Below are 72,089 nucleotides of genomic sequence, written 5' to 3' on the forward strand. Positions count from 1 at the left end.
TTTGTTCATCATGTTAAACCTACTTCCAATTTAATCAATTATACCATAGCTTTGGTCTGATTCATTCATTTAGCACATATTGTAACAGTCCGATTTAGACCCTAATTGGAACGGTGGTTTCGGGACCACGAATCGAAGTCAGAAAAATATTTAAATATTACTTTTCATGTTTATTATGTGTGGATTAGTATCCGTGAAAATTTCATGATTTAATTTTATTGTTTGAGTGTCCGATTACATAAACGGACTTAATCGCGTAAATTGAAAACTTGATAGATTAAAGCATAAGGGCTGAATTGTTAGTGGCTTTTTAAGTTGGAGTGTTTATGTTGAAAATAAACCATAAGCCTTTGTGATGGACGGTTGTGCCCATGTTTATAATGGTTTTCTATTTTATTATTAAAGGATAAATAAGTAAAATATGTTAAATGTTAACATATATTATATTAAAACATAAAATAAAATTATATTCATTATATATCTCATCACCGAAACTTGATAAAAGAAAAAGAAACAAGAGTTTTGTGATTTTTGGCCAATTTCAAGCTTGATTCAAGGTTAGTTTAGTTTCGGTTTTGGATAATTTTTACGTTTTTGAGATTGTTGCTTCGAGTACTACCCGATCCATGCTTGAATTTTTTATTTTGGTGAATATTTTGAATTATGCCATTGATGAATATTTTTGTTTTGTGATGTTTGATGATAAATTATGAAAGATATATTTTGGATTAATATGTTTTGTATTGAAGTTTTTGATGATCTTGAGTAATTAAGATTAAATTGCAAAAATAATAAATTGAAGGGCTAAAATGATAAATAAATGAAATATATGGATTAGTATGGGCATAAGAAAGATTCGGCCTAACTATGATGTGGTGAGATTTTGTGTATTTTGTGTTTTGTGCAATTAGGACTAATTTGTAAAAGTATGAAATATCAAGGGTAAAACGGTAATTTTCCCATTTATGTGTTGTTGGGTTAAATTGAATAAATTGTGTTTAAATGAGGTTTTTTTTGGAATTATACAGATCAAGAACAAAAGAAATCGGACTTGGATCGGGGAAAAGCAAAAATAATTGAATAGTCAATTTATAACGTCCGTCGATATCTGAAGTAAGTCTTTAAGCAATTAAACATCGTTTATTTAGAACATAGAAAGTTTTACTATGATGATTCGAGTTTTATAGTTTTTTAGTATAATAACTGAATGTGATTTATCATTGAATTAATGTGGTTGAGTTTTATTCGACGGAGTTTAAACCTCTGAAAGTTTGTATGAATTACTTGGAATATTTGGACGATTCGATATATGAACTATTATGGAATGATTTTATAATTGTGATATTCGGGCTTCGAGCCTAGCAAGCATTGTGCTGGTGACTTTGATCGGGCTTTGTGCCTAGCAGGCTTAGTGCCGGTGAATAAATATCAGACTTGGGTCTAGCAGGCCTTGTGTCGGTGTGCGATTCAGGCTTATGCCTAGTAGGCTTTACGCTGGTGATTTATTTTCAAGTTTGTATTTAAAAGAATTCATGTCGATGTGGTAAGTGAACAAGAAAATTTAGCTATATGAACCTTGTATAATCGGCCATATGTGATGATATATTGAATTTGTATAATCGACCATATGTGATGATATATTGAATTTGTATATTCGGCTATATGTGATGGTATATGAATTTGTATATTCGGCTATATGTGATGATATATTGAATTTTGTATAATCAGCCATATGTGATGATATATTGAACATTTAATATTCGGTCTAATAGGTATGTACTTATGAAATGATATAATGAACTTGGTATATCTGGTCATATAGGTAAGTATTTATGTGGTGTTCCAATAGAATTTGTAAATTCGGCCAGATAGGTATGTATATATATGTAAAGCTATGTTGGATCTTCCATATTCTGCTAAATAAGTGATGATGGTATATGAAGTCAAATGTGGTTTTGTGAGCTTGTATAGATGTGTGAGATTATATTTCTAATTTATAATGATATTTGACTTTGAAAATGGTATGAAAACTTGAAAAATGCTAATCTCATAAGTATTCGGCCAAAATGGTAGATATGATAATCATGTATGGTTTTGGATTTGATAAGTTAAAATTTAATATACATTGATTTAGTGGATTAGTTTATTTGGTTTTGAAAAGTTGATATTTATATTATTGAGTTGATAATTGCTTAAGGCTTACAAAGCTAAGTTAGCTTACTCTGTGTGTTTTTGGTTACTCTGTTTTATAGATTTTGATTGTAAGTTACGAGCTCAGGGATCGTTATCGAAGTCATCTACACTATCGTCAACCTCGGTACTTTTCAAAGTTTATTTTCGAACTTATGGCATGTATAGGCTAATATGTTTTTTGTTCGACCTTGAATATGTATAACTTGAGCCATGCGAAAATGGCTTAATTTCCATGATAATTTCGTTCATACTTTGGTTATGGTTTGAATTCACTTTTAGTTATGATGTTATATATATATATTATACATGAATGGTTTATGTGATAAATGTTGTATGTTTGAAAATGGTTTAATGATGTTAGTAAATTTGGAAGTGGTTGATGTAATGATCATTGTATGTATAAAATTCCATGGCATAATGAATTGTTTCGGTTAGGGTTTTTTCTTAGGTAAAATATATTTGAATGATGCGTTTAGAAAATGGAAATTATGGGATGTTTATACATGTCTCCATGTGCGGTTGTATATTTGTTTGTGATGAAAAATAGTTGAAAGGAAAAATGATGATAGGTTTGTGCCTATTTGGTTAATGAGATGAAAATTGACCAAATGAATAGTAACTTTTGTCAATTTCTATTAAAATACTTATATGTGAATTTGCTAAAGAAAAATCATGAGTTTTATGCATTTATGTTAAGATAGATTATGGAAGTGCATAATTGTTCAAGATGATGTTGGCTTATTATATGAGTTGGTCCAAATGTATTTATACTTAAAAGTATATTATATTTGACTTATGTAATGATTTGTATGTTGTATTATGATTTATAAGATATGTTTAAAGTTAAATCAGTTGTATAATTCGTATAATGTTAAAATGATATGTGTAAAATTTGTGAATGTTTGAAAAAGTAAAATTATTATGTTCTTGGCTAGTTAATGCCTCGTAACCCTAATTCGGCGACGGATACGGGCTAGGGGTGTTACACATACGCCATTCATCAAGCATATCATTCACAAGCAACCACATTAAGCATAACACATTGCATGCATCCGTAATTAATTAGGGTTACAACCCAAATAATCAATATGAACCATATCACATGGCCATATACAAAATAAATCAAATATTACCATAAGCCAACACATTTGACTAGACCAAATGACATATAACAAAAAGACCAAGTCCTTATACATGCCATACTCAAAATGTTGAGACTAACTATACCCAAATGTCCAATTGATAGTGTGAATCGAGTCTTCGACGTACTTCGATCCCCAAGCTAGCTTGGCGATACTATAAGAAAATGGAAAAGAGAGGGGAGTAAGCATAAAGCTTAGTAAGTTCACATGCAAATAAATAGCAATGTAATCATATATGTATAAATGTCATTGACATAACATAGTTTACATATGTGTCATCATAGATTCATAGGCATAACTTAAATTTGTAGGCATAACTTACACATTTTCAATCTTACCAAAAGTTCATCACATTCCGAGCTCATTCATATGATTTTTCTGTACATACCTATACCAACTCGTAACACATTGTTATATTTCCTCATCATTGACTTACTTGTCGAATAACTCACAGATTTACCCGTTGAACACTCAAAATACTATCGGATACACGGAAAACTTTCACATAGTGCTTTAAATGTAGCCACATGCTACCTCATATCACAATCACACATTGCTCGCTCTCGAGCTAATCAATGGCCTACTCATACAAGTTGACAGTCAGGACGTAACTACACGGGCTGCTCACACAAGCTGACAGGTACCCGCAATACATGCCAGGCTACCCAGCTACCGGTAGAACGTACAAGACCAGCACCCAGATTCACATAGTCACAGATACACATAATCTCATGAGCTCATAATCACATAGTTCCTAGTGACATGTCACACCATATCCTACATTATTCCTATGGTTCAAGTGAGATTTTCTCGATAACTCGTATTCGTCGAACTCGTTCACAATGCCTTTCTCATTGACCATAAAGTCGTTCATATACTCGTCATAATAATTAATCGTAATGACTCATACATTAATAAAATATTAAAACATGACATATCATTACATTATTTACACATGAACTTACCTCGGTACAAAATATGGACAATTAATTCGATTTAGTCCAAAATCTTGTTCTTTCCCCGGTCTAGGTCCGGACTCTGTTTTTCTTGATCTATAATAGCAAATTCAGCTCATTTAACCATCACATTGCTCAAATCAGTCCAAAAACTATATTTAGGCAAAATTATAGTTTTGCCCCCAAACTTTCACATATTTACAAATTAGTCCCTAGGCTCGTAATATGAAATATGTTCATTTTCTTTGTTACCTAAGCCTAGCCAAACTTATAACTTGCTCATAGAAGCCCACATTTCTCATTTAATCATATATCTTACTACCCATTTTACAAACATTACAAATAAGTCCTTTTTAACCATTTTCACTAGAAATCACTTGGTAAAAGATGTTTATCACACATCAAACATTCATATTTCTCCATTAAACATCAAAATACATGCATGTCACACATGGGTAAATTTTGGAACATGAACTCTAGCTCAAAATATGGCTAGAAATGGATGGATCAAGCTTCAGGGACTTCAAAAATGCAAAGAACATAAAAAAAACATTGCTAGGAAGCACTTACAATCAAGCTTGAAAAGTTGAAAACCCTAGATATGGAGACTCCCCAAATTTCGACACCCTTAGAGAAGATGGACATCATTTTTGCTTGATTTTTCCCTTTTTATTCTTTTATTAACCAAATGACCAAAATGCCCTTAAGGTTTTTCTTTCAAATTTTTCATATTCATGCTCATTTTTGTCAAAAATTTTAAAACTTGGTCAATTTGCTATTTAAGGACCTCTAATTAATGATCCAATGCAATTTCATGCTTGAAGCTTCTAGAACAGAAGTTTTACAACTTATTCAATTTAGTCCCTAAAGTCAAATTGGACACTTTAGGCATAGAATTTCTTCATGAAAATTTCACACGAACATGCAATCATATCATGTACCATCGAACAATCATGAAATAATTATTTCTATTTCAGATTCATGGTCTCGAAACCACTGTTTTGACTAGGCCCTAATTCAGGATGTTACACACACGCCCATGTGTTAAGGTCGTCTCCTCCACACGGCCGTGTCTCTACCCGTGTGTTTACTACTAGGCAATTCTATTTTACCTAATTAGGGTGCAGGGGACACACGACTGGATCACACGCCCATGGGGGCTAACCGTGTGTCACACACGACCTAGACACACGCCCGTGTGTCTACCGGTGTAGACAATACAAGGCTATTTTCCAAGCCATTTTGTCACCCTTACTTCCATATATTCACACAACATCACATGGCACAAATCATGACATATAAATGCCTTCAAAAACAACTACAATCAAGTAATAACATATCATTTTCATACCATCATCTATCATGCATTATAACGTTAGGCTTTACCAAATCATTTCATGCTCATTTCACACTCAAAGGGCATTAACATATGAATAGAATCATAAGCATCATATATCAAGCAAATATAAACCACATCACAAAACATTGACATATACACATACAAGTTTATATGGGCTTACAACCAATTAGTCAATATAAGCCAATTTACATGGCTACACATTACATCAAACCTTTAGCCATTACAAGCCAATACCTTTGGCTAAATCATAATGACACATACTCCAAATTACTAAGTCCCTATACATGCCATAAACTTAAAATACTTGCATTCACTCATAACCAAATGATAGATAGTGAGATAGCATCTCCGGCGATCTCTAACCCGAGCTAGCTAAATTAACCTATAAGAGATGGGAAAGGAAAGGGTAAGCTTCAAAGCTTAGTAAGTTCATATGCAAATAATAAACAAATATTAACATTTATTTACTTTATCCATCCATAAGGATACTATTATTACAATTTGCATTGAGTCTCATGATTACCACTTACTTATTCATAATGCTTATTCTTTTATCTTGCAAACATTAATTGTACATCTTAGCATTAGACTAGCAACCATAATCTCCCCATTATAGCATATCACATTATTAACAAGTTATGTCAACTCACTTAACAACATGCACATCATTTACGAGTAATCATAATTTCAAAATATAGATTAACAATATTTCACATATCTATAGCTCACTTCTCTCTATGTTTTCACAGTGACTTTAATTGACGATTACGCTTGTCTTTCCTTTTTCTCATATTCGTTGGATCACAACTTTAAGTATATACATCATACTATATCACAACTCAATTAGGCTCATAAGCCCAACACATGATTATTTTCAAATCCTATTATAAATCCATTCATCATAAATGTGGATAATTAGTCATAAGGTCATCAATGTTTCACATCATAAGTTACTCGTGTACATTCTTACAGCATATTCATCATATACCAAATTCATTTCACATGAGTTCTGTGTACATACCTGTACCTCACGTAATATAGTCACATACTTTTTGGTATGTATTCTTACCACATTTTCATAGTATATCGAGTCCTTTACTCATGATTTATAAGCACATACCTATACTAACTCGTAGCACATTCTCATATTTCCTCATTATTGACTTACTTGTCAAATAAGTCACTAATTTACCCGTTGAACACTTGGAATACTATTGGATACACGAAAGGCTTCCACATAAGTGCCACATTCGTAGCTAAAGCTACCTCATATCACATAACACATAAATGCTCATTCTCGAGCTACTCACGGGTATGCTCACACAAGCTGTCGGTTAGGACGTAGCTACAGGGGCTGCTCACACAAGCTGTTAGGTATCCGCAACACATGCCGGACTACCCAGCCACTGGTAGGACGTACAAGACCAGCACCTGGAACCACATAAACATATATCTCATATCTCATGAGTTCATAAATCACTTGGTTCCTAGTGAAATGTCACTTGTATCCTAAACTATTCCTAAGGTTCATATGGGATTTTCTCTTTCTTATCGGAACTTGTTGATTGTCTCCATAGAATTAGTAATTCATTCCACACAATAACGAAGAATTTAAAATATTTAAAATACAAACATAATAATGCATTATTCACATACAAACTTACCACGATACCAAAATGGCAAAAAGGGACCTAACCGTTAATTTCTCATTTTTCCCCGTTCTAGGTCCGAACCTCGTTTTCTTTGATCTATAACATCATATTTAGCCCACTTATTAGTTAAACTATTCAATGTGACCTAGAAATCATACTATGGAAAATTTACAATTTTTCCCCTAAACTTTATCATATTTACACTTTTGCCCCTAGGCTCGTAAAATGATTTTTATTCAATTTATTTAACATACAAGCCTAGATGAATCATTTTTATAACTATAATAGCCCACAATTTCCATTAAAACTCACTGTTACTACATATTTTATAACTTTTATAATTTAGTCCTTTTGGACGGTTTCACCGAAAATCACTTAGTAAAAGTCGTTTCTTACACATCAACCTTTCATAATCTACCAATAAAAATAAAAAAAAATGCATTTCACACATGGTAAAATCTTTAAACATCAACCCTAGCTCAAATAAATGGTAGAAATAGATAGATCTTGTTACGGGAATTTCAAAAACGTAAAAATCATTAAAAACGGGGCTAGAATGAACTTATAATCGAGCTTGGAAGCTTGAAAAACCCTAGCCATGGTTTTTCCATGCAATTTTCGGCCAAGGGGTTAAAGATGGACAAAAATTGGCTTTTAATTTTGTTTTTAATTCATTTTAATAACTAAATGACCAAAATGCCCTTAATGAAAAACTTTGGAAACGTGCCTAAACATGTCCATTTTTGTCCACCAACTTAACCAATGGTCTAATTACCATATAAGGACCTCCAATTTAAAATTTCATAGCAATTGGACACCTCTAACATGTAGTACTCAACTTTTGCACTTTTTACAATTTAGACCTTTTGACTAAATTGAGTGCCCAAACATCAAAATTTTCGAACGAGATTTTCACAAAATAATTTTGTGAAATTTTATACCATAAAAACATAATAAAAATAAATTTTCTTACGTCATATTTGTGGTCTTGAAACCACTATTCTGACTAGACCCTAATTCGGGATGTTACAATAATGAGTGTTCCAAATACTTATGTATATATGATATTGAGAAGAGATTATTAGTAATGTTTTTCTTGGAATTGTATTAATGCTATATGTGAATAATTTGAATTTAAGTATGTATACAGAAATAAAGAAGTGCCCCTGTTTGGTACCCCTGAATGCACTTCTGTGCCCTTGTTTGTATTTCAGTGCGCATTTGTGCCCCTGTTTGTAGTTCAGTACCCCTAAATGCACATCTGTACCCCTAATTGCACTTTGGTGCCCCTGTTATATATCTTTGATGCCCCTAATATGGTACAGTTACCCAATTATCCGAGTCAAGTTATTAGTTCATCGGGCTAAAGGTTAATGGCATTTACAAATTTATTTATGTGCTTATAGGCTAATGTATAGACAAGATGGTAGTAAACATTAAATGTTCAATGATCTATTTGATCATACATGAGTATAATTTTATTGATGATTATACGGTTAAATTTAGATAATTATATACATATATGAATGAGTTTGGATTGAATTATTATAGTAAATGAAGCATATGATGAATCATTTTCAGTACTAATTTTATAAATGCTTCGTGAATGAATAAAAGGTATGATTAATCTGCTTATTTAGTTTTCACATTGTTTAGTGAAAGTAAGTGATTCTGGTTAATATGTTTATATGAAACTTTGAAACGAAAGATGAATTACAATATGTGTAACAGCCTATTTTTGGGTCAAATTGGAACAGTGGTTTCGAGACCAAAAATCCAAAGTAGAAATATTTATTTTATTACTTTTTTAAGGTTCATAGCATGATAGAATAATAGTGTGAAAATTTTGTTAAGAAATTTTATCGATTGAGTGTTCAATTTGACTAGAAGGACTAAATTACAATAGGTGCAAAACTTAAATTCTATAGGTTAAAGGTGTCTAATTGCTATGAAGTTTTAATTGAAAGTCCTTATGTCGTAATTAGACTATTGTTTAAACTGTTGGACAAAAATGAACATGGTTAGGTGAAATTTTAACTAAAATAAAGACAAAATTAACTAAAATAAAAGTGTCCATTTTCTTCAATTTCACCCCCCATAGCCAAAAATTTCAAGGAGACCATAGCTAGGGTCTGGTCAACTTTCAAGCTCGATTGTAAGTCCGTTCTTGCTCCATTTTTAATGATTTCTATGTTTTTGTGAATGTTGTAACTTGATCTAGCTATTCTAAAGACTAATTTGAAAGAAAGTTAAAGTCTAAAATTTTACCCATTTTGAATATGTTTGTATTTTGATGTTTGTTGGTAGAAAATGCATGTTTTTTGTTCGATAAACAACATTTGTAAAGTTATTTTCGATGAAAACGTCAAATAGGGACTTATTTGAAAAAAAGGTTATAAAATGTGTAGAAAAATGTGAATAAATGAATAATGTGGGCTGTTATGAGTACAAGCAATATTTGGCTAGGCTTGGGTTGTGATGAAATTGAAAGAAATTCATTTTACGAGCCTAGGGACTAAATTGTAAAATGTTGAAATGTTAGGGGCAAAAATGTAATTTTTTCCATAATGTGATTTTGGACTGAATTGAATAGCTTGATGATTAAATAAGTTAAATGTGGTATTATAGATCAAGATAAACGAAGTTCGAATGTAGATCGGGGGAAAAACAAGGTAATTGACGAATAGATCCTTTTCGCCTTTTTTGTAACCGATGTAAGTTCGTATGTAAATAAGCTTTATTATAATTGTATTTTAAATGTTTTAATTTTGTATGAATTGTATAAACAACTCTACGAACACGTTCAACGACGTTTTTGCAAGCGAGAAATCCCAATCGAAGCTTAGGTATAGATTAGGATACAAGTGACATGTCACTAAGGTATTATGTTATATGATCCAAGTGTTGGTCCTGTACATCCTACCGGTGGTTGAGTATACCAACATATGTTGCGGTTACTTGACAGCTTGTGTGAGCAGCACCATGTAGCTACGTATTGACTGACAGCTTGTGTGAGCAGGCCCGTTGATGGCTCGAGAGCAAGCATACATGTGATATGAGATAGAAGTAGCAATGGCTACATATGTGACACCTTGTGTGCAAGGTTTCCATAGTATCCAATATTATTATTCTGAGTGGTTCATTGGGTATGCTAATGATGAGAACAAGTATGAAATTACTACGAGATGGTACAGGTATGTACATAAAGCTTATGATTATTGAATTTGTGAAATAATAATTTCAAGGTAAGTTTGTAATGGAATGAATTAGGGTCATGAGATTATGGTACATTATGTTATCTTATATTATATTACTTGAATGTTAAATGTATGGTAAGATTTGCTTATTTCATTCATACAAGCTTACTAAGCTATATAGCTTACTCTGTTTTACTTGCCATGTTTTATAGTGTCACCAAGCTAGCTCAGGTTAGAGATCGTCGGAGATTGCATCACACTATCAAACTGTCATTTGGGGTATCGATGATTTTAAACATTTTGAGTATATAGCATGTATAGGGACCTGGTCATTTTGATACATGTGTCATTATGAATTTAGCCAAATGTGTTGGCTTATATTTACTTAAGGTGATTTGGTATTTAGCCAGTAATTGGCTTATTTTGGCTAAAATTGTTGTAAGCCTATTTATATAAGTATATGTGTCAATGTCTTTTGTTCATGTGTTTTGTAATGGTTCGCTATATGCTTTATGGCTATATAGCTTTGTTATGAAATGAATGAGGTTGATTCCTTGGTATGTTGGAATATCTTGAATAGTTAATGCAAGTTGAAAGTAGTCTTAGTGGTGTTTTGAAAGTGAAATTAGTACGTTTGGTTTGGCATAATAGAATGTCATGAGCATGGTAGATGGTGGTATTGCATTGATATGTGTTAGCCATGATGGTAGACGTTTTGGTCGCCTAAGTATACCATGATTTATGCCATTGAATTTTTGTATGTGTGTGTAAATAAGGGTGGAAAATGGCTTGGTAAATAGCCTTTATTTTGTCCACACGGGTAGACACAAGGGTGTGTGTCTAAGCCGTATGTGACACACGGTCTGTCCCATAGGCATGTATTTCGGTCGTGTGTCCTCTGCACCTTAATTTTGAGAAATAAAATGCTCAGAATTGAGCACACGGGCAGAGACACGGGCGTGTGTCTCATCCATGTGAAGGACACGGCCCCGGATATGGGCGTGTGTCCTAACCATGTGAAGTCTACACCTATTTTATGAAAATTAAATTAACCACACGGCCTAGCACATAGGCTTGTGGCTTGGCCATGTGACTTCAATTTGTTCATGCCTTGCAAAACAAAGAGTTATACGGGTTAGGGACATGGGCATGTCCTAAACCATACGGGCGTGTAACCCCTGTACATGTCAAAAAAATCTTCTAAGTTTTGTAAAAATTTTCCTAAGTTCTCGGTTTAATCCCAAACCACTTCCAAAGCATGAATTGGGCCTCATAGGTTCGTATTAAGGACTTTATGACTAAATGCAAATGGTTTTAAATTTGGTTGAAATTTATGACTCGAAATTTTATGATTGTTTGCGATGTAAGTCCGGTAATGCCTCGTAACCCTACTCTGCCGTCAAATACGAGTGAGGGGTGTTACAATATGATTTTATGTTAAATATTTAAGTATTATGGTAAGGAGAAATGTTTAAGTGAAATGCTTATATGAAATGCTTAAAAATATATATTTATGTATATGCAAAGCTACACTAAGTGTTCATGAAAGGTGTATTGAATAGAAAAGTGAAAGTTAACTTATGATATAATGAAAATTTATGTCTAGTTGATTATTCTAATATGTTCAGTTGTTAGGTTACCTTTATACGAACTTACTAAGCATTATTGCTTACGTTAGTTGTTTTCTTTTCCTGTAGGTCATCGGAAAGCTTGATTGGGTTGGAAGCTGTCGGAAATCTATCATACTATCCAGTAGTCAATTTGGTAGTTTTGATTTGACGGTTATGGTTATAGTGGCATGTATAGGTGGACTTATAATGATGTTTAGTTAAATGTTTGTTTGATATTTTAGTTTGTATAAGTTACTTGTTTTGGTACTTTTGATGCCTTATTAGTATGTGTTAATGTGATTTAGTTTTTATGCATGTCTAAATGACTAAAATGATATGTGATGAATTGGTTTCAATATGGTGAAGATAGGGTATCTGTTGGAATAGTTTTGTTGTAGTGAAAATAAGGTAAGTTTTGAAATGGTATTAATCTTGATAGGTATGTATGAAATATGGTAATGTTTCAATGTTTAGGTAAAATATGGTTAAATGCATTTGAAGTGCCTTGTTGGCATATTGGTTGGATGGATTTATGGTTCATTGAATGGGTTGTTTTATGCTTAAATTGATATGTTTAGATGTTTTGGTTAAGGGTGCAAATGGCTTGTAGGTATGTTCGAAATGGGTGAAGCAAATAGCTTGATTTTGGCAAATTTCTTGTCCACAAGGCCTAAGACACGGGCGTGTGTCTCAACCGTGTGTAACACATAGCCAAGCGATACGGCCGTGTGTCTCTGTAGTTTTTAAAGGTTGCAAGTCAAGCGGCTACACGGCCTAGCACATAGCCTGGCACACGAGCGTGTAAGGCCATTTCGAGTGTTACACAGCCTGGCACACGGGCTTATGGCTTGGCCGTGTGACCCAAGTCAAAAAGTTACATGGGCACGAACAAGGGCTAAGACACGACCATTTGTCCCTATTTCAATTGTTACACAGCCTGAGACACAAGCATGTGTCTCAGTCGTGTGAGTCACACGACCTAGCCATATGGCCGTGTGACCCTTACAGTTTAAATTTTTCTAACTTTTTCCTCAATGTTTCAAATGTTTCTGATTTAGTCCCAAATTGTATCTAAAGTATTTCTAGAGCCTCGAAGGCTCAAATAAGGGATGATATGCATGTATGTGATCGAGTATGCTATGATTATATTCATATTGAAGATGTATGTTTTTATGATATGTTTTTACGGTAACACTTCGTAACCCTATTTCGGCAATGGATACGGATTAGGGATGTTACAATGTATGAGTAGTGAATTTTGAAAGTGAAATGTTAGATATGTTTTATACTATATCTGGATTGGAATTATATATACAATATTATAACAACTAACCTTGTGAGGTGGTGTGTATAGGAATGGAAAGTTGGCTTATGACATAATGAATTTATGCTTGGTTGTTTAACTTAAAATGTTTGCTAAGTTAAGTTTTCTTTAGACGAGCTTACTAAGCATTATTTGCTTATATAGTCATTTTTCTTTGTTTTGCAAATCATCGGAAGCTCAATCAGTTGGAATCATGTAGGATCATACATATTGGTAGTTTTGATTGTTTTGGATATCGGTTATAAATGGCATGTACTAGGAGTTTTTATGTTATTTATCAATGTGATGTGGTTTAAGTTTATTTGCCTATATGCCTTGATGTTGGCTTATAAATGTAAATATGTAACTATATGTTTTGGTCCCTTATAAATTCCTTGAGATTTAGATGGATTTTGGTTCATTGAATTGTGAATGGACTCAAAATGTTGAACTGAGTCAAGTTGATGTGTTGAATTGTGGTGCCAATTGATGGCAGATTGGCTAGACACCTATGTTGGCTGATTTTGGTATGTTTTAAAGTATTTTGGTCATGTGAAAATAATTGGAATGGTATGGTTTGTTATGTAAGAAAATATCAATGCTTTGTCTTGTTTTAAGGTCATTTTGAAAAGCACACGACCTGGGACACAGACTGTCACACGGTCGTGTGCCACACACGGTCATCCTACATGGCTGTATGTCATTATTGTTTTAGGTGCAAGTTTCACACGGTCTGAGACATGGCCTGTGACACAGCCGTGTGTCTCAAGTAAATATGTAACACGATTTTGCACACAGCTTGCGACACGATCGTGTGTCCAGACTTCGAATGTTCACACAGTCTGGGCTATGTCACACAGCCATGTAACCCATGTTTCAAAAAATTTCAAGTTTTTCTAAAATTTTCTAATTTGTTTCGATTTGATCCCAGATTGTTCTCAAACTATTTTTTAGGGCCCCGTAAGATCAGTTTAAGGCCCGTAAGTTATTGTATGCTATAAATGGAATGTGTAAATGATTGTTATAATTTTAAATTGAATAAATGTTCCGTTTGAAATCAAATGTTTTGAATGTTCTGAATTGTACTATACTACTCTGTAACCTTAATCTAGTGACGAAGACGGGTTAGGGGTGTTACAGTCTCCCCCTTATATACTACTGATGCACTTCCTTCACCGATCTCAAATTCAATAGCCAAGTATACATGTCCATAATCATCATGTCTCCCGCTAAAAAACTTTCTAGTTTCAATGTAACTAGACTATCATTGAAATCCAATCTTTTATTTTCTCTTATTTCCACTAGAGCCCGCTAAATTTGCAAATTTCGCAATTTAGTACCCAAGGTCACTATTCTAATCTGAACTTAACATTTCAGGTGTGACATGTTATGCATGTATTGAAAGGGCTCAACATCTATTTAGATGAGCTTGATTAAAGAGGCTCCATGTGTCGAGCATGATATGCATCAGCGAGGTTTATGGTTAGTGAGGTACTACAGTGAGCAATGTGACCTTAGGTGCAACGGGTGAGGTCCATTTGGCAAAATATGTACAAAATTGCTGCCTAGTTGGTAATAAGGTTATAAAGTGACTTTTGTCAAAGCAAATGTATAAAGATTTGTATTCCTTAACTGAGATGAAGGCATGGGTTCAAGTGGCAGTATTCCCATCCAACAATACCTTATAAGCTTTAAGGCATTAGCTTGAATCCAACCATGTACAATGTGCATGGTTCACGTTATCAAGCACTTGAAAAGGTGCTCTTGTGTTGTGAATTAGTTGGCTCTTCAATCACTTGAGCTCTTGGCAAAGTCGGGAGACAAAACTGTCAGCTTCGTGATAACAACAATTTAAAAAAATCTCATGATAAAGTTGACCTCCCCTAAACAAGATTGAACTCAAGCTATTATGCAACACAACACGGTAATTATGACACAGAACATTATTTTTTTTTTACATATATATATGCTTAGACTTAAATTTTTTGTATAAATTATTTTTTAAGGGTTAAATACAAAATTGGTACCCGAACTTATCCACTTCTCCCAAATTGGTGCTTATGGGTTTTTTTTGTCCCATATTAGTGCCTGAACTTTTTTTCATCAACTAAATTGGTACCCGAGTCTAACACCATTAATTCTTTGCTGACATGGAAGCGCTAGCCATTTGCTCGCCACCACGTAGCATTCTCTTGTACCTCCTTTTCTTTTTCTTTTTCTTTTTCTTTTTCTTTTTCTTTTTATTTTCCCTCTTTTCTTCACTTTTTCTTTTCTTTTCTTTTCTTAATTTTCTTTTACGTTTTTTTTGTCTTACTTCTACACTTCTTCATCTTTATTCTTTCTTTCTTCTGTAAAAAATCCCAAAATTTTCCCTCACTTTTTCACCATCCAATCATCACAAAAATCACATCTTTTAAACCCTTTCCTTTTTTTCTCCCCATTTTCCAGCCACTATCAACCAACTCCCACCAAATAGAGTTTTCTCTTAAGCTTGTTTGGCTTCCTAGAAAATCTGAGTTTTCTTCCTTCCCTCTTTTTTTTTTCTTTTTTTAATCTTATTTTTTTTCTCGCCAGCCAAACAGGCTTTCACTAGTTCTCTTTTTCTTTTTGTTATGCATCATCATATTTTTTAGTTCTTTAGGAAAGAAAAGAAACCTTTTTCATCAACTAAAAACTCAAGAGAAACCATGAATGAGATGGAAAAGAACATGTTCTTTTAGGAAGCTTGTTTGGCTTCCTAGTAAATCTGGGTTTTATTCCTTCCCTCGTTTTTTTCTTTTCTCGTTCTTTTTTTTCCTTGCTAGCCAAACAGGCTTTCACCAATCCTCTTTTTCTTTTTGTTATGCATCATCTATTTTTTAGTTCTTTAGAAAAGAAAAGAACCTCCTTCATCAACTGAAAACTCAAAAGAAGCCATGAATGAGATGGAAAAGAACAAGCTCTTTTAGGCAGTTTGTTTGGCTTCCTAGAAAATCTGGATTTTCTTTCTTCCCTCTTTTTTTCTTTTCTTGTTCTTTTTTTCCTTACTAGCCAAATAAGCTTTCACCAGTCCTCTTTTTCTTTTTGTTTTGCATCATCGTACTTTTTAGTTCTTTGAAAAAGAAAAAAAACCCTCTTCAATAACTGAAAAATCAAGAGAAATTATGAATGAGATGGAAAAGAACAAGCCCTTCTAGGAAGCTTGTTTGGCTTCTTAGAAAATTTGGGTTTTCTTCCTTCTTTTTTTCTTTTCTCCTTTTTTTTTCCTTCCTAGCCAAACAGGCTTTCACTAGTCCTCTTTTTATTTTTGTTATGCAATTAATAATGTTTGCTGCAAATTTGCAATGGAGAGCCCATTAATAATAAGTAGTTGCCCGCCAATAAATATTTTTGGCATTTTATGATATGGAGTCAAATTAAGAATAATTGCAGCAAAAATGCAGTAAATTTTAGCTTTACATTTTTATATATGATATCCAAAATTGTAGTTTTTTTTTATATAATGGTGTGTGATTAATATGAATATAATTACACAAAAAAAAGGGAGGAAGAAGAAAGAAGAAAAAAGAGAAACGACAGAAAAAAAAGCAAAAAAGGAAACTAATTACACAACAAAAATTGGGGGAGAAAAGTCAAAAAGAAAAAAATAATTTTATTTTTTATTTTTTTAGATTATGAGATCATCATAATGTCATTTATGTTAGGTGTCACAATCTTATTCCGCCACTTGTCTTGAACTTAACAGCGTTAGGCTCGAGTACCAATTTAATTGAGGAAAAAAATTCAATTACCAATATGAGACAAGGAAAACCATTAAGTATCAATTTAAGAGAAGTTGAGAAGTTCATATACCAATTTTATATTTAACTTTTTTTTAATTAATCATTTATGTTATCATTCATTTGTTTCTAAGTATTTTATATTTAAAAAATTCATTGCGTAAAAATATAAACACTATGGAATTATTAAATTTATGTGATATAATTTTTTTTTCAGTTTTTCTTAATAAAATAACCCGTATAAAGCTCGGGTTGAAAACTAGAAACAATTGGCATTTTCTTGTTTGCTCGTTAACCATCAGTGTTGGTATATTTTAGTATGAGTGGCACAGCCAGAAAACATGTTTTAAGTTTTAACTCCCTCTTTTTTCTATTTCTTTTTTCTTTTTTTCCTATAAAAATAGTTGTAGAACGGTTCTCACACTAGGATTGACAATTGCACCGATGGTTATTACTGTGACAAATTGATCAATCACCATTGATGGTAAAACATTTATGTTTGAGATGGCTACACAGGATATATTGTTTCTATTGGCTTTTTACATTTATTAGCAACAATGGGTAAGAATCAATTTGATGATTGCTTTGCTTTCCCTTGGTCCTTCCTATATTCATACATCAGCTCAGCCCATGGTCTTTGGGGGAAGCATTTAAAGTTGTTGAGCTGTCTAGACTTGTGGTCTGGGGAGCAGATGGCGACCACAACTAGTGACCTATCCTCAAAATTTGTCCATGGAAATTCATAGCGTACAAAATAATGTAAGAAAGAACTATGAGGGAATAATGTAACAAGTTCAAGGAAGATAAAAATACTAGAAAAGGTTTGAAGGAATCAATTTGCTCATATAAACATGAAAGAAAATATTCAGACAATTGAACCATCAAAGGGCATATAAAAGCATCTAAGGTATTTTGAACAACGTATAGTTCTTAAACAGAAACCTGTCTATTGCTGAACCTATACTTTTTTCATCCAACTTACCAAATCTATTATGCGTATGCCCTGTTAGCTTTGCCTTCCAATTTAGGGTTTACCTGAAAAGCAAAACAAATAACCATAAACGGAAATATTGGGTGCATAATTTAAGGCGCATATAATTGCCTCTGAGGATGGACTCCGGTATGGGTATGGTAAAGGTTGAGTTGATAAATGGCCCTGGACACCAAGTCTTTCAAATCAGGATGTTGTGCAAACATTGTTCGATCTGCCCCTTCAATGGCAGTCAAGACCCTAGCTTGTTCCAAAGCTTTATGATCACCGGCATGAATGGCAAGGTAGCAAAGCAGTACCACAGCATGCAGTTGTGTCTTCTCGCCACATGTAAGCAATCTCATCAAAGGTGGAACACCATTAAACTCGATTATCGACTTGCAATGGTCCATACTGAGAAAATTGTCTGGAGAAGCAAATTTTCCCAATGCAATGGCAGCTTCCATTGCCACTTCTTGATTGTTGTTACCAAGCTGTGTCACCAAAGGACAAATCACTCGAGTCTCCCGAGCTGGAAAAGTTCTCGCCAGAGAACCAATTGATCTGATAGCCGGAATTTGCAATGTAGGGCTATCCAGTTCCTTGATCACCCTCAAAAGCTGATCAATAACAGCCTTAGCAGCAGATGAATTCATCTTGAAAGCCGCGCGTCTAAGATCAGAATGCCATTCAGCAGCCGCTGTAATCTCCATTATTGTCATCAAAGAATTATACTGTAGCTCACCTTGTTCTTTCTCCACCAACTTAGCCAAGCAAAGTAATCCTTTTGTCTCTGTTATCCTCCTACTATTTGAAGCACTCCCTTTAGCCAGCATCCATAAAGCTTCAGCACAGTTGATTTTCAACTGAATTTTCACTTCAGGGTTCTCATTTTCCCTTTCTTTCCTATAGTTTCCTCCCCTAGTACTACCATCCACGTGTAAATTTGAGTATGAATTAGCATAGGGTCCATAACTATAATTCCTTGAATTCGATGAAGTCCAAGAATTTTTCTCCATTTCTTTATTAATTTGAACTATGGAATGGATGCTTTGCTTACCCAAAAGAGTCCCAGAATCGTCCACGAATGTCTCAAACGACAACAAAGTGACCAACGGCCTAATCACATTCTCTCTGGCGAAATCCTCTTGAGCCACCGGATCATACTCCGCCATTCTCGCTATCAATTTCGCTACGGGGATTTGAACCTTCATCGGAGAATCTCGCAACACTTGAACCACAATTGGGACCCCCATTTCTTCAACAATACTGCGAACTCTTTCCGGTTCGTTTGCCAAAACAAGAAGGGCATTAGCCGCGGCGATTTGCGCTTCCATTGAGGAGCTTTCTTTAAGAAGTTTCAGCAAAGGAGGGACGCCGCCTTCTTCAACGGCTATCTTTTTGTTTCGGTCGTTGTCTTGAGCGAGGGAAGCGAGGTTGTTGGCGGCTTCGATTCGGTCGGTTAATTGGCCCATTTGGACGGTTGCGATGCAAGACCAAACCCAGGAGATAATGGGGTCGTTGCTAGCGATTGGAGGGAGGGAAAGGAAGGTTCCGCTAGCAGAGCCGTTGTTTTCGGCGTCAAGGACTCCCATGAGCCACTTCATGTCGCCGACGGAAGCGTCCAGAAGGTTCAGCACTTTGCGGAAATCAGCGGCGCTGGTGATTCTCACCACAAGGCTCAAGATGCTATGGCGCTTGCACTTCTGGACTAAAGTGAGGGCCCGCTCTAGGTTTTTGGAAACCTCGGCGATTACCCGGCGAATCGGGCGTTCATAGAGGGATTGAACCGAGGTGGTGAAGCGGACAAGGGTTCGAAGAATTTGGGAAAGCCGATCCACTTGCTTCCCAACCTCCCAGCAGTCGGCTTTAAAGGACTCGGCCTCGTCGGCGGCGGAGCGAACTCGTTCTGCAAGCAATATCGGATAGGAAAGGTCGTCCTCGATTCTCTTTTCCCCCACCGAACCCATCAACACGTTGCCTCTTTTACCATAAAAATTCGTGCCTTTTTCGGGGATGAGTGAAGTGAAGAGTCAGATTTTGAGAATCTCAATCTAGTCTACTGTTCTGTTCGCTCATTCATTCTTCGCATGTTCGTTTTGTGTAGTCAGCAGCAGAGCCGAGCTCAGGCTTCTTTTAATAATTTATTTTCATTACAATTTTTTAAGAGAGGAGATGAATTAATTGGCTATTTTTTATTTGAAAAATGATTTATGTTTTCATGTCATATGGAGTACAAAATTATAGGAAAATGATCCTTTTTTTATTTTTTCTGATGTGAAAAAAAAATGAAACTGGCAAAAATGGCAATTAAGGTTCTTCTTCTTTAGAAAAACATATTTGGCATCTATGTTTAATGAAGAGGTTTGATTTACTTTTCATTATAAGGATGCGGAATATAATCTGTACCTATACAGTATCTTAACATCCTAAGCATAAAAAAAAATTTCTCCCTCTCTCGACACTTGCCGACTCTAGGGTTTCCCAAGCTGTTTTGGCTCTTTGCATGGGCAATGTTTGGCCTCTTGTCTGATTAAACTAGGGTTTTTTCTCCCCATATCTAGCTTAATCTTCTTACAGTATTTTTTAATTGTTTCCTATTTTTTGGGGGATCTTTGGTTTACACCTTTTGATTGTCTGTTTCAGGGGAGTTAAGGGCGTGGTTGGACTTGGAAAGTGGTTCGACTCTTTCTTGAATGAGGGAAGCTTCTATCTTGTTGCTCGAGTCCTTTTGATCATTTCAGTGCTCGTGGTTTGGAGAGGTTCTTTGGAGGTGCTAGAGTGGTCAAATCCACGATTTTGGGATGTCGTAGGACGGTTGTTTTAGCTTCGCGACAGCGCCTCTGATTCGTTTCTAGGTTGATGATGTTGGCACTACGTTATTTTCTCAAGTCTCACATATTTTTGTAAGAGCTTCATCTTCCAATGCCTTGATTTTTTTCCTAAGACTGTTAGCAATTTAAATAGGAAAATTGAAATAAGAAAAATAAGGTAATGTTACAAAAATGTTAAAATTTTAAAAATATAGTAAGAGTTAGATTGTATTTTGTTTATTTTATTATTTTTTTATTTTTTCTGTTAAAAATTTTATAATTATCTACTATTAAAAATTTATATAACTAATTTTAACATATAGGGGCCAATTTTAACAATAAAAATAGATGAAACTTTTAAAAAAATGATCAGTTTGCTCTTTAATCTAACATATAAAGACTAATTTTTATTTTTTGAGTAAAGGGTAACAGTTACATATAATGTGTCATGTGTACATTATTCTAATGTATAAAGATCACTTTTTAACAATAGAATTTTACAAAATTTTTACAGAATGATCAATTTAATATTTAATCTAACATAAGGGACTAATTTAACCATTTTTAATAAATTGACAAATTTGCAATCTACTTACATTACAATGATTTCCTTGTAACTTTTACCTTTAATTAAGCTATTAACTTGTGAGAATTTCACAGAACAAGAGTAGGTTTGCTAATAGACATTGTAACAGCCCAAAAAATTTTTATAAGACATCTAACATTGTTTAGTGAAATTTCTAAGAAATTTGAAAAATGAGTTAAATGGAAAAATTTTATGAAAATAAAAATTGATATAGAGATGAAAATTCATGAAAAAATATGAATATAAAAATGTGGCAAAAAAGACCAAATTTAGTTACTACAAACAACTTGACTAAAAAATGAAAATGAATTGCCTTGTTATTTTATTTCTTTCACCCGCACAACGGGTATACCATAGCACCAATACATATATATATAATATTTTTGTATTGAAGTTATTTTTTTTAACACACTTTAAATGTTAATTAACTACAATCGATCCAATTATTCAGAGTGAAATGTTACATTAGGATTCAACCCGAGTTAATTATATCACAAATGTTCAAGGGCGGTTAAAAAATGAGGACAAACAAATCCAGATGTTCATACTTACTTAATAACGTGAGGCCAATCAATGGCTCAATTGTTTGTAGTTTGCTAAACATTTTGCAGACTGCAGATATGAAATCAAAGCTTCGCAATTATCACATTTTGGATAGGCTTTGTTGCAATGTCGTTGTCCTTGACCTCCAGATCGGTCGTGCTAGGAGGAACATCGACCGCAGGGGAGCAGTTAAAGAAACCATGTGGCTGCGTTGCAGATACCAATGGTTAAGTTCTAACATCATGCTTCTGTCAACCAAGCTGTAAACTTACTATATTGTGTCCAACTTAAAAGAAGAATTTCCGCATAGCATTTTCAATTGCAAGCGCAAATCCACACCATAAGCATTCTGACAATGCAGTGCAAGAGCGGGACCCTAATGACTCACACGTTGTCTCCTTGACGAGGTGAGTCATTCCCTTCCTACTTACTAACGCTGCTAAAGAGAAAAGTGAACTGAACAGGCTTGAAATGCATGATCCGGACTTGCGCTCCTCTTCTAAGAGTTGGGATGCATACGAAAGCACAAATACTAGAATTTTGAGCAGGCTGTCTACGTCAAGCATTTTGTTTAACATGCAAGCCTACCACGATAGCGATTTGTGTCTAAAGGGGACAATGTGTAGACAACATCTTCAAACTACATAAGACGATGGACAACTTTTCGAGTCCAAAATAAGATCCTATGCAATAAACTTGCATGAGATGGAGTAACCCTTTAACTTTGATATCGTTATGAAAATGATGAATTAACAGAAAAGGAAAAAGAATGTTAATATATTCTATTATGATGAAGCAATCAAGTGATGCAAAGAGTGAATGTTATTAGGATGAGTGTATACCATAAGCATAAAGCCAATGCGATCAACGGGCATGACTGGCCAGTCTTCCAGCCGAGGAATATGTATCACTCCAAAGACATACCTGATACAGAGGAAAATTAACTTGTTAGATAATAAAATGCCTAGGATTTCATATGAAGTTATCTGATGTGATTTTACTAACCACAGAACTACATCAGCTTCTTCCAAAGAACGATTCTGCTTAACCCAAGTAGCTAATCCCTCCCCAACACGTGGATTTTGATTTGGAAACTCCCCTCCTGGATACATTTCATCATGTGCATAGGGTGTGACCCAAAGATTATGTTTCAAGAAAGCAGCTCTTCTTAGAAATTTCGCCTCAGATCCAGCCGGTGGCAAACAATTTGAACCAGGTACCAGTTTGAAACCTGTTAGCTGCCCAGTCCGGTTGACATTTCTTGTGTTTCTAACCTAATTTCGAAAATAGAAAGTACAGTTGACCAATCAAGTCACTGGGATTAGTACCTCACCATCCACACAATATTCAGAAAACCTTTGTGAATTAAACACCAGTAAAAATGTATATCCTTGTGATTTAAACAACCGAGTATGAGAAAAATTACTTACAATCCAGTGGCGTGCAGTCAACGGATTACAATCACGCATTGCTTGCAGTTCAGATCTCAGTAGTTCCTCTTCAGCATAGAATGCGTTATTATGAACATTATTCTTCCCGGGTTCTTCAACTTTAAGATTCACCTCAACAACCTGTACGAACCCATGTATTTGCATAAACTTACGTTTAATAACTCCTAACATTTCTAAAGGAGCAAAAAAGAATGGAAAATGAAGTGACAAATCTCATGAACATGTTACATATGTAAAATACAAATATATAATGGATATCATAAGATGCATTACAAACAGAAAATGTCAGCATAATGAAGGCAGAAAACAAAACCATGATAATGGGATAATAACACAAATTACTTGATTAAATGCTTCACCAGGTTTACAATCTACTGCCATGTCCATGCAAGCCACAAAAAAGTGTTGATGAACAGGGGCATATAATCCAGGAGCAATGGTTGTGCCATATTTCCGAGTTTCACCAGGCTGCAAAGCTCCTAAACTGAGAATTCCAGTGAGTTTAACCTCAGCTTCAATTTTACCATCCTATAACAAGCATCAATCATTGAAATTTTAAGTAAAGCTATTTTCAAAATGAGGGAATATTCCCCCTTAAAAGCTCAAGAAAATGGTAGTGGGACCATTAGATAGAACTAAGAGATATGATTAATGTATAAGCATCCTCATTCAAAAGACAACCTGAAGTTGAAATTTGAAAAGAAAGGACTTAATATTCCTGCTTTTGCCATCAACGAAACATGCTAGGGGCAGGTCTCACAAATAGTTAAGAATAGGCATTAGTTCGAAGATGAGCGTAAGAGCCAATTCGTGCAAAGTAAGCAAACAAAATCGTGGTAGACACCAACTTGCCTGGTAGAAATGCCAGAAAAATCCATACTCATAATTAGCCACAGTGCATATAAACGACACTGTTAGCCTTCTTGACCGGCGGACTTCTGCTAAACCAGTTCTCCAATCTTGATGCTTCCATAAGATACCATGGTCCTCCTCATGCAAACAAACACAATTCTCAATTGTTTCAACACCTCCAGTGAAATTTGTAAAATGAGCATCAAAGTATTTGATATATCCCAAACAATCACAACCCTAAAGGAAATAAAGGCAAAGCACAGAAAATTTCAACTTCAATTAATCAAATGGCATATCGAAATGAAACTCAACAAGAAAACATTAACCATGAAAGAACTGCCAAACCTTCTTAAGGGAATGTGCATTTTTACCCAGCCCATCTTCTCCTGCATCAAATGTATTCTTCCTATAATGCGGATCATTTGGATCACCATAAGGAACTACCATTTCAACAAAACTTAATCGATGAGCTACAGGCCTCCGACCACGACTACCATCAATATAAGCAACAGAATAGATTACCAGACCCTCCCTAGGAGTGAAACCAATCCGGAAATTCCACTGAAACCAGAAATTAAGAATAATATATATTATGACATCTTGAATAGATAGAAGGTATAAATAGTTTCACAAGCAAGCACCTTCTGCCATGCAATAAAATTTCCATTGATACGAAAACTGGGACCTTCAGTTTGAATAATTTGTAGTGGTTTCACATCACTCGATCGACACCTCCTCGTGTTTCACCAGCAGTGTAATTTCTTAAAGGATCAGCTGGTGGAAGGGGAACAAGTTTGCGGTCTTCAAATTCAATGACCACCATATTTTGCATGTCAACAAGGACATGGATTCCCTCAACCGGACGAGCATAACCATTTTCCATGGGGCAGTCACTCTCAGTTCTGCAGAAGATAAGTGGTTTAGCAAGTCTTCGGCTAGGGGCATCAGCATTGGTATGATATCCTGCACACCTATCAAAAAGTGGAAGACATTGAAAGTACAATGATAAGAAACCTGCATTGGATGATTTTATAGAAAAGAAAAGTGTAAGAATCTAACATGATCACTTACCAGGGATCAACCATCACAAGATCCAAATCCTCGATGCCCCTCTTCTTCATTGCCTCTCGAAATGGAGGAAAGTCCTTCACAACAGCCTCACATTCAGCATATTCCATGGCATCCTATAATTTGAGAAGTAAAAGACACTGATTAACAAACATGTCAGTTACAGATTATCAGATAAGCTAAGAGCAAGAAAGATGATAGATAAGAAACACAAAACAGGTTAGCAGCAAATTAAACACAAATGCTATCCAACCCATATACTAACTGATAAAGTAACTTATTGAAAGAACATAATATCAGTGTTCTAGAAGCAGGGATATAAATATTGATGAGAACCACAAAATGAAACCTGATTGAACCGATGGAAGACACATATTTACCATGGGAGGCTGGACATTTGAAACAACTTTAGACGAAATGACTTTGCCCCTATGGTGGCCTCCTCGAGTTGCAGCATGAACTTCTGACAATTCAACTATCCATATACTAGTCTCATTGGACCTTTTGTTGTAAACCACAAGTCTTGCTTTCCGTGGAGGAAGTTTACTAGGAATCACAGGTCCACCCTTTGTCCTAGGGAGTAATGAAGGCTGGAAAGGAGGAAAGAAATATGCATCTGCCAATGCAACAACATGCTTATCTGGTTCCACCAAAACCACCTCAATAAAGCGCATGCTATCTCTCACCTAAAGAAAGGGAAAAAATCATTTCTTTCATAGAAAATCAACATCAAACAATTTCTCCCTAAAATGATAGCATCAAGATTGAAGCAGGAAAACAAGTAAAATAGCCCTTTGTTTTTACCTCTGGGGTTGCTCCAGCTGCCCTTACAGTTGCCACCGCCACCGAGATTTCAGCAGCAGATAATGGATCCAGAGGATGGCTGGTCTGAGCCCTTGGCATGATTGAAATTCCTATGCAAACAAAATCACCAGTTTGTACATGAAATATATAATCAGATTATGGCCAGCCAATAGGATTGACAGAGAATCATTTAGATTATTTGATATTACATAAATAAATGAAGCAAGTCAAAAGCGTCTTCTTATCAATGCAAATCTGACATCAAGGAAATATAATAAGAAAAATCATATCTACATAAAGAAGACAAATGCTTAATTGCAAATAAAATGTTGTGAAGTGAAAGAAGGGGAAAAATCTTATGACAAGCAGGATTCTCATTTGATACCAGAAAGATTAAGACCTTTCTTTCTTAGACTTCAATTCAATTACACAGCTTTCTCAAACAAAGCCTCCCAGTTCTTACTAACTACTCAAAACAACTAAGAGCGATAAGGGAAAATAAGAAAGAAAATATAATGTAAATTTGTGTTGAATTATAAATAAAACTTAAAAGGAGAATTATCCAAGAAAAGTGTTTTAATTGAATTTAAAAAAACCTTTGCTGGTAGTAGTCTTAGTAGCAGGAGGATCGGCGATGGTCTCAGCAGGTCGGATCAGGGCTGCCATGGAAGCTGCCTTGGGGATGGGATCCTCGGAGGGAGCAGCAAGACTCCAGTTCTGCAAAACCTGAGCAGAGGATGAAGAAGAAGAAGGGGTGTTGTTCTTGTGCGTCGCTTTTTCCTGAGTTGAGGCCATTGCAAAGGGTTAGCAACCTCACAGTATCCACCGCAGAAATTGTCACTGAAATATTCTAGTGACATACAGCAAGTACTATGTCTCTGGTCTGGATTCTCAGTTTCTAACCTTCAAAATTCGGAAGCCAAATGGAAGAATAGAAAGTTTAAGACAAAAGGAGGAAATTGATTGGTTTTAAGACAAAGACAAGGGAGAAGTGGGCTTAGATGGTATTTCTATTGGCTTCACACTGCAATATGCCCATCACTTTTTATTACAATTCAATACAAAGTTGAAATACACGACTGCACTCCTTGGTGGAAGTTGGTAGGATGTGGTGTGGGAAACACGAATTATTATTAATTAAATTAATTAAAATATTAAAAAAATTGTGTATTATAATGATGGGTACAACTTAAATAATGACTTAATTTACACTTAAAATGGTGAATATCTTTAACCATTAAATTATTATTATAAAATTTAAAAATTTTAATTTTTTAAACAATTAATGAAATTATTATTAATATAATAAGATGTGACATAAATTGGGATGCTATTTTAATAGTATTAATTACATTTTTGGCAATACATTACTAGATAACATAACTATTAGTTAGAGTGTAATATAAAAAATATTTAATATATCATTTGATATCTAAATTTGACATTTCTTTCTAGTGTAGCATGTATGTTAATTTTTTATTTAATCTTATGTCTGTATTTGACAAAGGTTATATATTTTAGAATAATAAAATTTAATTGCTAATAGTATTAGTTAATTATAAATTTTCATCAAATTAAATCTAAAACTTGAATTAAACACTAAATATTTATCTTCCAATACTAATATATATTACTTTCATCAAATATAAGTATGATATTGAACTAAAAAATAACACACATACTGCATTAAAAAAATATCAAACTCATATGCACTAACCTCTAAAAATTAATATAAATTTAACGCAAATATACCTATAAATTTAACACAAATATACCAAAACATAATTGAAATAACTTATAAATTTTCAAATTTATATGAATATATAATATATTATACAATTATTATATAGAAACATTATACATACATTTTTTCCCTTTTTTCTCATCTTTCTTTTCTCCCAATTACCCTTCGCATCTTAGTTTATGTCTATGGTTACTTGTCCACTAAAGTTATTGGAAAATTTGTTTATGAAAAATGATTTTATTGCAATTCAGGATTTAAAGTTTTTCATAAAACCGAATATTTTTTGTGTGATTTTCATAAAGTCAAATTTAATAAATTAAGGAGATTTGTCAAACCTTAAATCTAATATTTAAATTGTTCTAACTCATGATCTTCATTATTCTCAAATCTTCAATAAAATGATTTTCATTATTCTCTAATCCGCAAACGTTAAGAGAGTATGCTCTGACTACAAGACGAAAATTAAAATGTAAGGCCCAAATTTTGTCCGGGACCCAATAAAACCAAACCCAAATTAAACCTAGCCCATTACCCAGTTGCAAGCCCAAACCCAATTTTGGCCCAACCTAATCCCATTACACTAGCCCAACCCAAACACAAAAAAAAATAAATAAATAAATAAATAACTTTGGCCACCTACTCCACCACCCTTTTTGGCCACCCACATTGGCCACCTACTCCACCACCCTTGTTGGCCACCCACCTAGGCCACCTAAACCACCCCAACTACTCCACTTGCTTACAAAAAAATTTATTTATAAAATTTGACTATAAAAGCCATTGAAGACTATGTTAGAGGGGAGGTTTTTTTGTTTTTTGGAGGTGTTTTTTTGTTTGTTTGGAAAGAAGGTTGTTTTTGTTTCTTGGAAATGCTAGTTTTTGGAGATTAATCAAAGATCAAAGCAAAAGAGGTTTCTTTTGTCTATTCTCATCTTTAGTTCTTTGTTTGTTTATTGTTTTCCTTTCAATTTTATTTTGTTTTTTTTATACGAAAGTACAAATAAAAGTAAGAAGCTTACCCATATTTTCATTACCGAAAAAGGTTTTTTTTTTAGGTCCGGCCGCAGTGTACGGTGGCGCCAATGGCGGCCCGTGGGGGTCCATGACCGAAGTAAAGCCGGACCAACGGCCGAATTTAGAAAAGAGGGAGAAAGAGAATTGAGAGCTTTGTTTTATTATTTTATTATTTTTACTATTATTTATATTATTATTATTTCTCATGTATATATTATTATTTATATTATTATTATATTATATATGCCCTCTCCATATTTATTTATATTATTACTATCATTATTGTTACTTTTATTATTTTTTATTTCTAACTACTATTATTATATATATGTATTATTGTTTGTATTATTATTATTATTATCACCCCTATTGTTATTACTTTACTTTTGTATTCTAATATATTATTAATATTACTCATATTTTCATTATTTTTGCTATCACTATTATTATATATTAGTGTATATTTTTATGTATATACATATATATATTTATATATAGTATTGTTTTTTATTACTTTAATTTAATATTTTTATTATATTTGCTTTTTGTATTTCTATATTTATTATTATATAGTAGTGTGTATTTCTATTATATACATATATATATTTATATATAGTATTATTGTTCACTTTACTTTAATATTATTCTTATTATCATTATATCCAACCCAATAATAATTCTTTCATAAAAGTAATATTCCGTATTTGGTAATTCGAGACAATCGTGCCCTAACTTATTGGGTTTCGATTTTTCTCCTTTAACCTAAATAACGGAATACTCTTTTAAATCGCGACATGAGTTTTGAAAAATGCTTATTCTCGGAGATACGAGGTGTTGTGCCCTAACTTACTGGGTATGGCATTTTGTTACCTCGAAATAAGATTTTTGCAAGTAAAGGCAATATTCAGTGTTTGGGAATTCGAGGAAACGTGCCCTAACTTACTGGGTTTCGATTTTCCTCGTTCACCTTAACTAACTGAATAACCTTTTGAAATACATGAATTTTTATATAAAAGGCAAGCTCGCTCTCGAAAATTCAAGATGTCGTGTCCTAACTTACTGGATGTGACATTTTATATTGTGAGACGAGAAGGTCCTTAACATTTGAGCATTTTCTTTACAAAGAGGGATCGTATTTTAAATTCTTTCAAGTTTTCAAATTTTCGACACTAAGACACTAATTAATCAACTAGGTACCAATTTTGGGCGTATCGAGGGTGCTAATCCTTCCTTGTGCGTAACCGACTCCCGAACTCATTTTTTGATTTTTGTAGACCAAAAATTATCGTTTTAGTAAATCTTAACTTTTATTAAAATGATTAACTTAAGGTGATCCGATCACACCTAAAAAAATTGGTGGCGACTCCTGTTTTCGTTTTTTTTTCTCCAAGTCGATACCCATTTTTTTTTAAAAAAATGGTTACGACAGCTTGGCGACTCCACTGGGGACTTTTATAAGAGAGTCAAGCCACAAGTTGATTAACTTTTGTCTTTTTTTGAAAATTGAGAATTTGGTTTTGATATACGATCACTTCATTGCGTTTCACCCGTTTTTCGTACTGTTTTCATCATTTTATTCCTATTTTCTTTAATCGTTTCAAGTTTTTATGCATATATCTTCTCGCATTGCATTGCATGACCGTTGTGGTCACACCCTTAAGTGGGAGTGAGAAACTACGCCTTCGTGAGGTTTTCACCTCCGTGCAGGATAGTGGATCACTTTCGGAATACATCCGTACCTATGGTTTCGTGAGATTTTCATCTCCGTGTAGCCATAGGGAAATGTATTCTCCTGAATTGAACTCGATTCAAATGAGCCTATAATGGGTGAGGATCGAGGAATCTGTTGGTTCAGGTACCCTTACTCTAGAACCAAACCACATATAGAGAGACCTAGGAGCCCACCCTAGGTAGAGCCACTCCGAACCCCTAGTGGTCACCCGAATTGCTTTATTTGTTATTTATTTATCCTGCACTAACGTGTTTTATTTTTGTTTTGTTTATAATTGCATTACATTACATCATCCTAGGAAGGAGGTGTTGATTCATATTTGATTGCTAAATAGAACAGTTTGTCATAAATGAATTTTTTGATAAAGTGGATTATAATACGGTTGTCTAAATATGATCCAAGTGAACACATGAAAGAAGACTGATAGCCCGTGAAGAAATACAAGACTTCGCTTCATTGCCTGAAGACAGAAACTGACAAAGATTATTCGAGAGCCGTCACATCTTGACCTTCTTAAAGGAGCTGACAAGTATCACAGTAATAAGTGAGCAACGAGTCGCAGCCTGGATCGAGCAAAAAAGGAGTTAATATAGACATCTCTTGGAGAATTCGTCAGACTCGACCACAAGATCCGGATATGAAGAGGAAGATAGGTGTCTTCACTTGGAATACAAGAGAAAAGCCGTATATGTAGTCCGTTTTATGTAAAAGAATTTGCCTTCTAGAAAAGTTGTTCTAATGAAATTAAATTTAGAATCAATGCCTTCCTTTTTTTTACGTTCATGCATTTGCATTACATTACATCAAAAAAAGAATGTGTTGATTCGAAATTCAATTCCTAAATAGAATAGTTTGTCATAAGGAAACGAATTTCTTGATAAAGTAGATTATAGTGCGATCGCCTGAATATAGTCCAAGTAAACACGATGAGAGAAAGCTGGTAGTTCACGGAGGAATACATGATGTAATTGCCAGAGATTCAAGCCAACAAAGGCATGACGAGAGAAAGCCGGAAGTCCACGAAGGAATACATGACTTGATTTAATTGCCAACGAAGATTATTCAAGAGCCGGCACTTTTGATGAGTATCATGGAGATAAGTGAGCAAGAGATCGAGGCTCAGATTAAGCAGCAAAGAACTAGTAAATGCATCTTTTAGAGAATTTACAAGATTCGACCATGAAGAAAAGATCAGCGTTTACTTGGGATATGAAGGGCAATACCGCATATGTAATCTATTTTCATGTAAAGAAATATGTTTTCTAGAAAAGTTATTCTAATGGAATTGAATTCAAGATCAACATCTTCCTTTCTTTTGCATTCATTCCATACATTTGCATTACATTGCAACATTTGCATTAAACTTTCATTAAAGAACCCTGATTAAACAAAATTATTTTAGTTAATCTGGAAACCAACAAGAATCAAGCAACCGAACATAGCCACTATACCCGCCGTAAAACCAAAGCAATAGACCAGATATTAGAAAGGATAGAACAAATGCAAAGGGAGATGCAAGAACAATTACAAGAGCAGATGCAAGAGCAACTGGCTAAGATACAGCAAGATATGAGGGACCATATGTTAGAGTCCCAGAAAAGCATGATGGATCAATTAACTCGTCTATTGGCTGGCGGATTAGAAAAGGGGAAAAGCCCTTTGATCAATGCGGGAGAAGATAATGAAGATCCTACCTACCCTCCGGGTTTTACCCCACCTCATGTGCCCCTGCAAACCGAGGCACCTCCTAGAAGGCCATCTGTCACAGTAAGGCCTCAACATGGGCCAGTGGATGCTGGAATCCCCATAAATTTCCCATCTGGGTTGGGAAATAATTTGGGTGATAGCTCGGTCAACCCTATTACTCCTGATCTGGATTTAATGGAGAATGAAAGAATGGCCACTGAATCCTCGAAACAATTAGAAGATCGTTGCAGGTGGTTAGAGAAGAAGTTTAGGGTTTTAGAAGGCACTGGCAATCATCAGGGGATCGATGCCAAAGACTTAAGTTTGGTTCCAGATTTGGTGCTTCCTCATAAATTTAAGATGCCAGAGTTTGAAAAGTACAACGGGACTACTTGCCCAGAGGCGCACATAACAATGTTTTGTAGAAAGATGACTGGCTATGTGAACAACGATCAACTATTGATCCATTGTTTTCAGGACAGCCTAATGGGAGCAGCGGCTAGGTGGTACAATCAGTTGAGCCGTGCAAAGATCGGTTCATGGAGAGATCTTGCACAGGCTTTCATGCAACAGTATAACCATGTGACTGATATGACGCCAGATAGGATCACACTACAAAACATGGAAAAGAAGCCGAGTGAGAGTTTCAGGCAGTATGCACAACGGTGGAGGGAAATAGCGATGCAAGTCCAGCCACCTCTTTTGGAGAAGGAAACGACCATGCTCTTCATTAATACTTTAAAGGCCCCATTCATCACCCATATGATTGGGAATACTACCAAAAGTTTTTCTGATATGGTAATGGCAGGCGAGATGATTGAGAATGCCATAAGAGGTGGCAAGATTGAAGTTGGAGAAACTACCAAGAGGTTAGTTCCAAAGAAAAAGGAGAATGAAGTGAACAGTATGAGCTCATACAATAGAGATCACTCAAGGTCAATAACTGTCAATCAACCAAAGGTGACTGCGAGGGGGCAACAAGGTTCGACAAAGCAGGAATCAAGTGTAAGGCAAAATTTTGAAAAGCTCCAATTTACGCCAATCCCAATGTCATATAAGGAGTTATATCAAAGTTTATTTGATTCACACGTGGTGTCCCCGTATTATATAAAGCTGTTGCAACCCCCATACCCCAAATGGTATAATTCAAACGCTCAATGTGATTATTATGTGGGAGTATCGGGGCATTCAATAGAAAACTGTACTGCCTTCAAGAAGACGATTGAAAGACTCCTCGAGATGGGGATTGTGAAGCTTGATGATACCCCTAGTACAAAGAGTCCGTTACCAAATCACGATGATAAGAGCAAATGATTAAAGGACTCTGTCAAAGATGGAAAAATAAGAAGAGGATTAGTAGCATCGGATCCTGAGTAGAGAAACTTGTGAGGCATTCGTCCTTACAAACCTGGAAATGTTTTGAATGATTAGTCTGTAGAGGAACCTCTTGTAGTTTTTAGAGCTAATCTAGAGTAATATTCAAAACACGCTTGTTGCTTTAAGCCTGGAAGCAATTAAACCCCTTTTGTGAAATAGGCTTGTATTCTAAGTCTTTATTTCAATAAAATGCATCTTTTTGAGCAAATACTCTTTGATTTCATCTCATACGGTACAAATAATTGTTCTTAGATTCTTTTTTTCTTTAGAATTTATTTCAAATATTCATTTATTCTTCATTCATGATCATAATCATCCTTAAAATCATTTATTTCTTTGGAATCTGCCTTCAGCGGGTCCCCAGATATCAATGATGTGAGTAACGCTGTCATTGACTCCGAGTCTCCTTTTGAGCGAAATATGGGCCTAAAGGGATCTCAACACTCTGAAGATGATAGAGATGTAGACTACTCTCTAATTTGTTAATGATGGTAGAGTAAGATGAAAACAGATCCTCTCTTACAAAAAGACAGTAGACAGTAGGCCTAGGACAAGAGAAAGAGGCAAATATCGGAGTCTGCATTACCACAAAGGCAAAGCGAGACATCATTGAGTCACTTCCTAGAATTTAAAGATTTTTTGCACGATCATATCAAGATAAGCCTGGCTACTAAGACAGGAGGATGTTGCAGGGTTTTGAATGACATATGCTAATGGTTTCACGATGGCCAGGCTAATCATGAGATTTGGGTTCTCCTGGCCCACCATAGAAAGGGATTGCATCAGTATGCTATAAATGCCAAATTTATAGAGAGAAAATTCATGTGCCCCTTCATGTGGGGCATGGAGGTTATGGGCCGGTCTCTTTGAAAGCTTCTACCAATACCGATTCGCCTTTGGGGTCATCGTTTACCCCGAGAAAAGGATAAAAGTTATTTCATATGCCAATGTCACTAGGTCGACAGTCATCAAATTTCAAAAAAAGGGGTGCCAATAAAGAGTGCCAGAAAATCATGTCTAACACAGCTGTACAATGTCAAAAGGACACAGTCTGTTTAAAGATTAGGAGTTATATGGCAAAGGCAAAGGCAAAGGCAAAGGCAAAAAAAAATACAAAAACACGAAAACACAAAAAAAACAAAAAAATTCTAAAAAAAAAGAAGCGGAAAAAAAAGAGAAGCCAGGGCAAAACCCCGCAAATGGAGCCTTGAGACTAAAAGGGATTCGAGTTGAAAACCCGAAAAGGGCAGCTCAAATTTGGATCAAAGTGGGGCATACATTAGTCTTGCTATGCCTGAATTAACAATGAAGAAGTATGCTACGTCTTGGGGCATCGACAAAGTACTCCGGATCCCCTAAACACATATTAAACTCAGAAATGTCCTCAAGAAGTTGGTACAGAGAAGCTCAGGCTGCGATATCTGGGGCATCTATCTTCCATTTTGCCCATTTTGAATTTGTTATCTTTGATTCTTCTCAAGATATGTCCAAATAAATTTTCTTCTTATTGCATTGCTATCTTTGATTAAATCATTCGTTTTGAGTTGATTTCATTCTTATTGCATTTGCAATCTTTGATTAATTTATCCATTTCGAGCTATGCTCATAATCAATTTCCTTCTTGTTAATTGTTTTGATCTTTTTCAAGCATTTTGCATTGAAATAATGATTAATGGACTAATAACACTTTCACAAAAGAAGTTTTGCATATTACTCTGGAAGTTTCTAAATAATACAAGAACCTGAAACATGATTATTGTTTAGAACTCGCCAAGCCTAAGGGTTGGAAATATTATCTCTTTGAACTCTTTATTAGTTGAACCAAAAGACAAGACATTTCGTCAGTGATATAACCTCGACAAATGTCGAGTAATGTCAACCTAAGTGTAAAAGAAGGTCATTCTCGAGAAAAGAAATGATACTTTGCATTCATATACATCTGGTCATTACATCCAGGGAATAGTGTAACAGATCAAACTGATTGAAGATGATACAAATCCTATGCCTTTGAGTTGCAGCGGAATAGATGGAAGAAACCAAATGTTATTCCTCTGAAATTACAATAGGAGGCACAAACTTTATGTCCCAAAAGGTACAGTGAAAGAGACTCTGAAATTACAGCGGGGCGAGCTTGCTGAGCAAAATGTGATTGTTTCCTTGATTTTTCTGTCAAGAATACTAGCCGAACAAGATGCCAGCGTAATACATCAGCGATAATGTCCTAATGAACAACGAACGATGATACCTTAAGCCTTTTTTAAAAAAAAAGGCTCATAACATTTCTACAGTAACGCATCTAGTTAAGAGCATTTGATTCATTTCATAACATCCTAATTATTTGACATAAAGCATCACATTTAGTTAGGAGCATTTGATTCATTTCGATCATAGCATCCTAATCATTTGACATAAGCATAGATACATGGAACTGATTCTACAGGTGATGTCCCTAGAATCAGTAAATTCACAAGCCTTAAACCCCTAAGCAGTAGGGTAACAGGCTGAATTTACAGATCTTAACCCCTTAAGCAGTTGGGAAATAGATTGAAGATGATGGGCCTTAAACCCCTAAGTAGTAGGGTAACGGGCTGGAAATTACAAATTTCTTTTTCCCTGAAATGACATTGGAGCGGCTAAAAGCCACAGCAGATCTCCTTGAAGTTTCAGAGGATTTTTTCTTCCTGAAATGGCATTGGAGCGGCTAAAAGCCACAACAGATCTCCTTGAAGTTTTAGCAAACCTCTTCTTCCAGAAATGGCATTGGAGCGACTAAAAGCCACAGCAGATCTCCTTGAAGTTCCAGTGGAAGAAGATCAAAACAAGTCTTATCTCCCTGAAGTTGCAGAGGAACAGACTGAAGATAGCAGATTTGACATTCCTGTGCTTACAGTGAAGCAGATCGAAGATTTCAGCATGGCATCCCTGTGCTTATAGGGAACAAGTTGAAAACAGCAGATTTGGCATCCCTGTGCTTATAGGGAACAAGTTGAAGACAGCAGATTTGGCATCCCTGTGCTTATAGGGAACAGATCGAAGATAGCAGATCTGACATTCCTATGCTTACAGTGAAGCAGATCGAAGATTTTAACATGGCATCCCTGTGCTTATAGGGAACAAGTTGAAAACAGCAGATTTGGCATCCCTGTGCTTATAGGGAACAGATCGAAGATAGTAGATCTGACATTCCTGTGCTTACGATGAAGCAGATCGAAGATTTCAGCATGGAATCCCTGTGCTTATAGGGAACAAGTTGAAGATAGCAGATTTGGCATCCCTGTGCTTATAGGGAACAAGTTGAAAATAGCAGATTTGGCATCCCTGTACTTATAGGGAATAGATCGAAGATAGCAGATCTGACATTCTTGTGCTTACGGTGAAGCAGATCGAAGATTTCAGCATGGAATCCCTGTGCTTATAGGGAACGAATCGAAGATAGCAGATCTGACATTCCTGTACTTACGGTGAAGCAGATCGAAGATTTCAGCATGGAATCCCTGTGCTTATAGGGAACAAGTTGAAGATAGCAGATTTGGCATCCCTGTGTTTATAGGGAACCAGTTGAAGACATCAGATTTGGCATCCCTGTGTTTATGGGGAACAAATCGAAGAAGCAGATCAAGAACTCAAGACTAGGCGAGACCGGGCAAATTTGGTCCTTTTTATAGTCTTTGCTCCATTCTCGTTACACGACAATGAGCAAAGAGGGGCAGCTGTAAGGCCCAAATTTTGCCCGGGGCCCAATAAAACCAAACCAAAATTAAACCTAGCCCATTACCCAGTTACAAGCCCAAACCCAATTTTGGCCCAACCTAATCCCATTATACTAGCCCAACCCAAACACAAAATAAATAAATAAATAAATAAATAAATAAATAACCTTGGCCACCTACTCCACCACCCTTTTTGGCCACCCACCTTGGCCACCTACTCCACCACCCTTGTTGGCCACCCACCTTGGCCACCTAAACCACCCACCTTGGCCACCTAAACGACCCCAACCACTCCACTTGCTTACAAAAAATTTATTTGTAAAATTTGGCTATAAAAGCCATTGAAGACTATGTTAGAGGGGAGGTTTTTTTGTTTTTTGGAGGTGTTTTTTTGTTTTTTTGGAAAGAAGGTTGTTTTTGTTTCTTGGAAAGGCTAGTTTTTGGAGATTAATCAAATATCAAAGCAAAAGAGGTTTCTTTTGTCTATTCTCATCTTTAGTTCTTTGTTTGTTTATTGTTTTCCTTTCAATTTTATTTTGTTTTTTTATACGAAAGTAAAAATAAAAGTAAGAAGCTTACCCATATTTTCATTACCGAAAAAGGTTTTTTTTGAGGTCCGGCCGCCGTGTACGGTGGCGCCAATGGCGGCTCGTGGGGGTCCATGACCGAAGCAAAGCCGGACCAACGGCCGAATTTAGAAAAGAGGGAGAAAGAGAATTGAGAGCTTTGTTTTATTATTTTATTATTTTTACTATTATTTATATTATTATTATTATTTCTCATGTATATATTATTATTTATATTATTATATTATATATGCCCTCTCCATATTTATTTATATTATTACTATCATTATTGTTACTTTTATTATTTTTTATTTCTAACTACTATTATTATATATATGTATTATTGTTTGTATTATTATTATTATCACCCCTATTGTTATTACTTTACTTTTGTATTCTAATATATTATTAATATTACTCATATTTTCATTATTTTTGCTATCACTATTATTATTATATATTAGTGTATATTTTTATGTATATACATATATATATTTATATATAATATTATTTTTTATTACTTTAATTTAATATTTTTATTATATTTGCTTTTTGTATTTCTATATTTATTATTATATAGTAGTGTGTATTTCTATTATATACATATATATATATATTTATATATAGTATTATTGTTCACTTTACTTTAATATTATTCTTATTATCATTATATCCAACCCAATAATAATTCTGTCATAAAAGTAATATTCCGTATTTGGTAATTCGAGACAATCGTGTCCTAACTTATTGGGTTTCGATTTTTCTCCTTTAACCTAAATAACGGAATACTCTTTTAAATCTCGACATGAGCTTTGAAAAATGCTTATTCTCGGAGATACGAGGTGTTGTGCCCTAACTTACTGGGTATGGCATTTTGTTACCTCAAAATAAGATTTTTGCAAGTAAAGGCAATATTCGGGGTTTGGGAATTCGAGGAAACGTGCCCTAACTTACTGGGTTTCGATTTTCCTCGTTCACCTTAACTAACTGAATAACCTTTTGAAATACATGAATTTTTATATAAAAGGCAAGCTCGCTCTCGAAAATTCAAGATGTCGTGTCCTAACTTACTGGATGTGACATTTTATATTGTGAGACGAGAAGGTCCTTAACATTTGAGCATTTTCTTTACAAAGAGGGATCGTATTTTAAATTCTTTCAAGTTTTCAAATTTTCGACACTAAGACACTAATTAATCAACTAGGTACCAATTTTGGGCGTATCGAGGGTGCTAATCCTTCCTCGTGCGTAACCGACTCCCGAACTCATTTTCTGATTTTCGTAGACCAAAAATTATCGTTTTAGTAAATCTTAACTTTTATTAAAATGATTAACTTAAGGTGATCCGATCACACCTAAAAAGATTGGTGGCGACTCCTGTTTTCGTTTTTTTTCTCCAAGTCGATACCCGTTTTTTTTTTTAAAAATGGTTACGACATAAAACTTTCCAATAAAGTAAATTAATTTTCTCTAAAGGGAAAATCAAAATAATTTCTCCTATCTAAATTATAATTGTTAGAAGAATTACAATCAAAATCTAACAAATTGGATTCACAAGTAACCACAAAAAACGATATTTATTTGTGTTCATCAAAACGATCTCAAATAAATTTTCATTAGAATTTGGTAGAGTAATTTTTTTTATTAAGAGCCTAATTTTTTAATTTTAAAATTTTAAAGATTAAATTCTTAAAAATAGAAGTATGATAGTATAAAGCATATTTGACATATTTGATACATACATAAACTTTTAAAAATCTATTTTAATATTTAAACTTGATATTATTTATTAATGTGGACTTATGACCCAATCATAAAGTTTCAACTGATGCCAAAAAAAGAATAATACAGTCAATTATACCATTTTTATTTTAAAGGAAAAAAGACATTAAATTTATTTAAATTTTGTGGGACGAGCGGCAGCGGTGGAGAACTAACACCTGCTAACTCTAAAACAACCAAAATAAATTTTGGGGCAAGCATTTAAAATTATTTTTAAGGTTTTTTTCTTATTTTATTTGGTTCAAATTTAAATTGAAATCCTTGGCTTATTTTGGAATTAAAAAAATCTCTGTTAAATAATGGCACATGTCCTGATAAATCAGAAACTAACACCATTAATCCAAAGTATCCCATTGATAATCCACATCAAAGTTCAAGTACTACATCATATATCAAATATGACGTTAGACCATTTATAATTTTACTCAAAAAAGACAACCTAACGTAATGTCATCCATGGCAAACAATACCCACATTGCTTTTATTTGATTGTATGACTACCACGGAGATTTGGTCTGTACGCATCAATTCTGTGGGAGAAAATAGTCGTATGTAATTTTTTAGTCATCAGTGTAGGTTTGTAAGTTTAGATGAATAGTACGATATGTATGCAATATCTAATCTTGTCACCACCGCTCTTTATACTAACAACCATCTACATGCACTGTGCAAGGCTTTTAAAACTGCTTGCCTCGTATCTAATGGTGCTCAATTATTTTACTTTTGTTTTGATCTTGAACAATGGATTAAAAAGAAGAGTAAAACGGGTTACCATTTTCGTTAAAAGCACATCTTTCTGCCTCAATCTCTCATAAGAGCTTCCAATTTTGCAGCTGTTCCATTCCGGGATGGATGCCAATTGCCATGGTATCTTTCGGGATGAACGTGGCTGCAGGTACGTCAACACTCAACAGCACTTTAATATGCCGAAATGAATCGGGGACGGACATCCGAGAAAAGCAAAACTCATATTGCTAGTGGCAGTGATCTCTTCATTTTTCATCGCTCTTGGTATAGTGGCTATTCTTATCTTCCGTGACAAATACCCAGACTTATTTACAACCATTTCGCAAGCTAAAGAAGCTGCCAAGGAGCTTATTTTCAATGGATTTTGTTGACAAACATACATTCCAGAAATTATACAGGGTAACAAAGCATGCAAATGTTGGGGGCAGGGGCAGGGGCAGGGGAGGAAGCTGAATGGCAAGCTCTTGTTGCTTCTGTTAACATCGGGTGTTACCATGTCTTTGGCGTTCCAATGTGTCTCGTAATGGACTTCAATTGCTGTATGGGTGTTAAGGTAGTTCTCTGCCTAAGAGGAAATTTAATGGAATTGGATGAACTGGGAGGGAATTGGTGTGGAAAGAATCAAGGACGATAGGGCAAAATGTCATTTTTGGGATGATTTATATTAGACCTACTGTCGCTAATGCCAAGTACTAATCACTGAACTTGGGTGCAGGTTTCTGTAGTTGAAAGATACGATTACAAAATGGTTAAAAAAATTTTATAGGCTTCATCTCTTGCTCTGCACATTTTGCCTACAAACTTCAAATCATATCACGAGCAGAGCGAAACCGAACAAACTTGGACAAGTACATTTAGATTTGATATCATACGAGAAAGACAACGAAAGGTGCAATAAGGGGCAGGGTAAACACAAGTCTGTTTAAACCAAGTCATTAAGACTAAACCAACGACATTCAACAACGTAAAACACAACAAAACAAACATAATAAACCCAAATCGTCGCAGACTTCATATATAATTGACCAAAATAAATTGAAAATCTCATTTCTAGATCAACTCCAAACAACATAAGATAATAATATAACAGAAATGTCATTCAAATCCAAAAACCAAAAAAACAGAAAAGCTAACCTAGGCGGTGAGCACAACAGCACCACCAGCCTCCTTAATCTTCTTTCAGCTGTCTTGGACACCAACTTAGCCTTAACCACGATCGGTTGGTCCTCGGGCAAAACACCCTTTCCAAGGACCTTAAAGTACCCGAACTGGGTCACGTCGATCATCGGCGCGGCGTCCTTGTTGGCTTTTGCCTTCACGTCTTGTGGGACGAGAGACCAGAGCTTGTCGATGTTGACAATGGGGCAGTAAAACTTGTTGCGGAGCTTGTGGAAGTACCTCATACCGACTTTACCGAAATACCCAGGGTGATATTTGTCAAAGAGGATCCTGTGGTGGTGCATGCCTCCGGCGTTTCCACGACCTCCAGGATGCTTCCTGTGCTTACCAATACGTCCGTGACCAGCGCTGACGTGACCGCGCTTCTTGCGGTTCTTCTTGAAGCGGGTTGTCATTTTCGTATGGGTGTGGAAGTTGGGAGGACGAAGGGTTAAGAGCGGCCGCGAGAGGTGTAAATGAAACTAGGGTTTTGTGCGAATTATATTTTGGAGAGGAATTTTTCGTTTCCTGATTTGCCCTTACTCTAGGGTTGTGGATAATTTATGGCTGTGGTTCGGCCCTAATGAATGGGCTTTTGGCTGAATGTGATGATTGATGGGCTTTAAGGAGGTAGATTAGCATGTATCGTGCTTAAATTATTTTGTAGTTTTAAAAATTTTGGCAAATTAAAATTTGTGTTACATGACTAGCTACTAAGTCACCTAAATATTGACAAGGCTTGGGAGTGTACAAGCAGAAAAAATGAAATATTTATCTTTGGGTATTTATGTCATATTTTGTATATATTTTAGATATTTTAGTGTGTCATATGGTGTTGAGCTTGAGCACCACCAAACCTTGTTTATATTAGTTATAATTTTTATAGGGTAAACTACTTGGTTGGTTACTCAAATTTTAAGATGTTTTCATTTTTACTACTCAAAATGAAATCTTTGTAATTTGGTCGTCTAACTTTTAGGGTATTACCATTTTAGTCACCCAAACATTAAATCTCTAACGATAGTTAACTGTACATATCACATCATATTTACATTTCATTTTGGTCACCCAAAAATATTTTTTAAAACATTGATTGGGGTAAAAAAAATCAGTAGAAACTAAAATAATACACAAAAATTGTCAAATTATAGTTGTTTATCACTGTTGTACACATAATCAACAGAGATGAAAAAGGAAGAGAGGGAGCAATGTCAAAGAAGGCTAGTTCACTAATCAACAGAGATGAAAAAGGAAGAGAGGGAGCAATGTCAAAGAAGGCTAGTTCACTAGACAAACAGAGGGACTAAGGATGAATACTTAATGTGTAGTGAAAAAGAGCCCTCCTACTAAGTGGTATATTGGGAAATTTATAGCAGAGGCGAGGGCCCAAGCCCAACTAGGTCTAAATTGAGGTAGGGATATAACAATAATCCCCTATTTGAAAGGTAGGTTATAAAATGACCATTCATAGAATGTTTCCTCGTCTAGTAGTTGTTGCAAATAAAATAACAGGTGGTTAGTTTGAACAATTTATAAGGAGAAGATCCATCCTTGATGAAAGGAAAGTATAAGGAAGTGCTTCCATTTTGAAATTCCTAAAAACTTTAATTTATAGTTCGATGGGAGGTACAGTGATTCGCGGGTGGTCTCTTCCTCAAAGAGAGCATATTCGTTGTAACACCCCTCGCCCTCATCCGACGCCGGGATGGGGTTCGAGGTGCTACCTGACTTTTACTAACACTTTCATACTAAACAGGGCCATGAAATCTCAAATAATTAAAAACTTTTCTTTTCACATGCAATCTGTCCCTTATGCGAGCTTACGAGGCCCAATACATGCATTCGGGGCTGTTCGGGACCCAATCGAGAACTCATGAAAAACTTAGAAAAATCTCTTGCGTTAAGGCTTCACACGCCCATGTGCTTAGGCCGTGTGGCCAGAAATAGGCTAATTATCAAGCCTTTTGTCACTCTCACACCACATGCATAAATACATACTTATCCAATAACATACAACGTGGCATAAATGAGCTCTTAAACATCTACAAACATGTTATGCTCAAGTTATTTTCTTATGCAATAAATATTATAGAATTTGCCCATATCATTACCACATACTAGACATAACTATCATTACATCACAAACCATTCATGAAGCATTATTAACTATTACCAATCACTTAATCTTGCATTAGTTACTAGCTCATCAATGAATCTCAATTCAATCTCTAGGCATACATGTTGTAAGCCACATCACAAGAGATAATAACATACATGCATAAGAATAATCATATGGGCCCATAACGTCATTAGCCGACATAGGCCAATTTACATGACTAATACTACCTTAATAACAAGCCAATGCCTTTGGCTAAATCATAATATTACATACTCACGTTAAAACCCTATACATGTCATAGACTCGAATCACTTGAGTTTACTTACTCCGATAACGTTAACTCGATAGGGTGATAATATCTCTGACGGCCTCCAACCCGAGCTAACCTGGAAACTCTAGAAAACATGGGAAAGAAGGGGGGTAAGCTTTCGCTTAGTAAGTTCATATGAAAACAATAAGCAACTCATTAACTTGTTTTATCAATGTTTACAACATATTCTCAAGTTCACTACAAGCTGTCTTCCTGAGCAACAGTCACTAAATTATTTATATCTGGAGCTACGAAACTCCAAATTAAGTTACGTTAATTTTACCTGAAACTAGACTCATTTATCTTTCTTTCATAAAATTTCCAGAATTTTTTACTTAGCCAATTAGTACAGTTTATTCCTCAAGTTTGCTCCTGATTCACTGTCTGACAGTTTCAACCCTTCTGCACTAAAGTTCAATTATCTCATATTACAGGATTCGAATAATATTCTCGTCTATTTCTCTTGAAACTAGACTCATATGTATACTAACTAATTTTTTTCTAGAATTTTTTCTCAAGCCATTTAGTACATTTTATTAGTTAAAGTTTCCCCTGTTTCAGGGTATGACTACTCTGACCCCTATGCACTACGAATCGAATTTCTCCATGTACAGAATTCCAATGACCATGCCATTTGTTTCCCTTAAAAATAGACTCAATAAGGAATCTATGCAGGTAAGGTATGACTCTTAATAATTTTTTTACAATTTACGGTGAATTTATAAATTCAAAATAGGGGATCTCAAATTCATTCAGACCCTGTTTCACAAGAATTTAAATATCACACAATATAGAATTCTTTTTCTTCCTCTATTTCTTTCATGTGAAAATAGACTCATTAAGCTTTAATCCCATATTTTATTCTGCCTCTAACTCATTTTTCACTATTTTTAGTGTATTTTCAAAGTTACACTAATGTAGTAACTCAAATCTGTCAAGGCTAAGTTACTCATTCATGGTCATTGTTCATAATATTAATACAACACCATTTTATCCATCATGGTAAGAACACATATAATGCATCATAGATCATCACATATCAAGGCATTCTCATAGGATTAGTATACATACTTGCACAACTCGTAACATAACTCGAGTGCATACTCACCAATGACTTACCTCATTGGGACCATCATCAACTCTTTCCTTGGATTGCCCGTTGAACACTTGGAATACTAATTAGATACTCGGAAAAGCCTTTGCACATAAGTACCTCAATTGTAGCTAAAGCTACCTCATATCTCATGACATGTCAATGCTCACTCTCGAGCTAGTCATCTAGACTCATAATTCCTAGTGACATGTCACTCGTATCCTATTCTATTCCTAAGGTTCAAACGGGATTTTTCCTCGTCTATTAAGGCTTTGTCTTATCATATTTCTATTAATCACATACACATTAATACCTGTACAATTCATGTAATGATAACATTTAAATACATGTATAGCATGGTATTGTTTACATACGAACTTACCTCGATACCACAAAGGTGAAAAGGACATACTCGTCCATAAATCTATTTCTTTCTGTTCTAGGTCCAAGTCTCAATTTTCATCATCTATAACATCACATTTAGCCTACCAATCAGTCACAATATTCATATGGGTCTAAAAATCATATTTTTACAAATTTTCATTTTGACCCCTAAACTTTTGCATATTTGCACTTTTGTCCCAATGCTCGTAAATTAATTTTTATCACATTTATTTACTCCTTGAGTCTAGATGAACCATTTTCATAACTATAGCAACTCATAGTTTCAACTATTTTACACATTTACAACTCATTTTACAACTTAGCAATTTATCCATTTTTAAGGTATTTTCATGCAATTTCTTTCACAAAAGTTGTTTATTAGACAACTAGGACTCATAATCTTCCATAAAAACACAGCAAACAACACATTTACTCTCATGGTAAAACCCTAGACTCTTCATCATTTTGCAAAATAATCCCCTTTTATGAAAGCTTATGCTTTAGGGGTTCCAAAAATACAAAATCATCAAGCAAAGACATTAAAAACACTTACAAGCAAGGGAAATATGTTGCTGAAATTTTCCAGCTTCAAAACCCTTTCTTTGCTGCATATTTCGGTGAAGGGGAAGAGAAAAATGATAGCTTTTTCTTCTTTTTTTTATTTGTTAATAATAAAACTATTTTTTCTAATTTTGACTTTTCAACTATTTTGTCTCCCATGGCCGGCCATCACACTTTCAATGGCCTAATTTCACTTTAAAGACCCCCAATTTAAGATACAAGGCAATTTAATACCTTTAGGTATTAAAACACAACTTTTACTTTTTATGCGATTTAGTCCTTTTTCGAAATTGGACTAGAAATCGCTAAAATTAATATACCAAAATTAACATGCAATTATAAAATCATATTATAACACATAAAATAATACTGAAATAATTTTCTCTGGCCTCGGAATAGTGGTCTCGAAACCACTGTTCCGACTAGGCCCAAAATCAGGCTATTACATTCGTTAATAGCAAATGGCCCTGATTGGGTGGTTAAAAATAGACGGTCACTTATGGAAAGTGATATGAGGCACGGGGGTAGTCAGTCATTGAGTGACCATCTAGGCGATGGGGGGACACTTACGGAAGGTAATGAAATGACCCTACTCCCAGACGCATAAAGGGAGACTTATGAAAGGTAATAAGGTAACCCTGCTTCCCAACACATAAGAGGAGGCAGACATATGGAAGGTAATAAAGGCCCTACTCCTAGACACATGGGGAGAGGTTTACGGAAGGTGGTACTGATGACCCTACTCCTAGACGCGTGGGGGAGGCTCACGGAATGTGGTAATTATGGTCTTACTCCCAAATGCATAAGGAGGGGCTTACAATAAAAAATCATTTGTAAACCACGCTACTATAGGCCTTCGCAACATGAAATTATATGAAGAATGAAGTCCTGGCGTGTTCAATTACAAATGTGATGAATACAGAATCATAAGTATAGAACGTAGAATTTATAGATATGATGTATTAATAAATAATGGATGTGACTAGAGATGTTCATGGGATGGGCTACCCGGCCCGGCCCAAAGGTTTGCCCGAAATGTGGGAGGGTTTGGGAAAAAATATAAGCCCGAAAATTGGGCTTGGGCAAAAAAAATGCCCGTCTAAAAAATGGGTCGGGCGTCGGGTAAGGTATTTTTAGCCTGGGCCGGCCCGAATTCACTAAAGGACAAAAAAATCTGCATTTTTATTTTATTTTTGAATGTTATTTTCTTGTTGTTTTCTCCCTATTTTGCTACCATTTTATTATTATGTTACTACTATTTTGTTGTTATTGTTTGGATATTGTATAAAACTTATTTTATTGTTAATTTTTTTATTATTTTAAAGGCATTTGTTAATTTTTTATTATTTTAGAGGCATTTACTTGTTAAGTTGCATCTATCTTAGTGTTATTTAAGTCTATATATTTTTTAAAATTTATTTTTAATTTGTTGGAAAATATTTATTTTGATGTTTTTAGTACTTTTAATGTATTATATATATTTAAAAATAATATAAAAAATTAATACAGGCGGGCCGAGCCGGGCCCGGGTTTTAGTATTTTTATCCGGATCGGGTTTGGGCAAAATTTTAGGCCTATTTTTTGGGCTCGAGCCAGAATGGGCATGACTTTTTTGTTGAGCCCGGCCCGAACCCGGCTTGGCCCGACCCATGAATACCTCTAGATGTGACTATCTGCAAGAGTTTTTCGTGAGTTCCCTTCCTAACAATATTCATTATATGAACATATATATATTATTGAAAAAATTCAATTTAGAAAAACGATTTTCAATCACAGTGAAAAATTAAAATTATAAAAATTGAGTCGATTTGTAATATTTATAATAATAAACTTTTTCCTAAAAATATTTATGCTTTAAGTGAGACGGATCCTAGATATTCTTGTATTTTGAGTGTAGACTCAAACAATCATGAACCAAATGTTAAAGTATGCCTAAAGAGAGATTATTATAATCTCTTCAGCACCATAAGAAAAGTAGCATGCCCGAATTGGTGCCTGTGACCACGTCTACTCTCAGTTTCTTTATGAGACATATATAAATCAATTGCTTTGTGAAATTGGAACTTGCTGGACAGATTTGTCAAGTGTTCTGTGCATAAAAAGTCCACGTGTTTAAGCTTTGCACAACATAGTTTCATGCAAGGTAGTTGATATTGTTAATGCAAGTGTTGATTTTTCAAAGTTTCAAACAAAACAAACTATAAAAAATTAAAAATTGGTTAATGCATCAGTCGGTGTCTCAAGTTCTATTCGATATGGTTAAAATTGGTCGAAACGGGTCATTGCGACTAATATAGATTAATATTTTTATTGATACAAAAAGAATCATTTAATATTTCATTTAGCACTAGAACAATGCATACCAATCAAAATGACTGAAATCGGTGTGGAATAAACCACCATAATTTCATGCCTTTTTAGAATCTATCAAATGAAAAGTACACTCCTCAACCAAGAAATTATACATAAAATTTTTATTTTAAATTCCAATCAAAGTAAAATATTCTTACATTCATGCCCCCAACATGAGTGAAGGTAGATTTTGATTGGTTTTTTCAGTTTTCAGTTTTTTTTATTTGCAGTGTATTGTATGATTTAATTCTACATTTTAATTGGTTCAACATATTTTATGCACAACAATTTTTAACATATATAACTAATTTACGGTGTCATAGTTTATAAAAATCAGAATAAAATATTGAACCGACCGGAGTAAAAGTTCACAAGCATCAATTTTGAATGTCCTAAAAGTAATTGGAATAAAAGAACAAATCAAATAAAATATTTATATTAGGAAGTCCTGAAGTGATTAATCAGTGTTAAGAGGGTGATTTCAATTGAAATATTTTTTTATCAAACTATTATCTAGTCAAAAAGAGTATGGAGTTCCATCATTTGACAAAGGGGGAAAAGGTGCTTGTAAATCACTACGGAACACATCGTTTCGCTTGGACTTGTTTATGGTTTCGTAGTAAGGAATTGTTTGTACAAAGAAATAACCATACCCAATTCGATATCCAGCCATAGATGACAGATCACAAGTGTGCTTGTAAATCATTAAGGAACACATCCTTTTGCTTTATACATACATCAAATTAACAAGGCACGATAAATAATTAAATGAACATATATCATAATCCAACAACAACAATAATTATGGAGTCCGTTCTGGATGATTCATCTTTGTAGTAAAACGGCAGCTCCCACCAAGCCAAACCATAAAGTCAAAGCAACCCAAAATGCTCTGTTCTTCTCCAGTCCAACAGGAGGTCGCCACACCAGAAAATCAGCCAGAAAGTCTCTGGAGGAGGGAAACTGATTGGTTGTTGATCCGCTTGTCTTCTGATCTTTGTCCTTGTACTTGTCAGTCCATGTCGCTGCATAGCTGAACGTTTTGAAATAATTCATATTTATATATAGTTAGTGGTAAAAAAAGATTGCCTACAAAAAGAACATTCTTGCTTCCATTTAATCGTTGTATGTTCATAAAGTATCAAGAATCTATGAAGTACGGACAGGGACTAGAACCCCTATAATATTCTCAGAACTCAATAGTATCAGACGCCATTGCCAGTTGAACAGATGAGACTGGCTGAGGAATAAAATATGTGCAGTACCTTAATCGCAAAACAACAGGGCAACAACTAAAATATCCCAGTTTAGATGCAAAAAGAGAACTGAAATGAACTGCTGGTAAACATCATAAAAGCAAGTGTTATTAAAGTCTATTGCACCATTATTTTATATATATCCAAAGGCCAAAAGCATATACCTGTCGTAACTAGAACCAATCAGCGGTATTGTAACCATCTCTTCCTGGGATATCTTGAGTTTGGGTGCTTGCAAAATGTAGCGGAGATCAGCAGCTTGCCGTCGAATGCTCACACTAGGGTGCTTCTTCTCTAATTGCTGGTACAGAGCAATGCAGTCCGCATGGCGGTTATTCGCCTCATAAGCCATAGCCAGCCATATTTGAATCTGATACCCGCAAATGGGCGAAAAAAAAAAGTCTATTAGTCTTTGGCAATTTTTATTTTTATTTTTTGTTTTTTTTGGGGGGGGGGGTTTGGTTCAAACATGGATTTCAATACAGGGCCATCGAAGTTCCTCAAATTTCCGCCTTATCTTATAGGGTAATATCAAGTATCAACCAACCTCACCGCCAAATAACGTTGGCCTGGGAATGATCGTGAGAGCACCTTCAAGAAATTCAATGGCACGTCCGTACATGCCTTTTCCGTAAGCCTTTTGGCCCAATTCGAACATCAATTGTGCCGTAGCTCTCCTCTCTGCCTGCTCCTTAGCCACCTGTTCTCACACAGGCATCCATAAACTTTGAATCTCTAATACAAAATTGGAAGGAAAACCGAAAAAAGAAGTAGAGGATTAGTTCTATTTATGTAGCAAGGGAAGAGAGACGAAGGCAAAACCTTTTCGAGCTCTTTTCTCACTCTCATCCTCTTTTCCTCCTCGGTTTCTTCTCTACCTGCACCTTCACCTTCACCTTCAGTTTCCTCTGCTTCCGCTTTACTCTGCAGCTCCTCTGCTTTCTTCTCCAATTCCCTCATCTCCTCAATTTCTTTAACTCTCTTCCTCATTTCGTTCTCCCAATCGTACTCCTCCTCTTCCTCCTCAAATCCGTTGCCGTTCTCATCGTCGTCACTGGACGCCGCGTCAAAATCCACCGCCTTTACTTTCGAATTCGCTTTGCCACGAGCCACGGCACGGGGTGCCCGATTCTCCCCGTCCCAGTAGTCGAGTTGGCTCTTGTTGGGAAGAGAAACGTGGGAGAAATGCGGATCCCTCTTCTGCAGATTCAAAACGACGTCGATCGCCAAGGGACGAGATTTTCGGTCCGTTGTAACGGTCCTCGCAGATGTCACGTCAAGTAACAAAGCCAAATTTCCAAGAACCACAGCCATGGCTGGAGTCCGATTCCGAGAGAGAGAAAAGAAGGGTAATAATATGTACCGGGTTCCAGTAAGCCGCCGTGAACGTGAAGATATTTTTAGAAGGTTGTTTCTTTCTATCTTAATGACTAGATTATCCTTCCATTCGCCTTAAATGTTTAGAATGTTTGAGGATAATATATGAGATCCGTGAGGGTGATACCGTCAAAAGAATGTTAACGTGGCGCTACGTTACTACGTAAGACGAGTGTCGTGTGTGGAGACCAAAAAGCTTAATCCGTTCAAACACGTCATCGGAAATAATTTCTCCCATGTCCTCCAGGCAACGCTGTCGTTTTATTGGGGCAGATCTAACGGTGTGGAATTCAACACGACGAGACCATCCACTTCACAGAAAACGTTCATAACGAAACAGGAAAAAAATCTTCCAACGCGCGCACTTCCAGAAATGTAAGCACGCGCGAGAATTTGTGTCAATTAAAACATCATCCCTGAATTATCATTTATTTCAATTGCCTTAAAATCGGAGGCGTTTCTTGGCAAGTGCACATGGGCCAGAAGCTAAAGATTTTAAAAACATTTAGCTTTATCCCCAAACAAACTCCCTCCATTATTACTCCGTCCAATGGCCCTTCCTCTTTGCTGCAACGCGAAGTTACATCCTGGCTATCGTTCTTCGGCTCATTACCAGCGACTGTTTCATTTCGTTAACCGCCGGACTCTCCGATTTTCCAGGAGTCCTGAGGTCTCGATTTGTTTTAAGAGGATTAGCCATCGCTTAGCTCCTTTAAAATCGTCTTCGATTAACGGATTCTCGCTAGAGACGAATCTAGATCATTTTGAGGAAGAGCATTCCGTAGAGAATGTCGAGTTGCGAGGCAGAATTCGGAAATGGATTGATTTTCTTCGATCGATGTTACCAGGAGGGAGCTGGTGGAGCTTCTCCGAAGATGTGGAGATTAAATTCATGGCCAAACCAGTGACGGTTTGGAGGGCGCTTAGTCGAATGTGGCAATTGATTGCTAAAGATCGTTTGGTCATTTTCGCTGCTTTTTCTACCCTTATTGTGGCTGCTGTAAGATCCATTGTGGTTAATGATTTCTGATAATTTATTAGTTATTATCTTGTTTGTTGAAATTATAACTTTAGCTGCCAGTGAGATTTTTTTTTCCTGATCAACTGTTTGGTGCATGTATTGGTTCAGCTTTCGGAAATATCTATCCCGCATTACTTGACCGCAACAATATTTTCGGCACAGAATCATGAAATAGCAGTGTTCCACAGGAATGTACGCAATCTGATTATGATATGTGTTACCGCAGGAATATGCAGGTCAAAATCTAGTATGGTCAAATCTCCCTTCTATATTAAGTTGCCATACTAAACATGGGATTGTCCTTTTCTTGTGGTCGCAACGAAGCTAATCTGAAGTCGCGCTTCTATTAGTCAATGATTTTTTCCCTTAATTGTTTGCCTGTATTGATGCTTAAAAGGATTCACCATTGCTTAGTTTCCAGTGATTGTAAAAGTTTTAAATATTTTTATTGGAATTTGAGCTTTTATGAAGGAAAAGGTAACAGCTGCTTAGGCTTTGCTGTGTTTGCTTGAATTTCAGTGGTCTGCGAGGATGCTGCTTTGGCATTGCAAATATGATCCTGGTGAGTTTCTTATCATGCTTTTACTATTTAATCTCCGATGCCTTGTCTGGTTTTCACATAGGGCCCTGTTTTTTGGGGTTGTTTCATGGGAACCATTATTCAATTTTTAATTTCCATTTTTGAGTGTGTATTTAGTGATGATCAACATTTCTTTCCTTGGAGTGACTTAAGCCTTACTTGTTCATGTGATATCAACAGGTTAAGCGAATGAGAGAAACACTGTATTCGTCTCTTCTTCTTCAGGTTCTGAATATATAAAAACTCTACTTGCTTCAAATGTTTGCTTGCTGTTAGGCATACAGGTATATACCTTTAGTTTTCGCATCATATTTTGTGCAGGAAATATCCTTTTTTGATGGTGAAACAGTTGGTGATTTAACAAGTAGGCTTGGTTCAGATTGTCAACAAGTGTCCCGTGTGATTGGGAATGATCTTAATCTTATTATGCGGAATGTTCTTCAGGTTTGTCATTGATCAAATAATTAATCGGTTCAACTTTGCTGGAATGGTGGGAATCTCATCAGCATTTCATTCTTCTTTTAGGGGACAGGTGCCTTGATCTACTTGCTGATTTTGTCATGGCCACTTGGTTTATGTACATTGGTGATATGCTCTAGTCTAGCAGCAATTATGACGGTCTATGGCATGTAAGATTTTAAGAGTATCCTCACTTTAAATTGAAGCTAGTTTACTTAAAATATATCATAAAAGGTAGTAATTATGATTAAATGGATGCATATGAAGGAAATTAAAGAAAAGTGCTGAGTAGAGGATATATCTGAATGCTATTAATGTTAATTAGATGTTGCAAAGTCACATGGTAGGTTTTAGAGGGTTCGAGGAAGAGACAGTTTAACTAAAAATGTGTCACAACCGTGAATTTGGGATTGATAGTTCATCCCATTAAAGGGAGACTGAAACCTTTAGGACTTGTTTGAGAGAAACCCAAATCTTATTTATTTGATAAAATTCAACGTACCTTTGTTTTGTTTATCATCCCTTTAAATAGAGATTACAATAATTAAAGAAAATAAATAAAGTCCTACTTCCACAACTTCTATTTTAAGATTCCTACCTAGCAGATTCTCTCAAGAGTCCTACCGAAAAACTACTAAGTGTCCACAACAATACTTATTGGAAAAGAGCCTAAGAGTGATTGGCAGTTATGCAATGCTCGCACATCCATCTATCATCTTTGTATTAGGATCAAAGGTCATTTCTTATTCTATAAAACAACCACTACAGCACCATTATTCCTTCTATTACTAACCCTTAAAATTGAATGGGTCATGGACCTTCACAAATTTATTCTCATTTATCAGCACCATTGAATCTAACTAATAACAGCCACTTAGTCCACAACAACAACAACTATAACAGTCATTGACTTATTCCGCAACAAAAACAACTATTCTGTTTTGATTTCTTGCTGTTATCTTTTTCTTTATCTCTTTATCTCTTTATCTCTGCTTTGTGGTTTAATGAGCATGGTAACCACTATAAATACTTACCAAGATATGAATAAGCGCATCATTCTTTCACTATTTCAATACCTTTTACAAGCTTCTTACCAGCATTTGCAATTTTCAAAAATACACTAGTAAGTTTAGATCCATTAACTTTTTCGACATAGAGTTGAAGGTTTCTTGGATTTAGAGAAAAGGATGGATTGCTGGATATGCGTTTAGTGGTGGTTAATGAATAAGACAAGGAACGAAGTTGGCTGTGACTGTGATGGTTTTTGTCGAGATGGGTTAAGGAGGGGTTGATGCATGGCATGAGAAATAGAGATTAGTAGAGGCTGCCATGGTTTGATTTTGTTCAGTTAGAGGGTTACTTTTGTATCTACCACAAAGTTACTTTTGATCTACCACAGATTTAGTCATACAGTGTGTTTTAGTTTCTGCAATATGTTGGTCACATGCTGCATTGTACAATCAATTATCTGTTCTGTCTTTGTTTGCATATTCTTGAGCTTCTTGCGTATGTCTGCTCCCCACTTTTCCAACTGTTATGGGACAAAATTAAGATTAGGAAAAAATAACATTTTTACTTATATTTTAGTGGGCCGGATTGAGTGGAAACGTGATGAAATGATGCGTTTCAATCCCTCCTGTTTACAGCTGTAGTAACGGCTGCTAACTGAATCTGGTGCAACTTCACCTCTTTTTCCCTTTTTTAACCGAGTCTATAACAGAGGGGAGGTTATGAAATGAATATGTTTTGTTTGCTTCTTTTCTCTCGATTTCTATCTTCTTCTTCATCTCTGTGATTTCTCTCCTCTCCTCTCTTTCCTTTCTATTCTTCTTCTTCCCTTTCTATTTCCTGTTTTCTATTTCGATTCATAACACCAACCATTGCTCTGCCATTTCCAAGAATTCTTGGCTTTAAACACCAAATTGTTACAACCACGAATTTGGGATTGATAGTTCAACTCATCAAAGCGAGACTGAAACCTTTAGCTCTCGTTAGAGAGAGAACCAAATCTCTTTGTAGAGTTATGATAGATTTTGACTTTTTTTCCCTTAATCGCCCCTTTTAAGTAGAGATTACAGTAATTAAAGCACTATCAAACACAACATCTATTTTAAGAGTCCTAAAACAGCTTTATTCTAAGGTTCCTACCTAACAAATTTCTCCTAAGAGTCTCACCTAGCAACTACTAAGCATCCACAACAAAATGTGTTTGGATTCTAAAAGAAAAGAAAAAAAAGACAGACAAACAACAAACCTTTGATTCAAACTGAGGATTTTGACTTACTAAAATATACAGTGACACAGTTTTCTTATTTCTTGATTTGCAGATATATGGTTGGTTTGACTATTGTCTGAGTGTAGTCATTTTCTGAGAAAAATATATTTTGTCCTTTTCTGTAGGTACCAGAAAAAGACAGCAAAATTGATCCAAGAATATGCTGCTTCTGCCAATGAGGTATTTAATAGAAACTTTCTTTTTAGTTTACATCCTGTATTTTTTTTCCCCAATTTTTCGCGTTAGGGTGAAAGATTCTTACTATTTATTTCATAGGTAGCTCAGGAGACATTTTCCTTAATGAGAACTGTTCGTGTTTATGGAACAGAGAAGCAAGAACTGAAAAGGTAAATTATTCTACCAGAGTTCTTGTCAATGTCATTGCTTTTGGTCTTTTCCTTTGATGGCATATGGAAAAAGGTTTGATCTGTTTATGATTAATAGGTACAACCATTGGCTGGATAAACTGGCTGAGGTAAGCTTGCGACAAAGTGCTGCTTATGGAGTTTGGAATTTGACCTTCAACACTCTTTACCATGCAACTCAGGTTTGCAACTCATGGCTCTGGCCTTTCTAAACAAGTATAATATTGTAAATGAAAGAAAATAGTAATTTACTCCTTTGGTTATTTAATTTTCCTCTTTTTTCTCTATAGATTATCGCTGTGCTTGTTGGAGGGATGTATATTCTTGCTGGTCATATAACAGCAGAGAAACTTACGAAGTTTATACTATACAGTGAATGGCTAATCTATTCAACATGGTGGGTTGGGGATAATGTATCATCACTGATGCAGTCTGTTGGAGCAAGTGAAAAGGTCTTCCAATTGATGGATCTTCTGCCCAGTGACCAATTCATATCAGAAGGCAAAAATTTTATTAACTTTGATAGACAATTCATAGCATATTTTTCTGAAATGTTTCTTCATTCACTTTCCTGTGATATATAGCACTCCATCATTGTGAAGATTGTAGACTTTTAACTGCAAACCTGTAATCGCTGGAACTTTAATGTTATGTTAACCTGTTATTTATATAAAGAGTAGGTAAATGCTTCTGCATGTAGTTACTTGGTTGAATATAGTACTTCTTTTGATGTACCTTGCGTGGCTCTGAGATTAAGGGATGTGTTGTTGTACACATTAAGATATGTTCTTTATATTGGCATATGGTACTTCAAATTTGATTTTAATTCACAAAGGTTTTAGATGAAAGGTGTGATATCATTCTTAAGCATGTTACTTATCAGTGGGTGACATATATGTCTGTAGAGAGAGCAGTTGTTAATGTTCTACATCATTCTTTCCCTTTATCAAAATTAAAGAGAACCTTAATCTTGTGAGGAACATTCTCTTTAATTATTAATTAAATACTCCTTTCAGAAGAAGTTTTCTTCAATGGCAGATATTTCTTTCATTTAACTTGTATCACATTGAATTTTGCTCTGTTATAGGAATGGCACTGCAAAAGCTGCAAGGGCATATAGAATTTGTAAATGTATCTTTTCAATATCTTTCAAGAGAAATGGTATGTTGTCCTTAGTATCACAAGTACTCCAAGTAACACCTTCCTTTTGATAGTGTTGATATTATCTATTATTTTAGTGGATTACATGGTCCTGGAACCAGATATGCCACTTGCAAGTGGTGGATGCAACTTTCTTCTTGTAGTTTTTATTTTCAAGAGAAAAACTGTCCTCCCTCAAATGCTCCCTTTTGCCCCTTTCACTCCAAGAAATATACATATAGAGAGAGGACTTAATTTATATTATATGTTTATTTTCTCTTACATAAGTGCATACCACTTCCATGCCATAGAATCCTCTCAAACTGAAAACCAAAAATATAACTGCCACCACTATGGTCATTGTCTTGTCTAAGAACAATTCAAAGGAGATGATGTACTGTTTCAGGCTTTCAGCTGCATTTTTTCATAGAAAGCATCATTCCAGAAGAGTGTTTCCTACATCCTTAGGAGATTACTATGATTGAAGCTCTTTCCTAATATGCTTCTCAAGCAAAGAATGCTATTTTTCTTTGGCTTTTGTCTCCCATGCTATTTACATGGAAGGTTTAGACAACCTTATCTCCATTTTTCTTGAGAATCCAGATAAAAGTGGAAAAATGTGAAAATAGTAAAGCACACCTTTTCCTATTAAAGCATTTACAGCTCTGTGGCACTCTCCCTCTCCCTCCTCCTCCCCCCCCCCTTATGTGGTAAATTTCATTGTGGTATACCTTGGATTGCCTGATTCAAAATAATTGAGAACTTTAAACCCTTTTATTTGGACTCCTTTAACCCCAAGGCCATGTACCTAAATTTTTGGTGTATGAATGTCTATATCTTTGTAAATGTGTTACTACAGCTATGTGGAAAAAATTAATAGTATAGATAATTTTAACAGGTACCAGTCCTGCAGCATATAAATTTATCGATTCATCCTGGTGAAGTTGTTGCAATAGTAAGTGTTGCTCTTACAAATTTTCATCACTTCCTCACCGATTATGAGGAATAATTTTCTATGTACTTGATCTTGATTAGGTTGGTCTCAGTGGTAGCGGGAAAAGTACGATGGTGAATCTTTTGCTCCGTCTCTATGAGCCAACAAATGGTCAGGTAGAAGTGTTTTGATCTTCATCCTATTCAATTTACCTCTGAGCAGTCAGTGTTGGACATATGCTGCTTGGAACTTTCATCTTTTGGGGAGTCTAACAGCATAGTGTTTTGTAGCCATCAATTTTGTATTTTCTGCTTACATCTCAGCAATTTTGTTTCCAGTATCTGTAATTGAATCTTATGCTATATTTACACCTCTTTTTGCAGATTTTAATTGATGGTGTCCCTCTTAACGAACTGGACATCAAGTGGTTGAGGGGAAAAATAGGATATGTGGGACAGGTCCTCCATTAGTTCCAGGATTGAATTTCAGTAAATTTTGGTGGATCTTACCTCATTAATATGTTCTTTCGTTACAGGAGCCAAAACTTTTCCGCATGGACATTAGTTCCAACATTAAATATGGATGTACCAGAAACATAAAGCAAGAGGATGTTGAATGGGCTGCCAAGCTGGCATATGCCCATGACTTCATCACATTACTGCCCAATGGGTATAACACACTTGTTGATGATGATCTGCTCAGTGGGGGACAAAAGCAGAGAATTGCCATTGCTCGAGCCATTCTTAGAGACCCTACAATTCTCATTCTTGATGAAGCAACCAGTGCATTGGATGCAGAGAGTGAACACAATGTTAAGGTAACCATTGTTATAAATACCAATATCCGATTCCATTCTTTATATTCTTTTTTCCAATTAGGAGGTTGAGGATGGAACTTGTGGAGCCACTTGTTTCTTACCCTTAATGTTTCACATGTCACCTTATCCAGGGTGTGCTTCGTTCTGTCAGAAGTGATTTGTCATCCAGAAGAACCGTCATAGTAATTGCTCACCGGTAAGCTTTCAGGTATCATCTTTTTCCAAGACTCAACAGTGAGTATAAAAGTCTTATCATGCTTTATCTACAGACTTTCTACAATTCAAGCTGCTGACAGAATTGTGGTGATGGATGGTGGTCAAATTGCTGAGGTTGGTTTTTTTCTTGAAGACAACATAATTTTCGTGGTTCTTTAATTTCTGAACTTTAGTATATATGTAGGTGTGTTAAGTAAAGCATCTGCTTGCATTGAGAATTGCTGTTCTTAAACAATTGTCTTCCAAACTTGCAGATGGGCAGTCATAATGAACTTCTCCACAAAAATGGTCTATATGCACGATTGACAAGAAGACAGACCGATGCTGTAGTTTGATTGTCATGTAAATTGGCATATTGTAATTAATATCAATTCAAGTATCCTTCGAATTTTATCTCGACAGATAAAGCGTAGGATATCAAAGCAACTTTTTACAGCTGACCGATGAGTGTATAATCACACAACAAGAATTCAGTGCCTATTGATATGAGAAGGAGGTTGCCGGAAAAAAGAGAAGCGTCAGGAGTCAGCACCTGCCAGCGCTTTGAAGGTATGAGTTTTTAATTTTCAGTAGGCAGAACTGTACAATGCAGGCATGATAGCATTACAGCAGTAAAGATTGAAGAATGGAAGGGAAAGGGAAGGGTGATTAGATGTAGAATGTAGTGATAAACTTACGGACCATAGTCAATCCATCAACGCTATGCTTATACAATTATAATGTTATAAGCCATGTAATTTTGATGATAAACACTGATCACGATTCAGAATTTATGAAGATTCTTTAGACGTAGTTTCAAGCACTTTTGTCTTTTAGGTTACATACTCCTCCCATTTTAATTTTTAATGAAATACAACCATGAGTTTGATCTTACAAAATTTTGAAAATTGGAAAGGGATGAGGGTTGAAGGGAGATTAACAGGAAGGAAAATCCATTTAATAGGCACCGGGATCAATGTGTTTAATTAATTTTACGTTTGAGATGAGTAAATCATTCATTATCATGAGAAATTCATTAACTCAGTGGTCCAATTAGTGATGTTGAACTGTTTTTGGATTAAACAGGAAACCAAAACTATTTAAACCCAGTTTTATAGTTTTTTGGAATTTTGTTTTATTTTTCATATATTTGACCTAATAATTTATTCATTTTGTGCCCAGCTTTATCGAACCCAATGACCCAACAACAAAAAAATTAAAAGAAAAGAAAATCAGAACCATAGAAAGAATATAATAAGTAAAGAGTGAAATTGTGAAAGATTTTGAAAAAAAAAAAAACTATTGTGATGGATTGATGAAGAGGCATGAAGCAAAGTTCAAATAAAAAAAATATAAAGGGAGATGAAAGATGAAGAAGGAAGTGAAAAATAAAAGTAAAGAAAAGTGATGAGATTGAGATGCTGGAGAAGAAAAAGATGGAAGTGAAACGAGATGAGTAAATGCTTTAAAATTTGGATTGTTCGGCCTAAATGTGATATGAATTGCACATGACAGCTCAATTTAACATTGTAAATGATTAATTTTGAGCTAAATGTGATGTGTCATTAAATATGATTTGAAGGATAATGTGATGTTTTCTTTTTAAAAATATTTTATATTTTGTTTCATCACGATGAAGTTAGAAAAATAAAAAATAAAAATACAAGTTTTAGAAATGTGTTTTTTTTTTATATAATGGTTGAAAATTCTTTTATGTTTATTTAATATATTATAAGTTGGTGTGTGAATTTAAACTCTTACAAAAAGGGGTTAAATTCGAAAAAAAAGTAAATATAAGGGCTTGATTGAAAGATTAAAGATTCAGTGATGACTGGATAAAGATTGAAGAGTTAAAGATTTTTTTTAAAAGTGGCTAGATAAAGATTGAAGGATTTTTTATATTATTATAATTATGTAATTAGTTTAAATTCTAGTTTAAATCTAATTTTTAAATTTTGAATTATTTAGTGATAATATTTAGGATTACTTAGTGATAATATTTAAGAAAAATCTAGCTAAATTTTAAGTTTAAAAATGTGAATAAATACCTAATGGCTACAGCCAATTGAACACACACTTTGCCTTTCGCATTTAATAAATTCTCTATTCTTTTTTTCTGCCCTTTCCTACACCATCTTCATCCTGCTATTCTGTTCTTTTTTATTTTTTTATTTTTTTTTACTTTCAATCTTTTGGTTTAATTCCTTCCAAGGCCCTTCCCCTTTCCATCACCCACTTCCATAAATTTATTTTCAGAGCATGATTTTTTCCATAATTAACTAAACCCTTTTTAGCTAACTCGAAAATTGCTCTAATAAAGCTATCGTGAGATACGAGCCCACTCAAAAAACCTTTCAACGCAGTATTTTCTATTTCTCCAGTATATGGCATAATACAAATTCGTCCTTTAAAGTTCATTCAGCGTCAATTCAAAAAGTGCATGTTGGGTTGGAGTTGTTTGGCGTACAGTTGGGAAGACGAATCGGTCGTGTTGTGTTCGAATTCCCACGAACAAATTGGCGTGTCTAGGTGGGAGAAGCCAGTTGGAATCCGTCAAGGGAGATAGAGATCGGATTTAAACGACCCACGCGGTTGAGGCCGTTGATTCGAGTTGGGCTTTTCAGATCGCAAGGCAATCAAAATCTTAAATTGCGAACACGTGTGTCACAGTTAGAAATTTGACAACAGTCAGTTTGCAGGTCGTACTGGGACGTTTTTGGTCGCTATAACCAGCTTATTGTTGGAAGGGAAAATCTATTTTAAGGATCGATTCAAGATTGGAGTACACAGAGACTAAGGCTAATCTTAAAAATATATTTTATTTATCCATTTATTTTATTTTCTTAAATTTATTTATTTTTTGCATTTTTGAATATTTTTTATTTTATTTTTCATATTTTTCTTCTTTATTTATCTTAACCAATTTTAACCCCCTATTTTTATTTTTATTTTCAACATTTCTACACATAGGTCGTGGGTACGACTGTGACCGTGACATCGATTCTGGTCACAGAAAAAGGCAAAATTAGATAGCTAGTTCTTGCAGATTCGACCCTATTGCACTATACTATTAATTACTGTTATTTTATCGTAGAAATTTATATTTGGTGGTTTTGGCACCCATCAAATTTTGGCGCCATTGCCGGGGACTGGTGAAAATTTCTAATTTTTGTTTGTTTTCTTTATGATCAAGTAGGAATTGAGGACCCTAGCATTTGAACCGAAAATAGAAAAGTTAGCTTGAACACTTCGAAAGAAAAGCTATTCAACGTAGTAAACAACCATAAGCTGACTTTGAAGAAGGATCTTACACCGAATATATTTACTCATCCGAAGATTCAGACGACATGGCAGATCAAACTATACGCCAACTTGCAGCTGCACCAGATGAATAACAACCACTATGCATAACTTATCCGGCGGGTGAAACAATGTTCGAGTTAAAGTCAGGATTGATACATTTATTGCCTACTTTTCGTGGTTTGAAAAATGAGAACCCTCATACTCACCTGAAAGAGTTCCACATGGTTTTTCTAAGCATGAAACCAGAAGGAGTAACTAAGGATCAAATAAAACTACGAGCTTTTCCTTTTTATTAGCTGATTCTGCTAGAGAATGATTGTTTTATTTACCTCCGGGATCTGTTAATACTTGGACTGATATGTCTCGATTGTTTCTTGACAAATTTTTCCCAGCAGCTCGAGCAGCCGAATTAAGGAGAAATATAGTCAGAATACAACAAAAAAAGCAGAATCAATCTATGAATATTGGGAGCGATACAAGAAGTTGTGTGCAATTTGCCCACAATATGCCCTGTCTGAACAGTCGCTTTTACAGTATTTCTACGATAGGTTACTCCCAATAGAAATAAAGATGATTGATACCGCTAGTGGAGGGGCTCTTGTGAACATGACTCCCTAAAGAGCTAGAGAATTAATTTTGACTATGACTACAAATTCTCAATAGTATCGACCACCTATGGAACCTACGAGAAGGGTTCATGAGCTAAGTACTCCTTCTATAGTAAATAAGATTGATAAATTTACTATTGCGGTTAAAAATATGCTTGCAAGACAGACGAATCTAGCTCGGTTATGCGGGATTTATGCCAAGCCTGATCATCCTACCGACTCGTGCCTAATTTTACTTGAGGACACAACTACACAAGTAAACGCTGTTGGAAACTTCCTAAGGCCACCTCAAAGGGGTATTCAAGCATGTACAATGTAGGGTGGAGGGATCACCCAAACCTGAGCTATGGGTCGAACCCTAAATACAATCAACCATATCAACTAAGACCACCTCTGCCTCAACAGTATCAACCTCCAAAGTCATCTCTTGAAGCCATATTAGAGAGGTTAGTCGTTAGAACGAAAAGTTTCGACAAAAGATTGAAGCACATTTCCAAGAATTAGATTAGCAAATAAGTAAGCTAGTAGTTACAGTTAGTCGTTTGGAGAACCAATAAAAATTTCCATCTTAAACCAAGCCAAACCCATGTCAAAATACAAGTGCTGTGACTGTAAAAGATGGAACAGAGTCAGAACTAGTGCTTGGCACGAGTCGTGACCACAACGTTGAATAAAAAGCCGAACCAACAACTTTCACTGAGTCGGTACCTCATAAACCATTTGTTGTACATCCCCCATACCTTGGAAGGCTTGCCCAAGTTAAAAGGGATCGAGAGGAAAAAGAAATCCTTGAGGCATTCCGAAAGGTAGAAATTAATATTCCTTTACTTGGTGCAATTAAACAGGTTCCATGTTATGCAAAATTTTTGAAAGAACTATATACCAGTAAAAAGAAGCTCTAAGGAAACGAAAGGGTGAATGTGTGAGAAAATGTTTCTGCAGTGCTACAAAGAAAAATCCTGTCTAAATGTAAGGACCAAGGTATATTTTCCATATCTTGCAAAATAGGTAATATTAGCATAAAGAAAGCCATGTGTGATTTGGGAGCATCTATTAATGTAATGCCTTTATCTATTTTTTAAATTGCTAAACACGGGTCCTTTAAAAGAAACATGGGTGATTATTCAATTGACAAATAGGTCATACATATATCCAGAAGGGGTGCTGAAGGATGTCCTCGTAAAGGTAAATGAACTAAATTTTTCTGCAGACTTTTACATCATCAATATGAAGGATGACTACTCAAAAAATGCTTCTGATATTTTACTCAGGAGACCATTCCTAAGTATCGCACGTACAAAGATTGATGTTCGAAGTGGAACCCTCACTATGGAATTCGACAATGAGGTGGTAAAATTTAATGTTTATGAGGCAATGGACCAACCTAGTAAAATGTCGAATATTTCTAGTGTTGATATTATTGAACCACTAATGAAATTTCATTTTGTGTATGATGAAGAGGATGAGTTACAAACTGTGCTTTGTAAGAATTTAGACCTCAATACAATAGATAAATTAGAGGAATTAATGACATTCAAAGGGCTAGTTTGTGAAACTGTTATTTTCATGGAGGCACCACAGTTTCCCAAAAGCCAAGGTAAAGAATTCGAATTGTCTCTTTTTCAAACTAAACTTTTTTTTTCCATTTCGCAGGCCCCAGAATTGAAACTCGAACCTTTACCGGAACATTTAAAGATTCAGATAAAGGAAAAAGAAAACCCAAACGGAGAAGCTCGAATACGTTTCAATCCGCAGATGATGAAGGAATCCAGAAAATGCTTCAAGGTTAAAGAACAAAGGTTGAGATCTTTCTATGAGAACTTTCAAGTATGTGTAACTGAAAAATTAATTCTCGAGGAACCAAATGAATAATATCCAGGTCGTCAGCTAACGATGTTAAACAAAAGCGCTTTATGAGAGGGAACCCATATTTATTTTTATTTATTTAATTTAATTTTAAATTCTAGTTTAATTTGAGAATTAAATAAAATATTGTTTAATAAATTTTCTCGTGTTATATTTTAGTTACCCGAACCGTTCGAAGCAATAAAGTCTTTCAACGAAGATACAATCCGACTACTAAAGAACAAGAGGACCAACCACCTTCTACTTTAGATGAACAACTTCATCGCATTGAAGCTCGTCTCAAAAAAAATGAAGCCAACATCTCAAATATCCTCAACAAGCTACAATGTAACGCTCTAAAAATTTAGGGTCTTTTTTTTTGCAAGCTTTGATGTAAATATCATGTTTGCTTTGTTGGTCAAGTAATCTGGGTGTTTGGGAGGTTTTTAGGAAGCCTGGGTTCAAGAATGGCCTTTGGAAAAATTTTAATTTTTGCTCTTTTAGAAACCTGGATGTTAGCTTATAGGGCATTTATTAAGTTGTGTTTGTTTTGTGACACAAGATATCTTGTAGCTTGGTGGCAAGTGGTGTGACTGGGCATGGTGAGAGCAAGAGTTCGAATCCCATGGTGAGTAAGGGGATTTTATTTTGCTACTTGGGTGGCAAGTCTTTGTGGTGGATTCGAACTCTATGGAATAGTTGTAGACTTGGTAAAAGAGGGAGAGTATCATGGGATAAGATGTTGGTTGTTGGGGATTTGAAGGAGGAAAAAGTGGAGAGATAAATGGAGAAAATCGTAGAGTTAGAGAGGGGAAGAGTTGTAGACGAATTTGCAAATTCAACTAGGGAACTCACTTTGTGCTTTTTCGGTAATTTGTGAGTGTGTAGGAGCTGATTTTCCTCTCTGACATTTCAGGTTTTGTTCTTTTGACGTTTCTGGCTTCTTTTCTCCTTAGTGTCATTTTCACAAGTGACCATTTAAACTTTTTTACTTTTGTCGACATTGTCTTTAGGTTACATTCTTGTTACCTTGCCGAATTCCCCATTCTTAACTTCTTCTTTACCATTTTTACTGTTTCTTTTCTTTTCAAGATAGCCGAATATAGTCTCTTTTGTTTTTCTCTCTAAGTCATTTCAATCTTTCTTTCATTTTTCTTTAAGCCGACCATTTTTTCTTCTTCTTCTTCTCTTTCAGTTTCTTGTTTGCCACTCGGTGTTGTGGGATTGTTTCGGTACGCTGGAGTGTGGTGGTATCGGTTTCATAAATATTTTGGTAATCGGTAAGTACTCATAAGATCCCCTTTTGCTATTCGGTCAATTCTGTATGTATTCAATTTATTTATTGAAACTTTACTTTTGAGAAATTCGAATGTTATGTTTTCCTCTTATCTATGCTAATTTCAATTCTTATTTGTTCATTGTGGTGCATTATGCGATAGTTCTAGGGATCTTAGTGGAGTAAGGTGATCGTGAAGCCTTAGAACTTTTCTATCTCTCATTGTTCATTTAAGGTAAACTCGACAGCTTGTTTTAGGTATTGACCGAATACTCAAATAGGTTATAGGGAAATATTCTTTTAACAAGAAACCATTATGGTGCAGTTAGTCGCCAGGGTGCAAGGGTTGTTTTGGCCGGTGATTTTGGAGGGATTAGTCCAGATCATCTAATCGTGCTAGGTGATGACTGTTAGATCGTGGTATTAATTCTTGAGAATATTAGCAGTTGTAAGACTAAATAACTAATTTGGATGATGTAGATTGGTGTTCAAGGGGTGATTCATAGGCTTTCGCGAACATGTGTGTAATCGTACACCACTCAATTACTGTCAAAGCCAAAAGAGGTGTGTAATCACACCCCTGTTAAACTGTGATTCGGTAAAAACTGAAAAGCCGAAATGCCAAAATGTTGGTATTTGAGGCCTCATGAGCGTGAGAATGCTCGTGGGGCGATCCAAACCCACAAAACGTGGGCTACAGGCTGAAGAGGCCATCACGTACGTTTCTGTGGACTTGGGCCATTATGGGCCTCGATGGGTCGAAATGGGTTGTGTGGGCCCAATGGGCTTGTAGGCCCTAAAATCCTCGGTAAGAGACAGTTAATGGATTGGACTATGAAGCTCGCGTTGCTGTGTCTAAACTTTTAACGACAAGATCGGTTTTTTAATGTAGTTTCGATGTGACATGTCAGATTCGGCCGTAACGTCCAGGCTGGGTTTGGGGTGTTACATACAAAGTGATCCCTCCCACCGTCCTCTGACCCATCGAATATATACGGGGAGTACACTTGACCCTTCTATTCATTATTGTTTTAAAATTGCATATTGAGGGCAATGTAGGCCAAGTAGGGGGAATTTTGGATCATGCCATACTTTCTTTTTGCATATGTTTTACTAAGAATAAATTTTTTAATTCATTTTGGAAATAAACCTCTAATTCTTATGTTTAGTTTACTTAAATAAGTGGGTGAATCATGAGTAACTATTGCTTGTTTGATCAATGAATATTTTGTAGAATTGAAAATGTGGTGCTTTAGTCAATATTTCATGAAAATTGTTGGTTTTGTTGAACTTGCTTAATGAAAATACTTGTTTAAATAAATAAATAAGGTTGCTAATAGCTTGGATAAGAATGAAGATTCGAAAATGTGACCAAGTTGAGTAACCGAAATGAGGTGCTTTGGTTGTCATCTCATTTCACATCAAAAGGTTTGATGACGAGCTGAAGCTTGTAACACTTCGCTAACCGAGCTGTCTTAAGAAATGAGATATAAATCGATTAAAGACATGCGAAATTGAGTAATCGGTATGAGGTGCTTGGGTTGTCATCTCGTATCGCGTCAAAAGGTTTGATTATGTCTCAAATTCGTTAAAAATAAAAAAATTAATTAAAGAGAACATGTCGGGTTGAGTAATCGGGGTAAGGTGCTTGGGTTGTCATATCAATTCGCGTCAAAAGACTTAACTACGTTTGAAAATAAATAATAAAAAATAAAAAATATATAAATAAAAGTATATATTGGGCATGATCGTTTTGCATGTTTGATTAAGCCTAAATTTGGTGAAATAGTTGAATTTGACATACCGTTCGAGATTTTATAAAATACTTATTGATTGAGTTTAGCAATTGTTTATTTTTTTATTCACCTAATTGTTTGAAGTATGCTTAACTAGGAAAGGAGGGTTTTGATTTTGAAAAGGTTTGACGAATTATTTTTAGTGGATATCATGCTTGAGGACAAGCATCAACTAAGTAGGGGGAATTTGATAGCAAGATAAATTCGTATTTTTAATGTATTTATTTTTGGCTAATTATCAGATAAAATGCTATTAAATTTGGATTTTTCTTATCAGGAATGAAGTTGGTGTGCTGAATTCAAACTCTTATAAAAATGGGCTAAATTGAAACAAAAAGCAAAGAGGAGGGATTGACTGAAAGGTTGAAGATTCAAAGATGACTGGATAAAGATTGAAGGGTTGAAGATTTTTTTTTTAAAAGTGGCTAGATAAAGATTAAAGGATTTTTTATATTGTTAAAATTATGTAATTAGTTTGAATTCTAGTTTAAATTTGATTTTTAAAATTTGAATTATTTAGTGATAATATTTAGGATTATTTAGTAATAATATTTAGGAAAAATCTAGCTAAATTTTAGCACCAAAAATGTGTATAAATACTTAGTGGCTACAGCCAATTGGACACACACTTTGCCTTTCGCATTTAATAAATTCTCTATTTTTTTCCTCTCCTTTCCTGCACCATCTTCATCCTGCTATTCCTTAAATTTATTTATTTATTTTTTTACTTTCAATCTTTTGGTTTAATTCCTTCCAAGTCCCTTCCCCTTTCCATCACCCACTTCCACAAATATATTTTTAAAACATGATTTCTTCCATGATTAACTAAATCATTTTTAGCTTTAGCCCGAAAATTACTCCAATAAAACAATCATGAGATACGAGCTTGCTCAAAAAACCTCTCAACTCAGTATTTTCTATCTCTCTGATATATGGGATAGTACAAATTCGTCTTTTAAAGTTCATTCAGCTTCGATTCAAAAAGTGCATGTTGGGTTGGAGTTGTTTGGCGTATAGTTGGGAAGACGAATCAATCGTGTTGTGTTTGAATTCCTGCGAACAAATTAGCATGTTTAGGTGGGAAAAGCCAGTTGGAATCTGTCAAGGGAGATAGAGATTGGATCTAAACGACCCACGCCGTTGAAGCCGTTGATTCGAGTTGGGCATTTCAAATCGCAAAGCTGTCGAAATCTTAAATTGCGAACACGTGTATCGTGGTTAGAAATTTACCAATAGTTAGTTTGCAGGTCGTACTGGGATTGACTACATAAGGAAAAGTTGGCGATTGGGAAGTTCTTGGTCGCTATAACTAGCTTATTACTTGGAAGGAAAAATCTATTTTAAGGATCGATTCAAGATTAGAGTACACCGAGGCTAAGGCTAAGCTTAAAAAAATATTTTATTTATCCATTTATTTTATTTTCTTAAATTTATTTTATTTTTTGCATTTTTGAATCTGTTTTATTTTATTTTTTGTATTTTATTTTTTATTTATCTTAACCAATTTAAACCCCTCATTTTTTATTTTTATTTTCAGCGTTTCTACATATAGGTCGTGGGTATGACTGTTCTATACTGCTAATTATTGTTATTTTGTCGTAGGAATTTATTTTTGGTGGTTTCGATGCCCATCAGTCATCTTCTTTCTTTTTTCTAATTTTGTATTTTGTGTAGCTTATTATTGAGAATTGTTATGTATTTATGATCACCAACATGAAACCTAGATAAAATTTGGGTCGTCTACCCGCGAATCAGTTGGGCCCTACCAGTTGGGTGCATGCAGGTCTTGTAGTGGTGGTTCATTATGAGGTCTCACAACGGAAGTTCACGGTCCCAATTTGTGTAAACCAAGGAGTTTGCATGTGGGGGGCTACAAGGTCTAGTAGGGGAAGTTCGCGTTCCTAGTTCGCATATACCAAGGACTTTGCATGTGGGGGGCTACAAGGTCTAATAGGCAGACCAAAACAGTACACGTGTCAAGCATGCATAGAGCCTACCAAGAACATCAATTCCATGAACAGTAACCATGTGTATAAATATTCGATTGCCCTCTCCAATAAGACATAATAGAAAAATACTCGACAATTGGTGCGATGAGTGTGGACATACTTCCGACCAACAGATTTCTTTCAAGTTTGAGAAAAATTACCAAAAGTTACAATGGCTCACCCAAATTAGAATTTCCCCTTTGATATTTCATTTGGACAAGCTGGAGCATCAAGTTCTGGTGGCCAACCAGTTGTAACGGACTTGTTTGCCAGATGGTTTGTAGATCAGCCCAAAAACCTAGGTAATGTGGCTCACCTAGGAGCTTTGAGCTCGTTCGACTTGAACCTTCCTTCTGGCCGAGGGCTACAACTTCCTTCTAATTAGGAAGCATCGCCGCAATAGTTTCTTACTCTTCAGGAGTAGATGAAGTTGACGAGGGAACAAATGGCTGCATAGAATACACGGTTTGAGCAGTAGTAGACTTTCTAGTAGGAGTTAATGAAGTAGAACAAGGAACTTAAAAGAAAGGTACAATTTGATAATTCTGATTTTCACGATAACATGACCATGCATGATGGAGGTCTACGCTTGCATGCAAGAGAATGGCAGAATGAGATAGATGTATTCCAGTGAGACGTGAGGGCATTGCATATCGAGTCTAGAGATATGGACTGGATTATTTGTTCTAACAATCAATTGACCCTGAAGATAGTAGTAGTAAGTCTACTGTGAGTTTTTAAGGTCCCAAAAGACATGTTCAAGGGTAGGAGAGACCCACGAGCCCACCTGATGCAATATTAGTTGTGGATAAATGGTCTGATTGGTTACCAATATTGAAAACCATATTAGTTAGCATACTTATGGAAATTCTTAACCACTCATTAAAAAGTTGAGAACTAAACAATCTTGGCTTTGCCTTTATCCTTATGGATAGATAGTTTGTGTAACAGTTCGTTTTTCATGATGTCAGAAACAGTGATTTCGGAACCATAATTTTGATGAGTGAACTATTATTTTAATATTTATTTAATTTATACGGGGTTATATTAAGTTTGTATTAAAATTTCGTTAAGAAATTTTGATGTTTAAATAGTTAATTAAGTGAAAAGGATTAAATTGTAAAAAAGTGTAAAAGTTGATTTCTATTAGTTAAAAGGATACAATGACTATGAAATCTTAAACTAAAGGAATTGAATGGTAAATAGACCATTTAATGAGTTTGTGGATGTGTATGGACAGTGTATTAATGAAATTTTTGATTATTAGTAAAGGTAAAATGGTAATTTAGTAAATAAACTTAAAATAAACTAAGTAAAAGTTATCATCTTCTTCCATTTTCACTTGCTATTGCCGAAAACCACTATTTTTAGGTTGAGAACATTCAACAAAGCTTTCTTTGATGCATGGTATGTGTTTTTCAACCTGTTTTTAATGATTTTTTTTTATGTTTTTGAGTTTATTTTAGCTTAATCTAGCTAGCCGGGGGTTAATTTGCAAAATTTTTAAGGGTTAATAGATTTTCCATGAATTTTTTTGAATTATTTTTTATGTTAGTTGATAAATTATGAATTCTTTTTGGAAAATAAACATGTTTTGTTAAGTGATTTTTGTTGAATTTTGGAAATAGAGATTAAATTGTTAAAAGTATAAATATATGGGTTTTTTTGAGAATTGTTGGTAAATATGATTTGCTTTAAGGTCCCTGGTAACATTGATTAAGTTGAATTTAGTTTAAAATTGTTAGATTCTAAGTTATGAGCTTAAGGACTAAATTATGAAAAGTTAAAATGTTAAGGGCAAATTTATTATTTTGCATAAATAGGAATTATGGATTAAATTGTATTCTAAAAATGCTTAATTGAATGAAATTGGTTATTTAGATCAAGATAAACCACAATCGGACTTATATCGAGGAAAAGCTATAACTTTGGATTAGCTTGACTTTGTTTCTACAACCTAGTTATCGAGGTAAGTTCGTATGAACTATTATCGTTTTAATGTTAGGTAAATCGAATGTTTATTATGTTGCTTTAATATAAATGAATATATATATATAATCAAATCCATGTTATGATGAATTGACAGATAACGAGCCGGTTGAACCTTAAGAATTCTTAGGATACAAATGACATGTCATTAGGGATTTAATATTTCTGGTATTGGTCTTGAATGTCCTACTGATGGCTGAGGTCCTGCATTTGTTTTGGATTTTCCACAATTCATGTGAGCAGCATGTGTAGCCTACATTCTGACCCACAGC

General features: G+C 35.1%; 5 protein-coding genes, 2 long non-coding RNA genes and 1 pseudogene across 11 annotated transcripts; 3 read left to right on the forward strand and 5 right to left on the reverse strand.

Annotated features, from left to right (window-relative positions):
- Positions 1-17,585: 17,585 nt before the first annotated feature.
- Positions 17,586-21,179, reverse strand: LOC107916594 (ARM REPEAT PROTEIN INTERACTING WITH ABF2). Of its 2 annotated transcripts, XR_005921866.1 has the most exons (2): positions 18,154-21,179; positions 17,586-17,884 (listed from the first exon to the last, which is right to left on the reverse strand). XR_005921866.1 is itself a non-coding variant. In XM_016845881.2 (1 exon), exon 1 carries the CDS (start codon positions 20,109-20,111, stop codon positions 18,255-18,257), a length of 1,857 nt encoding a protein of 618 aa, XP_016701370.1. In that variant the 5' UTR covers positions 20,112-21,179; the 3' UTR covers positions 17,994-18,254. The 2 variants fall into 2 exon arrangements, 1 of the variants encoding a protein (XP_016701370.1); XM_016845881.2 differs by lacking the exon at positions 17,586-17,884 and having other exon boundaries at positions 17,994-21,179.
- Positions 21,180-21,960: 781 nt separating this feature from the next.
- On the reverse strand, positions 21,961-27,176 carry LOC107916593 (copper methylamine oxidase-like; annotated as a pseudogene).
- Positions 27,177-28,830: 1,654 nt separating this feature from the next.
- LOC121224265 (uncharacterized) lies at positions 28,831-33,939 on the forward strand. Of its 2 annotated transcripts, none has more exons than XM_041107209.1 (2): positions 28,831-28,913; positions 31,151-33,939. In XM_041107209.1, exon 2 carries the CDS (start codon positions 32,249-32,251, stop codon positions 33,746-33,748), a length of 1,500 nt encoding a protein of 499 aa, XP_040963143.1. In that variant the 5' UTR covers positions 28,831-28,913; positions 31,151-32,248; the 3' UTR covers positions 33,749-33,939. The 2 variants fall into 2 exon arrangements, 1 of the variants encoding a protein (XP_040963143.1); XR_005921885.1 differs by lacking the exon at positions 31,151-33,939 and adding an exon at positions 29,045-29,263 and having other exon boundaries at positions 28,833-28,913.
- A 3,998-nt stretch (positions 33,940-37,937) lies between these two features.
- Positions 37,938-38,333, forward strand: LOC121224327 (uncharacterized). Its single transcript, XR_005921946.1, has 2 exons — positions 37,938-37,993; positions 38,124-38,333. It is a non-coding gene; the product is annotated as an uncharacterized lncRNA (long non-coding RNA).
- Positions 38,334-41,605: 3,272 nt separating this feature from the next.
- LOC107916590 (60S ribosomal protein L27a-3) lies at positions 41,606-42,263 on the reverse strand. The gene is given in 2 exon segments (XM_016845872.2): positions 41,606-41,797; positions 41,800-42,263. Coding segments are annotated over 2 exon segments (438 nt in total). The 5' UTR covers positions 42,191-42,263; the 3' UTR covers positions 41,606-41,750.
- Positions 42,264-43,938: 1,675 nt separating this feature from the next.
- Positions 43,939-46,350, reverse strand: LOC107917592 (uncharacterized). Its single transcript, XR_001689761.2, has 3 exons — positions 46,234-46,350; positions 45,679-45,762; positions 43,939-44,288 (listed from the first exon to the last, which is right to left on the reverse strand). It is a non-coding gene; the product is annotated as an uncharacterized lncRNA (long non-coding RNA).
- A 2,919-nt stretch (positions 46,351-49,269) lies between these two features.
- LOC107916589 (uncharacterized) lies at positions 49,270-51,203 on the reverse strand. The gene is made up of 4 exons (XM_016845871.2): positions 50,672-51,203; positions 50,397-50,549; positions 50,014-50,219; positions 49,270-49,626 (listed from the first exon to the last, which is right to left on the reverse strand). The coding sequence occupies exons 1-4, from the start codon at positions 51,161-51,163 to the stop codon at positions 49,419-49,421; spliced, it is 1,059 nt and encodes a 352-aa protein (XP_016701360.1). The 5' UTR covers positions 51,164-51,203; the 3' UTR covers positions 49,270-49,418.
- A 320-nt stretch (positions 51,204-51,523) lies between these two features.
- LOC107916588 (ABC transporter B family member 26, chloroplastic) lies at positions 51,524-59,835 on the forward strand. Of its 3 annotated transcripts, none has more exons than XM_016845870.2 (18): positions 51,524-52,226; positions 52,356-52,483; positions 52,767-52,809; positions 53,008-53,052; positions 53,149-53,271; positions 53,353-53,456; positions 55,687-55,741; positions 55,847-55,908; positions 56,006-56,108; positions 56,217-56,427; positions 57,014-57,087; positions 57,965-58,021; positions 58,102-58,176; positions 58,384-58,458; positions 58,536-58,817; positions 58,949-59,013; positions 59,087-59,147; positions 59,288-59,835. In XM_016845870.2, the coding sequence occupies exons 1-18, from the start codon at positions 51,777-51,779 to the stop codon at positions 59,366-59,368; spliced, it is 2,094 nt and encodes a 697-aa protein (XP_016701359.1). In that variant the 5' UTR covers positions 51,524-51,776; the 3' UTR covers positions 59,369-59,835. The 3 variants fall into 3 exon arrangements, with proteins under 3 accessions (XP_016701359.1, XP_016701358.1, XP_040963242.1); XM_016845869.2 differs by having other exon boundaries at positions 51,620-52,226; positions 55,838-55,908; XM_041107308.1 differs by lacking the exon at positions 51,524-52,226 and having other exon boundaries at positions 52,356-52,494; positions 55,838-55,908.
- The last annotated feature ends 12,254 nt before the right edge of the window (positions 59,836-72,089 follow it).

The sequence above is a fragment of the Gossypium hirsutum genome, chromosome A01 (assembly GCF_007990345.1).
Source record: "Gossypium hirsutum isolate 1008001.06 chromosome A01, Gossypium_hirsutum_v2.1, whole genome shotgun sequence".
Taxonomy (NCBI): domain Eukaryota; kingdom Viridiplantae; phylum Streptophyta; class Magnoliopsida; order Malvales; family Malvaceae; genus Gossypium; species Gossypium hirsutum.

What these genes read in the sequence shown, in the direction of transcription:
- LOC107916594 (XM_016845881.2), bottom strand. Translation starts at nt 20,111, where the DNA reads ATGGGTTCGGTGGGGGAAAAGAGAATCGAGGACGACCTTTCCTATCCG.
- LOC107916588 (XM_016845869.2), top strand. Translation starts at nt 51,777, where the DNA reads ATGGCCCTTCCTCTTTGCTGCAACGCGAAGTTACATCCTGGCTATCGT. An exon ending in CTACCCTTATTGTGGCTGCT is followed by an intron (nt 52,227 to 52,355) that starts GTAAGATCCATT and finishes GTATTGGTTCAG; the next exon opens with CTTTCGGAAATATCTATCCC. An exon ending in GAGAAGCAAGAACTGAAAAG is followed by an intron (nt 55,909 to 56,005) that starts GTAAATTATTCT and finishes TATGATTAATAG; the next exon opens with GTACAACCATTGGCTGGATA.
- LOC121224265 (XM_041107209.1), top strand. Translation starts at nt 32,249, where the DNA reads ATGCAAAGGGAGATGCAAGAACAATTACAAGAGCAGATGCAAGAGCAA.
- LOC107916589 (XM_016845871.2), bottom strand. Translation starts at nt 51,163, where the DNA reads ATGGCTGTGGTTCTTGGAAATTTGGCTTTGTTACTTGACGTGACATCT. An exon ending in TGAGAAAAGAGCTCGAAAAG is followed by an intron (nt 50,550 to 50,671) that starts GTTTTGCCTTCG and finishes GTGTGAGAACAG; the next exon opens with GTGGCTAAGGAGCAGGCAGA. An exon ending in ATTGGTTCTAGTTACGACAG is followed by an intron (nt 49,627 to 50,013) that starts GTATATGCTTTT and finishes CAAAACGTTCAG; the next exon opens with CTATGCAGCGACATGGACTG.